This window comes from Eschrichtius robustus, chromosome 17 (genome assembly GCF_028021215.1).
Source record: "Eschrichtius robustus isolate mEscRob2 chromosome 17, mEscRob2.pri, whole genome shotgun sequence".
Lineage (NCBI taxonomy): Eukaryota > Metazoa > Chordata > Mammalia > Artiodactyla > Eschrichtiidae > Eschrichtius > Eschrichtius robustus.
The window spans coordinates 85622578-85691915 of NC_090840.1; the positions used below are offsets into that span (position 1 = coordinate 85622578).

The 69338-nt window shown below is 55.3% G+C and overlaps 3 protein-coding genes across 7 annotated transcripts; 2 read left to right on the plus strand and 1 right to left on the minus strand.

The window, feature by feature from the left end:
* The first annotated feature begins 2937 nt into the window (after positions 1-2937).
* On the plus strand, positions 2938-11339 carry ZNF696 (zinc finger protein 696). The gene is given in 5 exon segments (XM_068526183.1): positions 2938-3328; positions 3933-4052; positions 4315-4393; positions 4395-4419; positions 9694-11339. Coding segments are annotated over 5 exon segments (1341 nt in total). The 5' UTR covers positions 2938-3317; the 3' UTR covers positions 10800-11339.
* An 8627-nt stretch (positions 11340-19966) lies between these two features.
* TOP1MT (DNA topoisomerase I mitochondrial) lies at positions 19967-37473 on the minus strand. 5 transcript variants are annotated; one of them, XM_068525584.1, is made up of 14 exons: positions 37373-37473; positions 35999-36117; positions 33800-33921; positions 32787-32909; positions 32119-32306; positions 31318-31462; positions 30881-31024; positions 30454-30639; positions 28528-28596; positions 28141-28255; positions 27525-27652; positions 26960-27054; positions 20587-20736; positions 19967-20101 (listed from the first exon to the last, which is right to left on the minus strand). In XM_068525584.1, the coding sequence occupies exons 3-14, from the start codon at positions 33863-33865 to the stop codon at positions 19999-20001; spliced, it is 1512 nt and encodes a 503-aa protein (XP_068381685.1). In that variant the 5' UTR covers positions 33866-33921; positions 35999-36117; positions 37373-37473; the 3' UTR covers positions 19967-19998. The 5 variants fall into 5 exon arrangements, with proteins under 5 accessions (XP_068381685.1, XP_068381681.1, XP_068381683.1 ...); XM_068525580.1 differs by having other exon boundaries at positions 37125-37473; XM_068525582.1 differs by lacking the exon at positions 32787-32909 and having other exon boundaries at positions 37125-37473.
* A 19030-nt stretch (positions 37474-56503) lies between these two features.
* On the plus strand, positions 56504-66052 carry RHPN1 (rhophilin Rho GTPase binding protein 1). Its single transcript, XM_068525751.1, has 15 exons — positions 56504-56584; positions 59518-59633; positions 60645-60773; positions 61120-61195; positions 61806-61883; positions 62196-62320; positions 62415-62581; positions 62823-63016; positions 63365-63521; positions 63596-63709; positions 64059-64253; positions 64630-64706; positions 64914-65060; positions 65159-65320; positions 65737-66052. The coding sequence occupies exons 1-15, from the start codon at positions 56504-56506 to the stop codon at positions 65899-65901; spliced, it is 1983 nt and encodes a 660-aa protein (XP_068381852.1). The 3' UTR covers positions 65902-66052.
* Positions 66053-69338: the final 3286 nt, after the last annotated feature.

The following is a 69338-nucleotide window of genomic DNA, read 5'->3' on the forward strand; positions in this document are numbered from 1 at the left end:
TGTTAGTGGAGGGACAGACCATGTGCGCGCTTGGGGCCTCAGGCCAGCCTGAGTTCAGCCCTCCCCACCTCGTGCCAGCCCAGCCCTGGCACCACTGAAGCCTGTCCGCCCCTCTGGGCACTGGCCAGCTCTCCAGTGCCCAGGGCCTGGTCCTGGAAGCTGAGTGGTCCCACTACCCATGAACAAAGCAAGCGACAGAAACCCCTCAGCACTGGCTCGGGCAGCACGCGGGATTAAGGAGCTGCTTCAGGAGCCCCAGGAATCTGGATTTTCTGGCCTGTCAGAGAGGTCTCTGTCCCCTCCCCGCCTCTCATCTCTGCAGGCCCCATGTGGCCTCGGGCTCCAACCGCTGACCGGCCTTCCCCAGGTCTGACACCATCTCAGCCCGGGCTGCAGAGTACAGAGCCCTCTCTCACCCCAGCTCCTGGAGAAGCGGGTGGTGGGGGTTCCAGAATGATCTAGGGGAAGAAAGGGAGAGGAGCACTCCCCAGAAGGAAGGGGTCCCAAGCAGAAGCAAGGCACAGGCCCCCAGATGCACCCCTGAACCTGTTGGAAAAGAAAAGCCAGTGCACGTCCCATGAGGGAGCCATTGTTGTAGCCTCTGAACAAGAAAGCTCCCTCCGGGCACCTGGTTGTAGAAGCGACACATGCGTGATAGGAAACTGGGACATGTGGGAACATGTGGAGAAGAAAACCATTCGCCACCTGCGTCCAGGGCTGTGGTTGTCGGCCTCATCTGCACCATCGGAAAACAAACTCAGTATGCAATTTATGATCTGCTTTGGGGCTTAAAAACAAAACAGGCTTTCTCCACGTTTTACAAGATCTTCAGTGACTGCTGTTTGTCAAGATTTCACTTTTTGATAAAACTTTTGACAAAGCCCATTTTCCCTATTATATAAATAGAATATAGCGTAGAAAATTTGGGAAGTGGGGAAAAGTAGAAAGAAATCACACTAGTTCACACCCCATGGCAGAAATGTACCTTTTAATTTTTTATATCTATACAAATTCTTTCTTCCCCGAATCTTTTTAGAATGGATTGCATCCATTATGTCTCTTGGTTCCATAACCCTTTAGTGTGTATTTCCTATACTCAACGATATTCTCTTACAAAACCACAGTGCAGGTACCAAATCCAGGTAATCGGACATTGATACAATGCTCAGCAAAGCGAGGCTTCTCATCGTGCTCGCGGCATTTTCCCTCCAACCCAGCATCCATTCTGGGATCCTAGCCTGCCTGTGGTCACTGTGTCTCCTGAGGAATCTATAGTGGGGAGCAGTTCCTCAGCCTTTCTTTTCTCCCCAGATGGTTTATTAGTTGCAAGGCGGAAAATGGTACCCACACAGTCAAAAAACCAGAGAACTGTGTGATCAAAATGATCACTAGCCAGTGAAGAGCCCGTGGACACCATGTCCCTCCACGTGACGCCCAGAGGACACGTGGTTGCAGGATTCCAGCTGGAGAGGTGCGACCTGCGTCCAGTGATGCGGAAAGGGAAGGGAATGGGCAAAGCTCAGAGGGAGGCGGGAATGAGCCTGGTGTGTTCAGGGAGCGGCGGTGACCGGTTTCACAGTTGGGGGGAGCTGGAGGAAGAGGTGACACTGGACAGGTGGGTGGAAGCCGATGGAGGTAAGGGCTGCTGCCATCCAAGCACTGGGCCACCATCGAAGGCCCAGCCCAGCTGTGAGGGTGCCAGTCTCCACCCGTGCTTCTGTCTGGGCTAAGAACCCGGGGTGGGTGCCAGAGCAGCAGACTTCCATAGAAGGAGAATCTTGCGGAGGGACATTGTCAGGGACCAGGGGGTCATTTCAAGGGCTCTCTGGGCTGTGGGGTTTCTGGAAGCAGGTTAGAATGAGGTGGCTGAGGAGAGACCACAGGAGTCATCTACAGGAAAGTGCCCAGAGCACGGAGAGACAACTCAGTGATGGGCTGGGGACAAAACATTCGTCGCCTAGGCCCCACGACACGTGTCTAAGGCAGACGCTGTGAAGGTTTCTCAGCCGGGATTAAACACAAGAGCACCCACTCTGCAGAGGACCCCAAGGCCGCCGTTCCTGTGGGAAGCCTGCAGCCCCACGTCACGTGTGGAGCCCAAAGAACTCCCGCCCTCGGGAACTGAATCCTGCCCACAGCCACGTGAGACCCCAGTCGTGGCCAACACCTTGCCTGCAGCCTAGGAGAGACCCCAGCTCAGGACCGGCCAGGCTGTGCCTGGACTCGTGCAACCCAAGGAAGCCGTGAGATCATAAACGCATGATGCTTCAAGCCCTTAAGTGTGTGGTCATTGAAAACCAGCGGTGAGGGAACCCCGGAGAATGTGGCGCGGCGGCCGGACGCGCGGGAAGAAGGGGATTTCTGCGCTGCCTCTGGCTTAGGAGGGGAATCCACCTGCCGAGGACCAGCCGCTGTGAGGCTCTGGCGCCCAGGCCGGGCAGGCTCGGGGCGCCCTCCCCTCGGCGGATCTTCTCCATGGGGAAGCGGTCCCTGCGGTTCTGCCTGCTTCTTCCCCCGGGGTGCTCCCCCCTTTCTCCAAGAGCGCTGACTTCATCCGTCCGTGCATTCGCTCATTCCGCAGTCAGCAAGGTCACCTAACCAGGCTTACTCCCCGGACCTCAGGCCTGGACCTGGTGGAGGCCACGCGGCCCAGGGCGGGGGCCCGGGAGGCGTCCCAGAGGTGCGGGGAGTGAAGCCCTGCAGGGGCGGGAGCGGTCGGTGTGAAGGTGGCCGGACAGCAACCCAGGGTCTTGCACGCGAAGCTAGGGAATCCGCCCATAACTCGCGAAGGCAAGCTCACGCGCCCCCTGCGGCCTCCAGGGCAGCTGAGTGCAGGTCCTCCGGCGCCCTAGAACGTCACCGGAAGTGCCCGAGCCGCCCGGGAGAGGGAGGTGGCGCTTCCGGCGGGCGGCGGGGGCTCCGGGTAAGTGGCGGCGGACCGGGGCCTGGGCAGGGGATGGCAGATGCTGGGCCGCGCCCGCGAGGGAAACAGAAATATGGGCGCAAGGACGGGCCGTCCCTACGGGGCACGGGGCCCGTGTCTGTCCTGGGCTCTCCCTGCGAAAGGGCTCACATCCGGGAGGAGAGCGGAAGCGGGGGGCGGCCCTACCCCCGCCGTGTGACGGCCCCGGGGACAGCCTTCCCCGCCCATTGTGACGACCAGTGTGAAGGCCCCGGGACAGCCTCAGACAGTTCCCTGAAGTGAAATCACAGTATGATTTTTAAGGCCTTTGTAAATCATCGAATTACCCGCCGTCCAGTGCACTTTTTCTTCTTCCAGCGGTGTATGAAGGTGCCAGTTTCCCCTAATCGTCTATATGCTCATAAGGTGCCACTGTTTTTAACCCTTTTTTTTTTTTTTTTTTTTAATATTTTACTTATTTTAGGCTGCGTCGGGTCTCAGTTGCGGCTTGGGGGAACTTCCGCTTAGGTACGCGAGCTCCTCGTTGTGGCACCTGGGCTCTTCTAGTTGCGGGCGCATGGGGTCCAGAGTGTGTGGCTCCGTAGTTGTGGCGCTCGGGCTTAGCTGCTCCGTGGCATGTGGGATCTTAGTTCCCCGATCAGGGATGGAACCCGTGTCCCCTGCACTGGAAGGCGCTTTCTTAACCACTGGATCACCAGGGAGGTCCCAACTACTTGTTTATTGTCTTCTGCTGGTTTCCTGTTCATAAATTTTACTAGTTTTTCGTGCTTTTTGATGTATATATAGTGGGTTTTAGATATTGAGGATATGAATCTTTGTGTTGCAAATATCCCTCCCGTTTTTTGGTTTTTGTTTTTTTTTTTTCCTTTCTGTTTTTGACAGTAAATATCCTTGTGTAGTTAAATCTGTCACACTTTACCTTTGGTGGCAAGCTTAGCAAAAGCATTCCTCAATCCAAAATTGCGCCACTCAGATCGTTACTTTTTTGGTTTCATATATTTATATTCAGATCTTTTATCATTATCAAGAAAAAATGTAAATACATAGAAATTTTTCCAGACATCCGAGGACCGACTAAAGGTGCTGGTTGGTTCCTGGTGGAGCTGAGACCACAGCGGGCAGGTAACAGGTGCTGCCACATCTGTCTCTGCTCCTGATCTGCTGGGGGGGGGGGGCAGGGGTCGGGGAGCCAGCATGGCCTAGACAGTTCCCAGAGGGTGTCCCGTGGAGCACTAGTTTCTGGGATGTCTGCTTATTCAGACCTTGATTTATAGTGAGGTGGCTCCTTCAGGGCCCTCTGGGCAGGCTCTGACCCTCCCTTCTCTGAAGGTACTCTGACCTCACCTCCCCTCTCCCTGTCATTTTCTCCCCTTTCTTTCTCTTTCTCCCAGGCAGGTGTCCCACTACTGGTGTTTCTGCAGGAAGCAGCAAGCAGAGCCCCAGCCTGGGTCCACAGAACGCCACAGAGAGGGCTACCCTGATGGACACATGCACAGGTGAGGGAGGCAGCCAGGCCCAGAGGGCCATCCTGGGATCAGGGACGTGGGGACAGCTTAGGAATCGGGGCTCCCAAGTCCATCTGCCTGGCTGCTACCCTGGAGGTGTTACTAGGCTTGGGCAGCTTCTAACCATCACAGCTCCCCACCTCCGCGCCTGCTGTGCTCCCTCAGCCCCTCCCTCCTTTGCTCTCCTGGACACACTCTACACCCTGCTCTCTCCTTTCTCTGGTCCCCCCACCTGGAGACCTCTTGAGAACAAGAATTTTATTTTTTAAATTATAGTTGATTTACAATGTTGTGTTACTTTCAAGGGTACAGCAAAGTGATTCAGTTACACGTACATGTTCTTTTTTGTGTTCTTTTCCATTATAGGTTATTACAAGGTAATGAATATAGTTCCATGTGCTATACAGTAGGACCTTGCTGTTTACCTGTTTTATATATAGCAGTGTGTAGCTGCTGGTCCCAAACTCCTAATCTATGCCTCCTTCCGCTCCCTTTCCCCTTTGGTAAACATAAGTTTGTTTTCTGTGTGAGTCTGTTTCTGTTTTGTAAATAAGTTCATTTGTATCATTTTTTAATTTTTTTTTAATTTTATTTTTAAAATTATTTTGGCTGCATTGGGTCTTCGTTGCTGCACACAGGCTTTGCTCTGGTTGCGGCAAGCAGGGGCTACTCTTCGTTGCAGTGCGCGGGCTTCTCATTGCAGTGGCTTCTCTTTGTTTCGGAGCACAGGCTCCAGGCACGCGGGCTCAGTAGTTGTGGCTCGCGGGCTCTAGAGCGCAGGCTCAGTAGTTGTGGCACATGGGCTTAGTTGCTCCACAGCATGTGGGATCTTCCCGGACCAGGGCTCGAACCCGTGTCCCCTGCCTTGGCAGGCGGATTCTTAACCACTGTGCCCGCAGGGAAGCCCCTGTATCATTTTTTTAGATTCCACATATAAGTGATATCATATATTTGTTTTTGTCTGACTGACTTCACTTAATAAGATAATCTGTTGCTCCATGTTGTTGCAAATGGCATTATTTCATTCTTTTTATGGCTGAATAGTATTCCATTATATATATATATATATATATATATATACACATATATATACACACACATATATACATATATATACATACATACCATATCTTCTTTATCCAGTCATCTATTGATGGACATGTAGATTGCTTCCTGTCTTGGCTACTGTGAATAGTGCCGCTATGAACATTGGGGTGCATGTATCCTTTCAAAATAGAGTTTTTTCCGGATATATGCCCAGGAGTGGGATTGCTGGGTCATATGGTAGTTCTATTTTTAGTTTTTTAAGGAACTTCCATACTGTTCTCCATAGTGGCTGTATCAATTTACATTCCCACCAACAGTGCAAGAGGGTTCCCTTTTCTCCACACCCTCTCCAGCAGTTATTATTTGCAGACTTTTTGGTGGTGGTCATTTTGACCAGTGTGAGGTGGTACCTCATTGTAGTTTTGATTTGCATTTCTCTAATAATTAGCAATGTTGAGCATCTTTTCATGTGCCTGTTGGCCATCTGTATGTCTTTGGAAAAATGTCTGTTTAGGTCTTCTGCCCATTTTTTTGATCGAGTTTTTTTTTGTTATTGAGTTGGATAAGCTGTTTGTATATTTTGGAAATTAAGCCCTTGTCAGTCGCAATGTTTGCGAATATTTTCTCCCATTCCATAGGTTGTCTTTTTGTTTATGGTTTCCTTTGCTGTGCAAAAGCTTTTAAGTTTGATTAGGTCCCATTTGTTTATTTTTGCTTTTATTTCTTTTGCTTTGGGAGACTGACCTAAGAAAACATTGCTACAATTTATGTCAGAGAATGTTTTGCCTACGTTCTCGTCTAGGAGTTTTATGGTGTCCTGTCTTACGTTTAAGTCTTTGAGCCATTTTGAGTTTACTTTTGTGTATAGTGTGAGGGAGTGTTCTAACTTCATTGATTTATATGTGGCTCTCCAGCTTTCCCAGCACCACTTGCTGAAGGGACTGTCTTTTCACCCTTGTATATTCTTGCCTCCTTTGTCTAAGATTAATTGACCATAGGTGTGTGTGTTTATTTCTGGGCTGTCTATTCTGTTCCATTGATCCATATGTCTGTTTTTGTGCAAATACCATGCTGGGGTTTGGGGTTTTTTTGAATTTTATTTATTTTTTGATACTGCAGGGTCTTATTATCCATTTTATACATATTAGTGTATATATGTCAATCCCAATCTCCCAATTCATCCCACAACCCTCCACGCACCACCCCCCACCGCTTTCCCCCCTTGGGTCCATACGTTTGTTCTCTACATCTGTGTCTCTATTTCTGCCCTGCAAACCGGTTCATCTGTACCATGTTTCTAGGTTCCACATTAACATACGATATTTGTTTTTCTCTTTCTGACTTACTTCACTCTGTATGACAGTCTCTAGATCCATCCACATCTCTACAAATGACCCAATTTCGTTCCTTTTTATGGCTGAGTAATATTCCATTGTATATATGTGCCACATCTTCTTTATCCATTTGTCTGTCGATGGGCATTTAGGTTGCTTCCATGACCTGACTATTGTAAATAGTGCTGCAATGAACATTGGGGTGCATGTGTCTTTTTGAATTATGGTTTTCTCTGGGTATATGCCCAGTAGTGGGACTGCTGGGTCATATGGTAGTTCTATTTTTAATTTTTTAAGGACCGTCCATACTGTTCTCCATAGTGGCTGTATCAATTTACATCCCCACCAACAGTGCAAAAGGGTTCCCTTTTCTCCACACCCTCTCCAGCATTTACTGTTTGTAGATTTTTTGATGATGGCCATTCAGACTGGTGAGAGGTGATACCTCATTGTAGTTTTGATTTGCATTTCTCTAATAATTAGCGATGTTGAGCAGCTTTTCATGTGCTTCTTGGCCATCTGTATCTCTTCTTTGGAGAAACGTCTATTTAGGTCTTCTGCCCATTTTTTGGTTGGGTTGTTTTTTGACTATTGAGCTGCATGAGCTGTTTATATATTTTGGAGATTAATCCTTTGTCCGTTGATTCATTTGCAAATATTTTCTCCCATTCTGAGAGTTGTCTTTTCGTCTTGTTTGTAGTTTCCTTTGCTTTGCAAAAACTTTTGTTTCATTAGGTCCCATTTGTTTATCTTTGTTTTTATTTCCATTACTCCAGGAGGTGGATCAAAAAAGATCTTGCTGTGATTTATGTCAAAGAGTGTTCTTCCTGTGTTTTCTTCTAAGAGTCTTATAGTGTCTGGTCTTATATTTAGATCTCTAATCCATTTTGAGTTTATTTTTGTGTATGGTGTTAGGGCGTGTTCTACTTTCATTCTTTTACATGTAGCTGTCCAGTTCTCCCAGCACAACTTATTGAAGAGACTGTCTTTTCTCCATTGTATGTCCTTGCCTCCTTTGTCATAGATTAGTTGACCACAGGTGCGTGGGTTTATCTCTGGGCTTTCTATCCTGATCTATATTTCTGTTTCTGTGCCAGTACCATATTGTCTTGATTATTGCAGCTTTGTAGTATAGTCTGATTCCTCCAGCTCTGTTTTTTTCCCTCAAGACTGCTTTGGCTATTTGGGGTCTTTTGTGTCTCCATACAAATTTTAAGATTTTTTGTTCTAGTTCTGTAAAAAATGCCATTGGTAATTTGATAGGGATTGCATTCAATCTGTAGATTGCTTTGGGTAGTATAGTCATTTTCACAGTATTGATTCTTCCAATCCAAGAATATGGTATATCTCTCCATCTGTTTGTATCATTTTTAATTTCTTTCATCAGTGTCTTATAGTTTTCTGCATACAGGTGTTTTGTCTCCCTAGGTAGGTACCATGCTGTTTTGATTACTGTAGCTTTGCAGTATTGTCTGAAGTCTGGGAGGGTTATGCCTCCAGCTTTGAGGAACAAGAATATTAATTCTTGGCTTTGTCTCACCAGGGCCCAGCAGTGTCAACTGGCCTAGGCTCAGGGTTGGTGACCAGGAAGTGTGTGGTGGATGAGAATCTGGCTGGCCTCCCACCCACTGGCCACCTCTTTCTTGGGCTCCAGGCCCCTCTGTTCTGAAGAGTTCAGGCCACGTTTGGGGGAGGGCTCGTATTCAGTTGCCTGTTGTTGCTGTTGTTGAATTGTCACATGACCTGTGCTAACAACCAGGCCATCTTCCCTTGGCAAAGACACATGCCATTTCAAGCTTTTCCCCATCATACTCTACCCTAAGGTTCTGGTTCAGCACTGGGAGCTTGGGGAGAACATGACCGTGGCTCCCCCAAACACACGTATACCTGCTCTCCTGGGAAGTCACAGAACCCCCGTGTCAGGTGGTTCAGCCACCCTGTGTCCCTGCACATCATCCCTTGGGGGGTGAGTTGGGGATGACCCAGAGGCGCAGCCATGGAGCCACCCTTCGGGCCCAGTACTTCCAGACCACCGTCTCCCTCCCGTCTGACCCTAATCCTGACCAGCTCCAGCCCAGACAGCACTCTTCAGTCTCACAACTTGGGGCTAAATTTTAGCAAATGCTACCATACACAGAGTGTGGAGCAAAACAGGTTACTAAAAACAGTCCATTCAGAAAAGGAATAAAGAGAAAGCACCCTGTCTGGGTTGCTGGCCTGAGCATATACTATGAGATGTACGGCCTGAAGGGCGGTGAGGCTGAGGGTGGGGTCCCAGTGTCAGAGTGGTGACCAGCATCTATGCCAGGGGACTGAGCTTCTTGGTTAGGACGTCTGGCAGCCCAGGTTCTGCCTTCCGGGAAGACTTCTGGGCACTCTGGGCTGGAGGTGCCTGTTGGGGGCAGCCTGTGCATTCCAGGATGTTGAGCAGCCTCCCTAGCTTTTCCCCACTAGGTGCCAGGAGCGCCCCCTCCCCACTGTGACACTGGAAGTGTTTTCAAACGTGGCCACACGTGCTTGCTCTGCTGCCAACCACTTCTCTCTGCATTCCAGGCCATGAGGCCATACCAGGGGGTCACCAGAGCCTGGGGGTCTGTCTCCCCCCCACCTCGTGAGACCAGGCAGACTGAGGTCAGAGGCTTGGGCCTTTTCTGGAGTCACAGGGAAGCCTGCTGATTAGCTCTCCCCCAGTCCCTTGTCCATTCCTGTGACCACAGGTGTTAGAAGTCGGGGAGGAGAGCTGGGCAGGAGGAGGACAGGCGGGATAATGGGTGTCTGCTGCCCACTGGCGTCTTACCATTTACTGTCATCATGTGGCTCTCCCGTGCCATCTGTGTGTCGTTAGCAGAGTTCTGCGTTGTGCATCTCTGCCCCTGTTTTCCAGCTTTTCTAGCACAGGCACCGAGTGGTGGCCCGGCTTCCTGCTACGCTGCTTCGGTGGCTGAGAAAGGGGCTCAGAGCCCAGGGCTGATGCCACGGCAGGCAACCTTAGAAGAAAGGGGACGCCGTGGACAGGCTGTGCCAGGACTGTTACGGGGGCCTCCCCAGGCACTGCGGTTTCCAGACCCTTGTGGGAATGAGGAAGCTGGAGAGAGGCCCAGAGATTCCCCTCGGGGACCAGTTGTTCATGAGGAAACTGGAGGGCAGAATGGCCATGAGGACAGTGTGTCCGGGTCAGAGGTCACCCTGAATGCAGCCTCCACGGCCAATAGGAGAAGCCACTGGAAAGGACAGCCTTACCGATGCAGCACTTGCGACAGGAGCTTCAAATGCTATTCGGATGTGGTGAAACACCAGAGCATTCACTCTGGGGAGAAACCCTACGAGTGCAGCGACTGTGGGAAGGCCTTCATCCACAGCTCCCACGTCGTCAGGCACCAGCGCATTCATAATGGGGAGAAGCCTTACGTTTGTAAGGAGTGTGGGAAAGCCTTCAGCCAGAGCTTCAACCTCATTAGACACCAGAGAATCCACACGGGAGAGAAGCCCTATGAATGTGCTGAGTGTGGCAGGTCCTTCAGTCAGAGGTCAGACGCCATTAAGCACCAGAGAATTCACACTGGTGAGCGGCTGTATGAATGCAGCGAGTGTGGGAAAACCTTCATCCACAGCTCAAACGTCGTCCGGCACCAGAGAATTCACCACGGAGAGAATCCTTACGAATGCAAAGAGTGTGGGAAAGCCTTCAGCCAGAGCTCCAACCTCATTCAGCACCAGCGGGTCCACACCGGGGAGAAGCCCTATGCCTGCCAGGAGTGTGGGCGCGCCTTCAGCCGCAGCTCCTTCCTCAGCGAGCACCGGCGCATCCACACTGGGGAGAAGCCCTACGAGTGTGGCGAGTGCGGCCGTGCCTTCAGGGCCCTGTCGGGCTTCTTCCGGCACCAGAGGATCCACTCTGGGGAGAAGCCTTTCCACTGTGCCAGGTGTGGCAGGGCCTTCCGCCTGAGCTTTCATCTCATCCAGCACCAGCGAGTTCACGGCACGGAGTGAGCCTGTTGGGGGGTGAATGTGGAGTGGAAAATTGAGTAAATAAGATTGGAGTGTGGGTACAACGCCCTTCACTTTTTGCCCATGCCCCCAGCTTTGTGTACTTCACCCCACAGGAAGAGGATAAAACTGTCTTGGTGGTCTCCAAGCCTGCCCGTGGAGGCCTGCAGTTTGTCTACCGCCCCCTGGCCAGGAGCACCAGAAAGGAAAGAGGAGCCTTGGGGAAGGAGACGTGATGGCAACGTGTGCCTCGGAAGTTAATTTATTTCATTTTCACAGCACTGGGTTTTTCCTGAAGTATAATTTACATACAGTGGAACGCATAGATCTTAAGTGTTTCGTTTTATGAGTTTCAACAAGTACAATGTGCTTTGACCTTTACGCCCACCACACTCTCAAGATGTAGACTATTTCCATCACCCCAGAAAGTCTCCTTATGCCCCTTCAAGTCAGCCCTTTATCCTCAGAGGCAACCAGTGATCTCGTTTCTGTCACTATAGTTTTGCTTGTTCTAGAATGTTATATAAATAGTGATATAATTTATACTCTTTTATGTCTTTTTCCCTTTGCTTAATGTTTTTTGAGGTTTATCCATGTATCAGTAGGTTTTGGGGTTTTTTTTGGGTTTTTTTTCAGTTTCTTAGCTCTTTTGAAAAGTCAAGAATCACTTTCTACCCTGTATCAAAGCTATATGCTTATGTCTGTGTCTTTCTATCAAAGTATGAGCCCCTGTAGCTAGAATTATTTTAGCACAGCCCCGGATACAGCATGTGCACTCCACAAAAAAATAAGTACATGAACTATGCAGGGGAGTTTATGAAAGACAGGCATAGAGGAAAGACCACAGGCTTGGCCGGAAGGAGGAGGTACTGATTCACTTGTTTTCACGCCATTTCGGAGTATACAGAACTCTTCTCAGGCTCAGGAAGGTAGTATAAGATAAAGCAAGTTTAAGATGTTTGTACTTCCAACAGACATTTCCTAAGCACTCAGCTGTCCAGGCTCTTATGCCACTGTTGTGGGAAACACAAAGCCACTGTGATGGCTGCATTCAAGGACTTTGTAGGTAAAAGTCCAATAACAGAAGTATATAGAGAGGGAACTAGTGACACAGGAGAGCAGTAAACAAGACTGGGGCAAGGGGAAAACTGGGGTGAACACCCAGGGGAGGGGATTCCTGAGCAGATGGATTAAATGTTGTGTACAAAGCAAAGGTCAGGGCACACTAGGGGAATGTGAAGAGCATAAGAAATGTGCTCACCCATAGGACCTTCCAATTCGTAGCTGGGAGATTAGACAAAAAGGGTATGTAAAACAGTGGTCTAGGTAAGCTCACTGCTCATGATCTGATATTTCATATCACAGTACAGTAGTGTTATAGATACCTACAAATGCTATTTGCCAGATAGGAAGGGAGAGGTGTCTTTGTTGGGGATGATACTCTGTACATATCATAAAACTCTGCTGTAACAATCTGAGTGAGGTCATGTTATTGAAAGTTTACTGTAATGACTAAGACAAATACGAGCAGTCACCTGGCCACAAGTCCTGGAGGTCCAGCTGCAGCACCCAAATCCGTCCTAGTCAAGCTGTGGTTTGGCACCACTTCGTGGGAACTGTCTGCTCTACTTTAACTACTGACTGAATTATTTGGGTCCTGTAGCTGGCTGGGACTTCCAAAATAGTAGCTCAGTTCTAGGGCTCTTGTTGGCACCTATTTCTTTTATGGTGTGAGCTTAGGCCACAGGGTTGTGCAGCCTGTAGGGGCAGAGTTGCCCTCAGAGTGCATTCAGTGGCACCACAGCTATTGGGCTGCTGACTCTTGGGCCAAGGTAAGGTGGAAAGCTAAGCCTGGCACTCCCATGCTAAGCCAAGACCCAGGTTTGTGCCTCCCAGGTAGCTCTTTTTGGAGGAAAACTTTCCCTACTTAGACCCTGTAGTGTCCCTGATCATGAGATCAAAGCAATGAGCTTACAGAAATCATCAAGTACACAGGAAGGTGAGTCTCATTGACTGGGGGTCAACAAAATCAGCAAAGAACAGATATAAAACCACAAAAACTGCAGATACTGAAATTGCCAGATAATGCAGGCAAGAGAATAGTTATGCATGAAGTGTTTAAAAAAATCAGACACCTTCCCACTAAAATCTGGAACAAGGCAAGGATGCCCACTGTCACCATTTCTATTCAACAGATAGATAGTACTGGAAGTCCTAGCCACAGCAGTCAGACAAGAAAAAGAAATAAAAGGTATCCAAATTACAAGGGAAGAGAAAAAATTGTCATTATATGCAGATGACATGATAACTGTATATAGAAATCCCTAAAGAGTCCACACAAAAACTACTAGAACTGATAAACAAATTCAGCAGGGTAGCAGAATACAATATCAACATACAGAAACCTGTTGCATTTCTTTACACTAACAATGACATATTGGAAAGTAAAAAAAAAAAAAAATCCCTTTTAAGATGGCATCAAAAAAAAAAACTTAGGAATAAACCTGACCAAGGAGGTGAAAGACTTATATGCTGAGAACTATGAAACATTGATAAAGGAAACTGAAGGTGATTTAAAATGGAAAGACATGCTTTTGGATTGGAAAAATTAATATTGTTAAAATGGCCATACTACCCAAAGCAATCTACAGATTTAATGCGATCCCTATCAAATTACCCATGACGTTTTTTCGCAGAACTAGAATAAGTAATCCTAAAATTTATACGGAACCATGAAAGACCAGAATTGCCAAAGCAGTCCTGAGGAAAAAGAACAAAGCAAGAGGCATAACCCTCCCAGACTTCAGGTAATACTAAAAAGCTACAGTAATCAAACAACATGGTATTGGCACAAAAACAGACATACGGATCACCAGCATAGAGAGCCCAGGAATAAACCCACACACCTACCGTCAATCTTCGACAAAGGAGGCAGAAATATACAATGTAGAAAAGACAGTCTCTTCAGCAAGTGGTGTTGGGAAAGTGGGACAGCTGCATGTAAATCAATGAAGTTAGAACACTCCCCCACACTACACACAAAAATAAACTCAAAATGGCTTAAAGACATATAAGACACGACAACATAAAACTCCTAGAAGAAAACAGGCAAAACATTCTGACATAAATCATAGCAACGTTTTCTTAAGTCAGTCTCCCAAAGCAAAAGAAATAAAAGCAAAAATAAACAAATGGGACCTAATCAAACGTAAAAGCTTGAAAGCACAGCAAAGGAAACCATAAACAAAACAAAAAGACAACCTATGGAATGGGAGAAAATATTTGCAAATGTTGTGACTGACAAGGGCTTAATTTCCAAAATATACAAACAGCTCATCCAACTCAATAACAGAAAAAATAACTCAATCAAAAAATGGGCAGAAGACCTAAACAGACATTTCTGCAAAGACACACAAATGGCCAACAGGCACATGAAAAGATGCTCAACATCTCTAATTATATTAGAGAAATGCAAATCAAAACTACAATGAGGTAACAACTCACACTGGTCAGGAAGACCATCATCAAAAAGTCTACAAATAATAAATACTGGAGAGGGTGTGGAGAAAAGGGAACCCTCCTACACTGTTGGTGGGACTACAAATTGGCTTCCATACTATGGAACACAGTATGGAGGTTCCTTTAAAAACTAAAAATAGAGTTACCATATGATCCAGAAATCCCACTCCTGGGCATATATCTGGAGAAAACTAATACCAAAGGATACATACATCCCAATGTTCATAACAGCACTATTCACAATAGCTAAGACATAGAAGCAACCTAAATGTCCATCAACAGGTGAATGGATAAAGAAGATGTGGTATTAGGTTGGCCAAAATGTTCATTCAGGTTCGTCCATAACATCCGAATGAACTTTTTGGCCAACCGAAAATATATATATATATATATATATATATGTGTGTGTGTGTGTGTGTGTATGTATATATACACACACGCACACACACACAATGGAATATTACTCAGCCATAAAAGAGAATGAAATACTGTCATTTGCAGCAACATGGGTGGACCTAGAGATTATCATACTAAGTGAAGTAAGTCAGGAAGAGAAAGACAAATACCATATGATATCATGTGGAATCTAAAAAAAAAAAAAATACAAATGAACTTATTTACAAAACAGAAATAGACTCACAGACATAGAATACAAACTTATGGTTACCAAAGTTAGGGAGATAAATTAGGAGTTTGGGATTAACATATACACACCACTATATATAAAATAAACAACAAGGTCCTACTGTATAGCACAGGGAACTATATTCAATATCTTGTAATAAACTATAATGAAAGAGAATATGAAAAAACGTGTGTGTGTGTGTGTGTGTATGTATATATATATATATATATATATATATATATAAAAAGTGTAAATCACTTTGCTGTACACCAGAAACAAACACAGCATTGTAAATCAACGATACTTCCATTTTAAAAAAAGAATAAAAAAGAAGACAGACACAGTGACAAGAAAGCAATAAGAGACTACCACTCATGAAAAGGCAGGCTTTTAAAGTAGAACTTTTAGGGGCTTCCCTGGTGGCGCAGAGGTTGAGAATCTGCCTGCCAATGCGGGGGACACAGGTTCGAGCCCTGGTCTGGGAAGATCCCACGTGCTGCGGGGCAACTGGGCCCATGAGCCACAACTACTGAGCCTGCGCGTCTGGAGCCTGTGCTCTGCAACAAGAGAGGCCGCGATAATGAGAGGCCCGCACACCGCGATGAAGAGTGGCCCCCGCTCGCCGCAACTAGAGAAAGCCCTCGCACAGAAACGAAGACCCAACACAGCCAAAAAATAAATAAATAAATAAATAAATTTTTAAAAAAATAAAGTAGAACTTTTAGAAATGAAAATTATAATCACTGAAATAGAATTCAATTGGTAGGTTAAGTAGCAGATTAGACACAGCTGAAGGAAGCATTAGTGTAGTGGAAGAAACATGCATGGAGACCCAGGATACCACAGGGACGAGGAGATGGGAAACATGAAGGAAATGTTCAAAGATTTGTAGAAGAGAATAAGGTCTGACGTAGATGTGACAAGAATCCCAGGAGGAGAGAGTGAAGGAGAGGAGATACAGCAAGACCCTACACTGACCCCTGTGAGTATGCAGATCCTCTCCCACAGGCCATCCAGGCAGAGAAACAACAGCCAACCCCATCTGGTGAAGGTGAGTGTCTGCATCCCCAGATTTAACCTCAACCAGTCTCCCCATAATCAGGCCAATGAAACAATCAATTAAAGGAGAGAATGTTGAAATTGTTTTCTATGTCCTGGAAGTTCCAGCCATTCTCAAGACCCAGAATCATCATCTTCAATGTTTAAGCCAGAGTGGACAACTGCCAGCAAGTCGTGCCAACCTACAGCTGAGAATGGAGGGCCTGACTGCTTGGATGGACTTCCACAACTTCTGGTGGCCCCTGTGCCACAATCACAGTACTGTGACTCTGCACTTTACACCCCACTCACAGCGTTCCAGCAAGGCTTCTCTGTATTTAATGAAAAACATAAATTCACAGATGCAAGAAGTATAATGATATGAAGCAGCATAAATAAAAAGAAATCCACACCTGGACACAACACAATGAGAACACAGACCAGCAAGACAAAGACCTTGAGGAGCCAGAGAAAGACACCATCACCAGCAATCACAGTCACACCATCACCACCATCACAGTCACACTATCACACTGCTCAAGGCGACAGTAAGAGACAGAAGACAGTGGATTCGTGTCTTCAGTGCATTGAGAGAAAACACCTGTCCATCTAGAACTGCACGCCCAGCAAAATTATTTTTTATAGATAAGGTGAAAACAGACACTTATAAATAAGTAAAATCTGAGGCAGTTCTTCATTAAGCAATTTTCACTGAAAGGACTTCTAAAGTTTGTACTACAAAAAGAAAGAAAATGATTTCAGAATGATAGCCTTCGATACAAGATGGAGTTGGAGCAAAGAAGAAGATCAATGTGAGTGTAAACCCACACTGTGTGTGAGGACGTCCACTGGGCCCTGCACGGGGGCAGAAGGGACTTTCAGGTTCTAAGATCCTCCTTTGTTGGGAAGGGCTGTAACACACTTTAATTTTAGGCTTTAAATATGCATAGTATAGTTTAACCTTAATTACTAAATATAAACGGTGTATATGTTTCCAGTCCAATAGAAAAAAAATGCAATAATTTAAAATGAACAAAAACTTACTATATCAACTAAAAAATAAGTAGGAAAAGAAAAATCTGAAAAAAGCTAATCAGAGTAAGATGGTAGAAACCACCCAAATAGGTTCATAATCACAGTAAACCTAACTAGATGAAATGTCCAGTTAAAACAGTAAGGTTGGTAGGAGGGGCCTGTAATTAAGAACCACGGTACCTGTGAAGACAAAGTAGGCAGAGGCAGGAGTCCACCAAGGGGCCAAGGGGCCTCCGGAGGTGAGACGCCCGCCAATTTGCTGTGCGAAGTTCTGGGAAGGCTCCATGACTGGAGATGGCGGGTCTGCAGGGTCCTCACCAGAGAACAGGAACCATCTCGGAGAAACAACAAAGTCCTGCCATAAGGACCAACCTCAGTGGCAACTGCATTCAGCTGCTCCAGAGGCAGCAAGGCTCCCCTGGGCTCAGAACGCCCCCACCCCGTCTCCATGGATGGAAGGCCACCACCAGACGGCTGAGGAGGTTCTCAATGCACGTGCGAGGTCAATCCAAAGAAAAGGAGCTTTTTACAAACTCAGAGGAAACAGAGATAGTGCAAGAAATGTAGAAAAGGTGAGCGAGATGGTAGTTAGTAACCTCAAGGAGATCAAGAAGGAATGGTGTCCACTAAAAGAGAACAGAATAGGGGATTTACTTGGTGGTCCAGTGGTTAGGACTCCACGCTTCCGCTGCAGGTGGCACAGGTTCGATTCCTGGTCAAGGAACGAAGATCCCGCATGCTGTGCACTGCAGCAAAAAAAGAAGAGAACAGAACAGTATTTTAAAAGGAACAATTCAAAAGAAAGAAACAAATCTTAAAAACATGTGATAAGTAAAATTAAAAACAAATTAGGGGGGACTTCCCTGGTGGTCCAGTGGTAAAGAATCTGCCTTCCAATGCAGGCGACGCGGGTTCGATCCCTGGTCGGGGAACTAAGATCCCACATGCTGCGAGGCAACTAAGCCTACACGCCACAACTACTGAGCTCACGTGCCTCAACTAGAGCCCACATGCCGCAAGCTACAGAGCCCACGCACCCTGCAGCCTGTGCACCACAACCAGAGAAGAAAAAACCCACATGCCACAACTAGAGAGAAACCCACACACCACAACGAAGAGCCCGCGCGCCACAATGAAAGATCCCGCATGCCACAACTAAGACCCGACGCAGCCAAAAATAAAACTTAAATAAATAAATCAATCTAAACACACACACACACACACACACACACACACACACAAATTAGGGGACTTCTCTAGTGGCGCAGTGGTTAAGACTGTGCTCCCAGTGCTGGGGGCCCGGGTTTGGTCCCCGGTCAGGGAACTAGATCCCACATGCGTGCTGCAACTAAGGAGCCCTCGAGCTGCAACTAAGATCCGGTGCAACCAAATAAAAATAAATATTTTTTTAAAAAATTAGTAAGACGGTTGAGAGGTAAAGTTGAGAAAATCTTTTTAAAAGAATAAAAAGACAAGGAGGTGGATGATAAGATAGAAAGATTAAGACAAACAGGAGTTCTAGGGGGAAGAAAAGGAAACAAAATGGTGAGAATGAAATTATCAGAGAAATAATCTTAATTTTTCCCCAGAACTAAGAGACATGAATCACCAGAGCAAAAGCACCTCCCAGTACCCTCCACAAACAACAAAGGAAAACTGGTGCCGAGTCTCGACGTGGAGAACACAAGAGTATCAGTGGCGCGACCTTAGAGGGGGCAGGCCAGACAGCAGAGGCCATGGAGCACCGGGAATCAGATCCCGGGGACTTCCCAACAGCACGTCCCGAGTCGGAAGACAATGGAACAATGCTTTTGAGAGTTACAACTGAAAATAATTTGCAACCTGTAAGTTTACGCGTATTGAGTTGTGAGTCCAGTGTGACAGTCGGATAACAATATTTTCAGACATGCAAACTGAAATTTTTTCACTGCTGTTCATGAAAGTTTTTTTCAGGAGGCTACAAAAAGAAGACCCCCAAACACACTAGGAGCTGGGAGACAGGGGTGGGGGCGGGTCCGGTAAACAGGGAATCCACTGCAGACAGTGGCGAGGGCAGGGGGAGCCCCAGGGAATGACACGGATCTGCAGACTTGGGACCACTTAGTTTTCTACACTCCACGCTGTAGCCACGATTACTTACTTTTCCTTCCACACAAAACATGCCCACCCCTAAGGCACCCGGAAGTCCCATCCAAAGGCTCTTCTCTGGTGAGTTTCACCTGGTCTGGGTGTAGATGAGATGCCTCTTGAGCCAGAGACCTATAAACTACAAAGAAAAATTATCTGCCCCCCAACCTAGAATTTGAAAAAAGACACCTCCCAGCCCCTGCCCACCTCCAGCTCCAGGAGCCTGCAGGCAGACCGCAGGCCTGGCTGCGGCAGGGACGTCCCTCCCACCCCGCATCACTGACGCTCCCGTCCATCCTCAGCCACGCCCACATGTCCCTGGCCACTGAGTGCCACACCCCCACCCGAGATCTTTCCCCGTGACTCCAAAACCGGCCCCTGAGGGTGCGCCGCACCAGGCGGCCTGAGGGCACAGACACCACAACTCCTGCCGGAACTCAGGACAGCCCCACGTGCTGCCAGCTGCGCTCTCGGGGACACGTGGACTCCACCCACCCACCAGGAGAGACAGGCTCAGTGGCACTCAGGGCCCCGCCGTCCCATCTGTTGAGAGAACAGGTGCAGCGTGTCTGAGGGGGTCCCTGGCCGGTGCTGGGGCAGTTTGGGAGTGGGAGGCATAGGCCTCTCACGGGACAGTCGGGCCCTCCCCAAGTCAGGGCCTGGGACCAGGCACGCAGCCACGCCAGCTCCCAGCCAGGCCAGGGGACACCTGATGGGGGAGGGGACACTTGAAAGCACCCGGCCGGGCGTCCGCCACCTTCTGTGTGATGACACAAAAGACACGACTTTGTACAAAATTCCCCAATCTGCTTTAATGGTGAAAAAAAATAAGTTCCAACGAGGCACAGAGATGCTCATTTAGAATTCAAAGTCTTTGCCTGCCATGTCGAGAGCCCAGGCGAACTTCTCCCTCTGTGTCTTGTTGTAGATCTTCTCCACGGGCACCCCAAACCTCTTACACCTGCCAAGAGGAGACCAGGGTTCTTGGGAGGAGCGGGACAGAGGTCGGGGCACCAGGCTGCCCAACCTGCTCCTCCTGGGCACGCCACCCACAGCACGGCCACCAGCCCAGGGCAGCAGGGAGGCAGGAGGACAGGGAGGAGGCAGTGTCCCCCCGTGCAGCCCAGGTGTCCTCCGGGCAGGGTGCTCAGGGAACGCTTACGGGGCACACAGGCGACCCAGTCACCCCACCCGCAGTGGGCAGGCTGGGCTCTCTGTGGCTGGGTGGGCAGCTCGGGGTCCCACCCCAGCCTTCCACGGCCCCAGAGCTCTCGGGCAGAGAGGACCAGTGACCCAGGACTCAGCATTAGACACACCAGCCAGTCGGGTCCCATCACAGGAAGGACCTGTGCTGACCACAGGGCCCAGGGGACTGAACTGGGGCCGCTCAGGGGTCCAGTCCCCTCCTCGGGGCCGCGAGTGGGCACGGCGGCCTGGCCCACGCACCAGGCGACACTGATCCGGGGGTCCAGGTAGTTGAGCTTGGACGTGCCCAGGGCCACCTGCTTGCCCTCCTCCTTGTCCGTGGCCTGCATGCTCAGCCTCCTGAGCTGCTCCTCCAGCTTCTCCAGCAGCCGTCCCCTCTTCTCCAGGAAGCTGGCGAGAGAAGGAGGGGCACAAGCCCCCATGCTGGCACCACCCAGCTCCACTCAGGCCAGGCGAGCCCAGTGATGGGGGAGTCCCAGGGGGCTGGAGCACAGGGCAGACCACCCTCGGCACGAAGCAGGGACCATCCGTCCAGACCTGACTTCACAGGAAGCACCCAAAGGCCACAAGCGAACAGAAAAGGGGGCAAAGGACAGAATCAAATACAAAAGCCTTTTCACATCTGTGAAAGATGCTCAGTCCTTATTCCTACTGTTTCAGAGAAAAGCTGATTTATCAAGGCAGGACCCTCCTTTCACCCTCCACACGCCCTTCCTGAGACGCCAGACAGGGCACCCTGCAGAGGGCACGGGACAGGCCCAGCCACGACATCCATGTGCACGTGAACTTCGACCCCAGTCCTTGTTCCAGGAACCCCGGCTCCGAATCCACCTGGACACGTGTGGAAGGACCGCGGGTGGAGGAAACGCCGCAAAGCCTGCGCGGCCCCGACAGACACTACAGCGGAGCGTGAGGCGGTGTCTGTCCCCAGGCTGTGCACAAGGGTGGGCGCAGCCCCAGGCACCGCTCTGCAGTGGCCGCCAGAGCGCCAGCCGAACGCCAAGGTGCCAGCGGCAAACGGCAGGCGGCTGCTGATGCCACCAAGCGGGGAGGGGCAGGGGCGCCTCGAGTCCTCCTGGAAGACACACGAGGCTTCCCAGCAGCCGCCTCTGGGGAGCCTCATTTTCCACTGAACATGAATACCCTTCGGTCTAATGGCTGGACATTCTCACACACACACCCCACGACTAAAAAGCACCTGCCTGCACCTGAGGAAACTTTCATGCTTTCACAGCCACAGCAGCCGCGAGTAAAAGGGGGCACCCCGCTAGAAACAAGGAAGATGAGGGAAACCACAGACGACTGTGTCCTGGTGGGGCAGACCAGCTCCCGGGAGACACGCCACCAGAGCTGATGCGACAGGGAACACGGGCAAAGCGACTACTCAGCAATTTAAAAACTTCCCACAAAGAATAGCCCAAGTCCAGAGGCGTTCACTGGTGAATTCTACCAAATGGTTAAAGAAGAATTAACTCCAACTCTTCACAAACTTTCACAAAAGAGAAAAGGAGAGAACGCTTCCCATGTCCCTCCGAGACCAGCATCACCCTGACACTGAACCAAAGACATCACCAGAAAGCCACACACCATTATCCAGTGTAAATACAGAAGCAAAAATCCTCATCACAGCAGCAGCAAGCCTAATCTGGGATGTACAGAAGAGATTCTGCACCACGACCAAACAGGATTTACCCCTGGGATGCAAGAATGTAACACCCGAAATCCAATTAGCGCAACACAGCACCGTCTCAATAGATACAGGAAAAGCATCTGACAAGATCCAACACCTTCCAGGAAAAAAGCAAACTCGATAAAAGGTATAGAAGGGCACATCCTCACCTTGATAAAAGCACCTAAGAAAACCCACAGCTGACATCCTCCTCAACAGTCAAAGCTCTGCCCGTGAGGTGAGAACAAGACTAGGGGCCTACACACATCACCTGTCCTCAACACTGCGCTGGAGGTTCCAGCCAGAGCATCAGGCAAGAAAAAGAAGTAAAAGGCATCCAGGTTGGAAAGGAAGACGCAAACTATCTCTACCTGAGGATGACATGATCTTAAACCCTAAGGAATCCGCCAAGAAACTGCTAAGGCAAACAGGTGAGTTCAGTGGGGTGCAGGGTGTGAGACCAACCCACACGCATCAACTCTACTTCTATGTGGTCTGCACAGGACGAGTCAACACAGCAGGCCCGACCAAGCCTGGAGAGAAAGGCCTGCCTACAAGGCTGGATGTCGGGAGGGCGCCCATCTCCCTAACCAGTAAGAAAAGAGAGGCTCACGGAGCCCAAAGTTGTGTACCAACAGTACAGGTCACGCTGAACTCCTGCTTTCCTCCGGAGCCTGGAAGGTTGGGATGTGCCAGGCAGAGGGTGCCCACGTGACCTTTCACTGTACGAAGTCACAGCCGTGACCGTGCAGGGTCCTGTGAGTCCTACGGAATCATCGAACCTACAGGGGGTCTGGGGAGTCAGTGGGAAAGTGGGATTCGCTAGCACTCGGACCCATGAAACACGGCAAGAACACTGTTCTGGAAAGGAAGGACGAAGGGCTGGGGCAGGACACGCCCTTGGTCCCTGGGTGGCCCAGAGTCTCGCTCGGTGTGCAACAGCAGGAGAGCTGCTGTCTGCTGTGAGAAGGCGAGCCTGGAGATGACAGGTCCAACCCCAGCTGACTGGGCTCGGATCCTCAGGCTGCTTTTGACCACCATGGCTGAAGTGAGGGAGGAAAATACAGCTCAGGTGATGCCTGGGCTTCTGTTCTCCAGGTGGGAGAAAGGACCCAAAAATTCCCAAAATTGAGCTCTGGATGGGCCAAAAATGTTAAAAGTTTACACTGCTCTCCCCTCCAAGCAGAAAAGCCTGGAACAAAGTTTTAGAAAAGACTGCTGCTCTCCCCTCTCCCCCTCCAACCCCCATTCCAGCTGGGATCTTTCCAGGCAGCTGTAACGTTAACCCTGTAAAGGTTTACCTGCTAGGGATTTGAAAAAATTTGCAGTAAGAAAAAGCAGGACAGGGACTTCCCTGGTGGTCCAGTGGGTAAGACTCTGTGCTCCCAACGCAGGGGGCCCGGTTCCATCCCTGGTCAGGGAACTAGATCCCGCATGCGTGCCACAACTAAGAGTCCGCATGCCGCAATGAAGATCCCACGTACCGCAACTATGACCCGGAGCAGCCTAAATAAATTAATTAATATTAAAAAAATAAAAGAAAAAGAAAAACAGTACAATTCTTGCAATGGCTCTGTATTTTGTGGCTACCGCATCTGGACGTAGAGTAAAAAGCTGACGTAAAATGTAAAATGGCTGGAACTTCCCTGGCGGTCCCGCGGTTAAGACTCCGCACTTCCACTGGTCGGGGAACTAAGATCCCACACACTGCACGGCACGGCCAAAAATAAAGGAAAATCCTTGTAACTTCATAAATGCCAGAGGAATCATCGCAATCAGAAAGGATGCCCAGGAAAAGTGCCAAGGGGACTCAACAGCCTTGTTCCGCAGCCTGTGGGAGGGTCAGAATTCAAACTCTGAGTGCAGCAAACACATCTCCATAAACGATGGTTTCTTACTCTGATTTTGCCTATTGACATCTCTGGGGAAGGAGACCACGTGAGGAAGGAGGTTCTCCCGAGAGGGAGACACGTCCTGGAGTCTGGAGAGCTGGGTGGATTTCTAACGCGCTCTCGTGAGATGGGACCCAGGCTGGTGACCTTCTGGCCTGACGTGTGCCCTTTGGAGCAGATCAACTTCTAACCTCCGGATGGACAAGCGACTGAGGGCTCGGGAAGCCTTGTGACTTGGACCTGTGGCGTCTCCACTTTGCTGCTGCAGGAAAGCCGCCGGTCTGCTGGGAATCTCGGGTCTTGCTGCCTGTGCCTGACTCTAGGCAGAAACCCAGCACCGTCTGCAGCAGGAGAGCAAGTGGGACGGAGGCTCCAGGACTGGACCTCAGACCCCAGGGTTGTGGCAGATTCAGGACACCCCTTCATGGGACCCTAACCATGCAGACGTAGCTGCTGGCTGGACCTTGGGGTCACCTGCAGATGCCCCCGGGAAAAGGCCCGTTTTTCCGGCGGGGCAGTCAGAAATCAAGTGCGCCAGGCCGTGTGTCTCTGACGCAGAGACTGCCCGCGGCCCAGGGTGGATCCTGCACGTGTGCCAGCAGGGGGTAGGGGGGCACGTCACAGGGACAGCTGCCCCAGGGATGCCTCGGCGCTCCACCTGAGACTCCCCAGGTAAGGGCAGCCCACAGCAGGGGGGCAGGTGGACCCCCAGATGCAGCCCATCTTGTCGCTGCTGCTCACTGGATCAGCAGGAGGATACAGCCGTGCACACGTGGACGTTACATAAACACGGGAACCTCTGTGAAAACTCCAGAGTCCGTCCCGCCAGCGCCTGGGTGTGGTGTGTTTTTCTCGCCCAGATGCATACAAACGTTTCTCTGTGGCAACACTTCTGCCCCTTGTGCACAAAACTCAGGTGAAAGGTCTGGGAAAGAAAGCAATGCAAAGCTATGATGACTGGCCACGAACATGATTTTGTAACAACGAGGGGGAACACTCCTGAGATCCTGGTCCCTGGGGAGGAGGGCGGCAGCACCGGCTCTGAGCCCAGGAAGTGGGAAGGAGTCGTGCGCAGCGGCCTGAGGACCTGAGAACCGCCCGTGTGTCCTGCCCCTGGGAGGAACCTCAGCTCGATGCCGAGTCCTGGGAATCCTCCTCGCGAATCATGGAACCTGTGGGTGGGCTCGGGGACACGCAACAAAGCCAGCAATGAACAACCCCAAAGTGAAACTAAGAAAACCATTCCATTTACAACAGCAACGAAAATAAAACACTGTCAAATAAACTTAACCCCCAAAAGTGCAAAACTTGTCCTCCAAAACTTTGCTAAAAGAAATGTTAGAAGAACAGTGCATCTGAAAAGACATCCCAGTGTTCACAGGTTGGAAGGCTTGGCCTTGTTAAGAAGGCAGTACTTCCCAAATTGACCTACAGCGTCAACGCATCCCAATCAAAATCCAGGCTGACTTCCCTGCAGAAACTGACCAGCCAACCCTAAAATTCAGATGGAATTTCAAGGGACCCTGAATAGCCAAAACAATCTTTAATGAGAAAACCAAATTGGAGCTCACACTTCCTGATTTCAAACTTACAGGAATCAAGACTGAATGGTACTGGCAGGAAGACAGACAGACAGATGAACGTGAACAGAGCGGAGCCCAGAAACGCCTACCATCAGCTGATCTTCCACAAGGTGTCAAGACCATTCAGCTAGTGGGAGCAGTGCTGGGAAAACTGGGTGTCCACATGAGAAAAAATGAAGTTGAATCCTTACCTCACACCATATACAAAAAATAACTCCAAATGGATCAACTACCTAAATGTAAACATTAAAACTATAAAACTCTTATAAGAAAACCTAGAAATGCATCTTTATGACCTCGGGTCAGGCAAAGCCTTATTAGACGTGATACCTAAAGAATAAGCAACGAAAACTAGACTTACCAAGACTTTTGTGCTTCAAAGGAAACTACCAAAAAAGTAAAAAGACAACACACAGAATTGAAGAGAGTCTTTTCAAATCATATATTTGAGGACTTCCCTGGTGGTCCAGTGGTTAAGACTCCACTCTTCCACTGCAGGGGGCGCAGGTTCGATCCCTGGTTGGGGAAGTTCTGCGTGCCACGTGGTGCGGCCAAAAAAAAAAAAAAAAAAATCATATACTTGAAAAGGTGCTCGTATCTGGAGTGAATAATGAGCTCTTATAACTCAACAGTAAAAAAAACAAAGAACTCAACTGAAAAACCAAAAAAGGATTGAACAGACATTTCTCCAAAGACCACACACAAACGCCCAATAAGCAGAGAAAACATCCTCACACATTGTTAGCCATCGGGGAAACGCAAACCAAACCCACACCCGCTGGGCTGTAACCAAAAAGAGGGAAGACGAGAAAAGTGCCAGCGAGGATGTGGAGAAACTGGGACCCAGTGCACGGCTGGTGAGAACGTGAGCGCGGCGGACAACAGGTGGCGCTTTCTTAAAATGCTAAACCTTGGCGCTACAGAGTAACCCAACAATTCTACGACAAAAGTCACAAAGTGGAAACACCCAAACGTCCAGACACATAGACAGTGAAACGTGGTCTGGCCACACAACGGAATATTCGGCGATTGAAGCACTGACGGGTGGACCTCAGCAACATTACGCTAAACAAAAAAGGCCAGACAAGGTCCACAGATGGTGGGATTCCATTTGTGCGAATGTCCAGGGGCTGGGGGAGGGGAGGGGGTTTGTCTGCAGTGATGGAAACGCTCTAAAATGTACGGTGACGACGGCTGTGCAGCTCTGTGAACGAGCCGGAACCGCTCGCCCGCAGCCAAGAGCCGAGAGCCTCTGAAGGAGAGACCCACGCGGCCCGGAGCTCGGGTGCCCGAGTACAGGCGCTTCTCCTCCTGCACTTCTGCACTGCTTCACCTTTTGGCACAAATATAGTTTGTATTTTTTGAATCAGAAAATATGATTGAAAAGAAAACCAGAGAACTGGGGAAGAGAAAAGCAGGTTCACTGCCAACCCCGTGACTTGGATGGGCTGGGGCCTCCGGACACTTGCCTCTTGGACCTGCTGTCCCCTCTGGATCTGTGGTCGGCCCTTGCCTTCTTCAGCTCTGCCTTGGCCTCGGCCACCTGCTTCACCTTCGCCTCAATCTGCAGAAGAAGAGGGACCCAGTCAGGGCTGCTCCTGCCCTCCCTAGTCCAGCCCCAGGGACCACCGGCCACAGCCTGCAGGCCCGAGGCCCCAAAAGGGCCCAGCTGACCGGGTCCCCTGGGTACCCATCCGCCCAGTCAGGGTGCCGGAGCGCTGGCCCTGATGGGTCACTCTGCGGCCAGGGGACAGGGTGAGGCCAAGAGGCCCCAGACATACCACCTGCTCCAGCCAGACCCGGCCCCCCTGCTCCGCTGACCTCCCTCCTGGGCTAGAGGCCCTTCCACACCAGAAGGCCGCGCAGGACAGCCTCTGGCCCTCCCTTAGCCGGCTCTCCCCTCCTGGCCAGCACCTGGCCCCGGGCACCCTGATGTGCCCAAGCACCTCCGAGGGCCGTGCGGTCCCAGGGAGGGCAGAGGAGGGGAGCCGCACAGTCGCCCCCAGAGGCCCTCCCGCCACGCCCGCCACGCACCTTCGACCGAAGGGTCTGCATCGACTTCTCGAAGGTCTTGGGAGTTGCCCGCTGATGGTTGCAGAGAACGGCAACGGCCCGATTTGCTCGGTTGTAAGACAGGATCTTCGCGGCTACGCCGTCTTCAGCTAGAAAACAAGAGCCTGTTACACAGCGGCAGCCACAGGCCAACAGCCGCCGCCGCCCCGAGGAAGGACCTCACAGGACAGGGCTCAGGGTCCGCACCTAGCCCAAGGGCCTCACGACAGGGGCAGAGAAGAGGCCTCCCCAGAGCCCCCCGAGAGCATCGGGCCCACGTCCAGGAGCCCCCGCTGGGGGTGGGAGTGGCAGGAAGAGGGTGGGTTCCCGCACGCGATGGGGGGACACGCAGAGCTGGACAGGCGCTTCAAAACCGACTCTGCGGAGGAGCAGACGCGGAGACCGGGCAGGGGGCCTAACCGTGCGGGTGGCCCTGCAGGGGCGGCTCGGCCTGGGGACCCGCACATCCCTGACCCGTCCCCGCGGGCCAGGGGAGCCACTCCGCCCTGGACACCGGCCCCGAGGCATTCCGTACCAACCCAGCAGCCGGGCACCAGCACACAAGCAGGTGCCCTGTCCCCACACCAGGGACTCTCACCTCTGGTCAGCGCTCTCAGCTGGCCCTGCAGGGTGAGGCTGGCGTTGCAGGTCCGGAACACCTTGGCCGTCAGGCCATCCATCAGGTCCTGCAGGTGCTTGTTCAGACTGGCGGTCTGAACACAGGGAAGAAGGTGGGTCTCAAAACGTGGTCTCCTTTGGGGACAGTTTCATAGCACTCTTCCCGGCCCCCCGCCCCACACCTCTGGGTGAAGGAAGCTGGTGGTTAGACAGACGGCCCTCAGCCTTCTCGTGCAAGAGAACGTGCCAGTCGGCACTCACGCTCGCGCCGTGGCGTCAGCCTGGCCCTTCTGGACGCAGACAGGCCGGGCTGCGCTGGCAGCCCTGGGTCACCCCATCAGCACTGCTCTGAGCCCCCCAGGCTTACGGTCAGTCTGTCAAAGAGCTCAGCCCCAGGGCCTTTGTTCTCCACGAACAGCTGCAGATTCTCATACACCTGCGGCAGAGAGAAGAAGCCTTTACAAAGACCCCCTCGTGCCCTGGGCAGGAAGAAGCCTCCTGGGGCCGAGGAGATGGAGGTAAACGAGGGGCCCGAAGGGCCAGCTGTGCGACAGAACTGGGAGACCAGCAGACGGGGTTTCTCCCAGGGAGCAGTCAGCACCACCGCAGGGTCACGCGCCACGTGTCCAGGCTGCTGTCCGTCGCAAGGCTGGCACCGTCCCCTCACAACGCACACCCTGGCTCCTTCCTCCGTCACCCGCGCCGGGTCCCTCCAGGTGACCCCACGTCCACAGTCAGACTCGCCCGACACCACAGCGCCTCAGAGGACCTTCAAGGTCCCTTTGTCCAATTTCCCTCCACCCTTACTTTCCTTTCCGTCCTGCTAAGGGAGCGCAAATGTCCTCCCGGCTCGTGTCAGCCTGGGCCTGTCTCTCCATGCCGCTCTGCGTGTGCCCCACAGGGCTGGACACCAGGTGTCCAGCTCCAGAGCGACCAGAACAGCCCCCGCTCTCGGCACCGCGGCCCCCGAGTCCCCCGACTCCTGACTGGGCTAGTGTCTTAGGAAAGTGGCCCCAGCGCTCCCTCACCCTCTGCCACGTGAGGACAGTGAGAAAGCACGGCCACACCAGGAAGGGGCCTCACCGGCTCACAGCCCCTGACTCCAGCCTCCAGACCAGGAGACGGAAACGCTGTTAATGAGGCGCCCAGGCCGGGTACTTTATCAGAGCGGCCCGAACTGAGACACGTGGTGATTATCTTCTGTTACTAAAACCCCTTCTCCTGCCCCAAGGAAAGCCTCTCCCTTTCCTCACCTGTGGCTCCCTACCAATTCATGCCCTGGAACAGATTTCAGATGCCTGGGCACGCCGTGCAGCCCCTCCCGAGTGGGCGTTTCTCTGTCACCCTCGACGGTCTCCCCAAACTTCCCGTTCTGTGTGCGGGCAGCCATGTCTGTGTGTAAGGTGTGTGTAAGTTGCAGGTGGTCAGTGTTGGGTCTGCTCTCGTTGCTATGACACGGGGCCCACCCAGACGGAGGCCAGGGCGACTGACACTCTAGGGATCGTCACTCCAGAAGGAGTGGAAATCCTGATTTCCCTTCAGAGCCCTCTGCAAACCAGAGACTTAACCCCCCGAGTTCATCCGCCCCTCCACCGGCAGGGGCGAGGCCAGGCGCCGTGGGCATGGCGGTCAGCCAGCAGGCTCAACCCCTGAACCTCGTCGTTCACAGAGAAGAGACCGGGGACACCGCCAGAGTGACCACAGCGAGCTGCACGCCCAGCGGCCAGAAGACCCTTCCCAGGCGCATTGGGGTGAACAGTGCCCCCCGCAAATTCACGTCCTTCCCAAAGCTTCAAAACGTGACCTTTTTCGGAAATGGGGTCTTTGCAGATGCAATGAGTCAAGATGAGGTCACAGTGTGTGTCGGGGGGCCCTCCGACAGGACCGTGTCCTCACAAGAAGAGAGACAGACGCGCGGGGACAACGGAGGCAGAGCTGCACTGCTGCAGCCTCGAGCCAACGCGCCAGGATGCACGGGCACCTCCAGACGCCAGGGGGCCTGGAAGGTTTCTCTCCAGAGCCGCAGAGGGCGCACGGCCCTGCCAACACCCTGCTCTCGGAATCCTGGCCTCTAGAATGCCACCCTAACCCACCAGGAGAGCAGTGGCGGCGCTGGCGCCTTGGAGGGCAGGTCCAGTTCGGCCTCCGGGTGTTTGGCCCTGCAGCCACGCCTGACGGGACAGGCAAATGGGCCTCGTGGCCCTGCGCCTTCCCCTGATGCTCCCCGAAAGAGAGGGCCCAGATCTCAGGGGTGAGCGTGGGGCACGACCCACTGCCCACACCAGCCACTCACCGCCTTCTCCACCGGCACTCTGTTGTAGTAGCGGATCGAGTCCTTTCCCAGGAAGTCGAACTCCACGACGTATGGGCGGCCATCGGCCTCTGGGTGCAGCCGGATGTGTTCCACGCGGAGTGAGCAACAGCCCACCGTGTCAGCCGTCTCGCCCTCCTCCTTCTCGTGCCCGGCTCGCAGCGCCAGCTGGGCGGATGGGGCCCATCAGGGCGCGCCGCACACACGGACACGCCCCCTCGGGCACGCAACGTACAGGCGGGCGCACACATGTACGCACTCAGGCACACACCCACCCCTCCACCTGCCCGAGGCTCCGGCTCAGGACACACGAGCCCCACGGTCCCCCCAGCTGCCCGTCCAACCAGGTCTTTGAGACCGACTAGAGCATCTGCGAACAGCAGGCGGGAAAGCCTGGAACCATCCGCACCTTGTCGATGAAATAAAGGGCCACAGCGCGTTGTCTCGCCTTCATTTCTGGGGACTTCCAGTCGGCCCGGTACTGAGAACGGATCTCACCCACAACCCCTTTCAAGCGCCGAGCCACTTCATACTTCTCCCAGTCTCTCTCCCCCTAACGAAGGGAGTGAGTAGCAGAGAAAACCCTGGTGATCCCTTCAAACAGGAAACTGCCGACTCTCCTCCCGGGCCCGCTCTCACCTGCTCGGCTCAGGGCCGGGGGCAGACTCCAAACTCAGCGAAATTTAAAGAGAGTGTAAATCTAAATTCCTTGTTTTTTAATTAAGACAAATGGCCGCTGGACACAATATCACTTCAAAACTGGCCTGCTAACGCCTATGACCTCAGGGACTCCCTGCCAAAGCGGCCCGGCCCCAGCCGGGGGGCAGCGGGTCAGAGCCGGCTCACCTTCAGCTTGGAGCTGGGGTTCAGCATGATGTACTTGATGGAGTTCTGCACGTTCTCTGTCCACGCCGCCAGCCACGTGACCGTGCGGTCACACCGCACCTCCTTCCACCGGTGACCTACCGGAGGCTCAGGTACTTTGGAGTCCCTGCAGCAGGAGAGTGACCCAAACCCGACAATCCAAGACCCTGCTCCCTGAAACACCGGCCAAACGCCGCCGCCTCCTGCGACTGCGCTGGCACTACAGGTGCCTCCTCGCCCAGGCCACACCCTCGCGTCGCGGCCTCTGTGTCGCCAGGCATGTGAGGGGCTCGCTCAGAGCTGCTCCCACACGTGACCCGGGACGGCCGCCCCCAAGGCCACACACATTGCCAGCTCGGCAGCTCCACGGGACACAAGCCGCCACTGGGCTCCCGATGGGCCCGGGCTCCCAGGATGCCTCTGCCGACCCGGCTCGGCCGTGGTCCACGCAGCGGAGGAACAGAAGCTCCTGCTGGAGCGTGGCCCGTAAGTTCCAAACGCTCATGTGTTACTAGCCCATCTCGATCACCTGAACTATGGAAAACTGTGCTGGAAGGACACGGACACGCTTTCTTGGTGGAGTGAAATCTCAAGCAAGGGGCAGAGTGACAAGGGCTGGTTCAGCAAACAGCACATGGGCTGCCGCAGAGCGTCCATCTGTGGGGAAGGTGCCCTCCCACCCGGCCCACAGAGCCTGGAGTGACAGAGACACACCCTGCATCGGGCCCCACTCCCCGCATTAGAGGCGGGAGCAAACACCACCCACCCGCGCCCCACGTGCACCTGCTGCAGTTGATGGTCACGTCCTCCGGCAGGACCCTCCTCTTCAGCATCCCCATCTTGGGGTGGTCACCGCGGCCCCGGAACAACCCAGGGGGCTCGGTCTTGAAATTGCCGATCTTCTCTCGGTGCCCGTCCAAGATACAGTAGCCGAACTCTTGCTGAAGTTTTTCCGCCTCTTCTTTGAGCTTCTGCGTTCGTAGAATAGCGTGTAGGCATTAGTGGTGAAGAGACAGGACGAGCCTGGTGCCCACGGCTCGTCACAGCCCCTTCACTGCTGCGGGAGCCCGGGAGGCCCAGCAAGGCAGGCAGGCCGAGCGCAGGGTGGGGCGCCTGCCCCCCAGATCCCGGCCGCAGCTGTGCTGGTCCACTGTCACCACGGAGCATGAACTACGGAGCCACTAGTTCACATGGCGGGGCCACTGTCCCCCCGTGCTCTGGTTGGACGGAGCACTTTTTAAATGCGTTTAGGGGCACGTAACTCAGAAGTGTCTGAGAATAACGGAGCGGAATCAGAGAGGCCCCTTCACCACACCGTGTCGGGGGTCTCGTCTAGAAGAATCCCACAGGAACGGCTTTTGTGAGAGGAGGGGGTCGTCTTCTGCATACCAGCAGCCTCCCACGCAAGGCCCCGGGGGCCCAAGCCAGACTGAGCCCCAGAGCAGCCCGACCTGCTTCTCCTCCTTGGACAGGGCCTTCCGGGCGGCCGTCCTGTCCACAAAGTATCTGTGGATCTCCGTGAAGTCACACTTGTCCAGGTGCTTGATTACTTTCCTCTCTTCTGCTGTCATTTCCTGCCCCAAAATCAGACACGCGTTCTCAACATCCAACACAGGCAACGGTCACAGGGGCAGCGGGGACCCTCCCCCACCGCGGCAGGGGGCCACTCCACAGGGAATGGTGACATCCCAGAAGCAGGAGGAGCAGACTCTGGGCAAAGACACCAAGGCCACCCCGACCAGCAGCCTCTGCAGCTGTCCCCCAAAGAGAGCCTTTTCAGGCAGGTGGCCCAGGTGTGCAGGTGGACAGGCGGAGAGCTGAGGCCCCGGTGCTTCCTCCTAGCGGCCTTCTGAGTTGGGCCACGTGGCCGCATCTGAAGAACCGCCCCTTCTGGCTGCCGCGTGGGCTGTGCATGGCACTCACCACCAGAGAAGTCGGCCCACCGCCCCACGCGCGGTGGGAACGCACACGTGCTTGGCGGTCCCCAGTCCAGCCACACGCACACAGCCCGCAGCCCCACCATCCTGGGCCCCAGGTCCCTGCAGAGGTAGGTGTGAGGCCGCACCACACCGGGCGGCAGAACCCAGGTGCCCGCCAGCCGGGAAGGGGACACACGTGGCGCTGGTGTCCTGCCCAAAGCAGCTGGAAGGGGGTCTGGGCTGCGCTTTCTCGGGGCAGAGTCCACAGGTGTAGCCAAGATGAGTGCAGATGTGCACAGAACCCAGTTTTTTTTTAATGAGAAAAGAAAAAACAACTAGCACCTTATCTTCGGATAGCTTCCCAACGCGTATCTCTGTTTCCTGGGGGCCAGAAAATGCCACTCCTGGCACCCCGCAACCGCCCTTTCCTGGAGATTCCAAGCCTGGCTCTGCCTGCCCTTCCAGCCACTGGAGAGAAGTGAGGGCGGGCAACCGTCCGACAGCAGCAGGCCGACACCAAGAGACCAGGGCCGCGCAGCACGTACCTTCCGCCAGTCGCTAAAGAAGTTGTTCTGGAAAACTTCTTTTGTTGTATATTCGTGATCCAGCATTTTCCCATAAAACGTGGCGACCTCCTCAGCTGCTAAGCTCAGCTTCACGGGCTTCCCTGCAGACGCCGGAAGACACACTGATTTAGGGAGCCGACCCTGCCTCACCCTCCGGCCCACAACATCCTGCTCCTTAAGTCGCGCTTTGTTACACACGTTGTATTATATCGTAACATGGCTGACTTTTTGTAGTTCAGGAGAAGGCTCTAAATTTAAGAAGACAACCACACCCGTGCACAGGTGCGGCTGTGAGCGTCCTGGAGCCCAGGCCAGGCCTTTGCAGAAGGCGTCAACGGCCAGAGTTGCTCACATTTATACTGCTTTAATGATTTATTTTGCTGCTACACTTACATGGAAATTTACAGTTCAAAAACACGAGAAGTTTTAGGACACACATCGCCACGTAATGTAAAAATAAAACAAAAGTTAAGGCTCCAAAGCAGAAAGATGTGAATAACTGTAGCAGCTGCAACCTTTTAAACACCCTCCCATTTGCCCAATGACTTCCGACATTTTACTCCAAGAATCAGCGTTAGAGACGGCTCAGCGGGGGACAGAGATCCAGCAGAGCAGCGCGAAGGCCGGGGGGCGGGGGCTTTCACCACGGAGTTCTCTCAACTCTTGTGTACGTTTGAAAATTTTTATCACAAACGTTGGAAAAACAAATATGCGTTACTTTGATAATAAGAAAAAGGCACTAGTGATAAAACAGCACAACTCTTCCCCAAACCAGCTTCTCGGGAGGACAGAGAACTAGCTGAGCAGCCAAAGCCCGAGGGGCTCAGCTCCTGCCCTGCGAGCGTCCCCTCCCATGGCTGGGCCGCCCAGGTGCCCACGAGGCACAGGGCAGGCTCTGACAGTCACGGAATCTAGTCTAGCTCGGAAAACCAGATTCTAAACCAACACCCACATCGATGGAGTCGCAGTGAACGAAGAAGAAGCGTGGCTGTGTGTGCTGGCCGAGTGTCCCCCAGGGACAGGCACGTGTGACCCAGCAGGAGCCCACGGGGTCACCAGATCCCCCAAGGAGGCGAGCACTACAAGAGCCCCAGAGAGAGAGGAGGGGAAGGAGGGGAGGCAGTCCTCCCTGCCGTCCACAAAGGCCTCCCTGTGGCAGCGCCTTGCAGGAGCTGGGACAACTTGCCAGCGACCAAGGCTGGCCTGTGTGCAGTGCCCGCGCATGCCCTGCCGAGGACCTGGTCTGACCCAGGAGAGGCGGAGGGCCGCCTTCAGAAGGCTTACCCTAGCAGAGATGCAGAAAATGGGGGGAAACAGGTCAAACTAGCAGCACAAAACTAAGCAGAAGGGGCTTCCCTGGTGGCGCAGAGGTTAAGAATCCGCCTGCCAATGCAGGGGACATGGGTTCGAGCCTTGGTCCGGGAAGTTCCCACATGCCACGGAGCAGCTAAGCCCGTGCGCCACAACTACGGAGCCTGCACTCTAGAGCCCGCGCGCCGCAACTACTGAAGCCCGCGCGCCTAGAGCCCATGCTCCGCAATAAGAGAAGCCCCGCTTGCTGCAACTAGAGAAAAGCCCGCGCGCAGCAACGCAGCCAAAAAAGTAAACAAAACAAAAAAACAACTAAGTTGACGCTCCTAACCAGAGGGGTGGAGAGAATGAGGGCCAGAGGCCAGGGAAGGGACAGTGAGGGGTCAGGCCAGTCAGCACATGCCCACGGTAACAGCTGGGAGAGCGCAGGCAGCTTGCTCCAAACACCCAGGGACCCAGAGGCTCAGGCCCTCACCCAGAAGGTCCTCCTGGATGTAAGCCCACGTGGGCCATGCCAGTACAGCAGGAAGGCAGGGGTGGCAGAACCAAGCTGGGCGAGTTCAAGGACACCACCTGGTTCATCGGGCACTGGATGTGCAGCCCCCGCGCCCCCAAGCACGGCAGTTCTGAGAAGGTGCCAGGCTGCAGATAAGCAGGGCCCCCCTGATGTCTCAGGGAGCCTCTGAACTGCAGACTTGGAAGCAGCCTGGCCTGGCTCCTGAGCAAAGGGCCAGTGTCTCCCAGGTGCACGGGTCAGCCCAGACCCTGGTGGGAGAGCCACCAGCGGAGCAGGCCTGGGTGGCCACCAGTTACCAGGTGCAGAAGGTCCCTGGCCACAGTCACTCGAGCCACCCAGGCAGTCCTCACCATCATAGTAGAAGCAAACTCCCTCAGGAAGCGGCTCGTACGGGGGTACGAACCACGGGCCTCTGTGCTCCAGCTGCGTCCACTTCACGCCGCCTGGGCTCTCCTTCTCCTCTTCCCACCTGGAGGACACACAAGAAGGTTCCGACTCTCACGCCGCACCTGCGCGCAGGTCCTCCCCGCGCATCCCTCTGGACGCCCCGTGACCACCTCCCAGATGAGCTAGGTAAGGAACAGGAGGGGTCATCCCACTAGCGGTGTGGGGACTGACCCTGCCTGACCTCAGACCACGCCTCTCATTAAACAACCACACCTCCCTGACCCAGAGGGAAAGGAGCAGAGAGGCTCCCCCAGCTGGGTCCCTTCAGGGCCGCCCCAGAGTCCCCAGGTCTGGCTCCAACCTACTTTCCCAATCTTGTGCAACTGTAATTCGCAGCTCTTTTTGGAATGCATCTAGTGAGGGCGCACCAGCGAAGCGGCCACTGCAACCCAGCTCCACACTCGGGCCTGACCCCTCTGTTCCCAGGACGCCGTCCCCCCCACCCCCACCAGCAGAGCCCGAGCCCCCAGAGGCAGACGGGACTCCGTGATCATGGCAAGTCTCTGGCCCCTGGCTGTAAAGTGGAAGTACTGATAGGACTTAGGTCACAGAAGGGGACCAGTTAGACCGCAGTGAGACGCCATCTGGAAGCACTCAGTTAATGACGTCAGAACTCCAACAGGAACCCTGAGCGCAGCCCCGTGCGGGTGTGAACCCATCCTGCTCTTTGGAAAGGTGGCATTTCACGCACAGGAGATCCCCACCTCCCTCGCGCTATTCCACACCGGCCACAACTCACCCCCCATGTGACCACAGGGCCTCTGCCCACATCCCCCAGGAAAGAGCTTGGGAGCACTGTGGGCAGAAGCAAGCCTCAGCTCGGAGCACAAAAGCCACTAAGGGGAACTGATCACGGGCTACGGGCTACGTGCCCGTGAAGAGAATGAATGGACCAAAGCTCCTGGAAGTGGAGGAACTGAGAATCCAACGTAGAATGAGAGGCCAGTGTGAGACCACACACATGTCAAGTTCAAAACCAAACACTAGGGTGCTTAGGCTAGGCACAGCTACATGAGCAACAGAGCTTACCAAAACAAAACCACAGTGGGGGAAGAAACTCCCAAATGGGGGCCCCCGGGGGAGCAGGGGTGAGACGGGGCACGTGTGGTCCAGCGGTCAGGAAACGGCACGTGCTGCATCTGTGGTCTCAGATCCCGTTTGGGGAAACCGAAGAGCAACGTGCGCTCCCATCCCGCCCGGATGCAGCGGTCAGATGTCTGGGAGGAGCAGGGATGCGCCCTTCCTGAGCCTCCGCCCAAGGTCTTCGGCCACCTTACCGGACTCAGCTGACGACCCTCCGCCGGGTCTGGGGGCCTCGGGGGGGCGTCGGGGCGCACCCTGCGCTCCGCCCTCCGAAGCCCCGGGAGCGAGAACCTGCCCACCATGTGCAAAGGCCCAGCGCACCCGCCCTGCCCCTCATCTTCGGGCAGGCCCCGCCCCCCAGGCCTGGTCGCAGGCCCCGCCCCGCCCCGGCCCGGCGCACTGGGCGGACTCGGCGGGTGAAAGGGGACCGCGCCGGCCTCCTGGGGGCCGCACAGCAGCACCGGGCAGGGCCAGGGCGGTTCCGCGCGGTCCCTTGTCCCCGCCTGGCTCCTGCGCCCGCTTCCCTGTGCTCTCGGGCCAGCCTCCTGACGCTGCAGACAGGCCCTGGATTCAAGTCCAGTCCCGCCGACCCCTCCGTCCCGAAGGTCCCAAAGCTCTGGCCCAGAGCTGCGGGACGCTCACGCGGCCCCATGACCGGCCCGAGGCTCCCCCCGGAAGGCCGCCTGGGAGCGGCGCGAGGGGCCGGCACAGGGCTTCAGCGCTTGCCCACCTCCCTCCGCCCCCCAGCTCCCGAGGGCACCCGGTGGGTCCTCTGTGATCACACGCTCGCCGGGCACACCAGGCCAGACATGGAAGAGGGGCACTTCCACGCTGTCAGAGGGCCTGACAGGTGAAGCTGTGTAAGGGTACAATGTGCAAACACCAGGGGCGCCTTCCATCCAGGCCCACTCGGCCTCCTGCAAGTCCTGTAACACAATCACTGCAGACCAGCCCCTCACCTCTCACCCCTGTGCAGCTGAACCCTCCCTCCCGCACTCACTGTCCTGGGTTTGACCCCCGCTTCCGCCCTGGGCAGCATGATCCAGCTGCAAGCCCTCCAGGGCCAGGCCTGGTCTGCAGCAGGCCACAATGCCCACCCGCGGGCCCTGAGCCAGCAGTGGACAGGGCTCCACCATCTGTCAACCCTGGGCAGGTGTCCAGCTCTCCTGCATCTGTAAGACGCAGCTTAGGGGCTGTGGGAAGCGGACACGCCGCGCCCACCTGTCAGGGTCCGCCCAGCGAGTGCACAGCAGGCCCAGGCACGCCTGCCATGCCTCCTGCCACCAGAGGGATTCAGCAGAGGCACGCCCACATCCTCTCTCACCCCCACTACTGCCACCAATTCCTCAGTCCCCGCTGACATCTGGTGGCTGAAGCACTGGCACACAGCTGCATGGCTGCAAGGGCTGGATCTCAGCACCCAGGCGGGCCATGGCGGCGGTCACCACCGTTTTGGAATAAGCCACGCAGCCACTGGCTGGACATGCCTTAGGACTGCAGCAGCTGACACTCCTTAAGGCCCACCTTCTGCCAGGCGTGCTTAGAGACCTTGCATATATTCTCCCTTATAATCCTTCTAAAATCAGGACGTACATTCTAGCCCAGGCCCACTGTTCCTTCCACAGAATGCAGAAGCCACTGTGTTTTAAATTCAGACTGTGCAATTTTGTAAACGGGAATGTGGCGGGACAAAAACCATAAGATCTCTAAAGAGATGCAGAAAAAGCAACTGACAAAAAAATCCAACACCCTTTCAAGATAAAAGCAAAAATCCACACTCAACAACCTAGGATGGAGGGAACCTCCTCAACCTGAGACAGAGCAGCTGAAGACCCCACAGCCACACCACACTCAAAGGTGCCACGGCCCCAAGATCAGAACTGGACACTGCTATTCAACACGGTCCTGGAGGTTCTAGCCAGAGCACAGGGGCAAGAAAGCGACATAAAAGGCATCCAAATTTGAGAGGAAGAAGTAAACTGTCTTTATTGCAGATGGCAGGATCTTGTGTATAGAAAACCCACAAGATTCTACAACAAAAAAAAAAAATTACTAGGGCTAATAAATGAATTCAACGAAGTCGTGGGGTACAATATCAATATACAAAAATTGGTTTTCTTTCTTTACACCTGCAGTGAATTACCTGAGAAGAAAATCACAAAACAACTCCATTTACAGTAGCACCAAAAAAAGAAAATAGCTAGGAGTGAACTTAACCAAAGAAGTAAAAAATCTGTACACTTTAAACTACAAAACATGCTGAAAAAAATTAAAGATCTAAGTAAATGGAAAGTCATCCCATATTCATGGATTGGAAGACTTCATTTTGCTAAGATGGCAATATTCCCCAAAGTGATCCACAGAAAAACCCAATCCCCATCAAAAGGTTGGCTTCTTTGCAGAAACTGACAACCAATCCTAAAATTCACATGGAAATACAAGCCACCCAGAATATCCAAAACAATCTTGAAAGACAAGAACAAGGTTAGAAGACTCACATTCTGATTTAACAGGGACTTCGCTGGTGGCGCAGCGGTTAAGAATCCACCTGCCAATGCAAGGGACACGGGTTCGATCCCTGGTCTGGGAAGATCTCACATGCTGCAGAGCAACTAAGCCTGTGCACCACAACTACTGAGCCCACACGCCACAACTACTGAGCCCACACGCCGCAACTACTGAAGCCCACGAGCCTAGAGCCCGTGCTCTGCAACAACAGAAGCCACTGCAATGAGAAGCCGGCACACCACAACGAACAGTAGACCCCGCTCGCCACACCTAGAGAAAGCTCGTGCACAGCAACGAAGACCCAACGCAGCCAAAAATAAAATAAATTTTTTTTAAAAAAGTACAAGCAAGGAAAAATAAAACAGCTAAAGTGGACTCATCAAAATTTCAAATCTTTTGTGCTTTAAAGGACACCATCAGGAAAATGAGAAGACAATCCACAGGAAGGGAAAAAATGTTTGCAAATCATGTATCTGATGAGTCTGTGGTTTAGACTACATAAAGAACACTTACATCTCAACAATAAAAAGACAAATAACCCAACTAAAAAAAAAATAGACAAAGAAACTGATCAGACATTTCTCCAAAGATATACAAATGGTCACTAAGCACAAAAGATGCTCAACATCCTTACCCATCAGGGAAATCCAATTCGAACCCACAATGAGAGACCACTTCACACCCACCCACTTCATAAGCCTTCACATGTCTCCTCATACTAGCAACTCCACAAAGAGTACCCCATTTCACATACAAGAGAAAAAAGGCTCAGAAAATCTAATTTCCCCAGAATCATATCGTTGCTGAAAGCAGGAGCTGACACCAGTAAAGACCATTCTGATCCCAAAGCTGGCAGCCCCACCTGTGGTCTCTGCTGCACCCCTTCACAAGGTGTGAAACAGCACTGACCAGCAGAAACGTGACACAAGCCACAAGTGAATTTTAAACCGATTTGATTTTTTGCAATATACTTAATTTCAACCAAAATATTTAAAATATTGTCACTACAATGTGTGATCAATATAAAAAATGAGTGAGTTCACATTCTTTTTTCCTACTATTTGAAGTCAGCATGCACTTTACACCCACAGCATGTCCCCACCGGGACCAGCCACGTCTCAGGAGCTCACAGCCACGAGCGGCTGGCGGCTGCAGGCTGGACGGCCCAGGAGGAATGGTTAAGACGGCGGTGTCCAATGTGTGCTCCTCTGCTTAGTGTCCCTGTGACCATGGCCAAGTTACTTAACCTCTCTGTACCTCAGTTTCCTAACCTGGTAAGTGGAGATAACAGCACCTACCTCGCCAAGGACTGGCCAAAAGCAATGGAGACACAGAGCAAGTGCATCAGGGACGCTGGTTCTCACTAGCACCCGGTAACGCCTACATTTCAAAGCTGCCCCCGCACTACAGCATTTTGGCGTTACCCACCACGCCTCCCCGACAGGCCCACAGCTGGCAGCAAAAGCCAACACATACAGCCACCTTCTCCTTACGCCCACACGTGGGTGTGAAAGAGACCGCGGGTGGGGGTGGGGCGGAGGCGGGCCGAGGGCCCGGGGCGGGGCTACAGGGGTGGTGATGGGGTGAGGGGCGGGGCACGGCCTGCAGGGGGTGGCGATGGGCAGTGGGGGCGGGGCCGGCGCGGGCGTACCATCTCCACCTGCCTTCTCCCTCCTCCTCCGGCCCTTTGGTGGCCTCGTGGTCCCTTTTCCTGTCTCTCCCTCGTGACGTTGCATCGACCGGCTCCTCCTCTTCGTCTCTGCCCTGCTCCAGGCCACACCGACTTCTCTCCTCTCTCCGTCGCTTCTCCCACCGCACGTCCTTCCCGGGCCGGCCCAGTCCACGCCTGACGGCCCTCTCCGCCCGCCCATCCCTCCCCAGCTCCCCAGCCCCTTGTCTCCGTTCCTTTGCTTCCGGAGCCCCTGCCCCGCCTGCGTTGCCCTTCTTCCTTTTTTTGACTTTTCTGGAAACCACAGTCACTGATGCGGGCTCGTTACCAGCACCACATTTTTCATTTTCTTCTTTCTTAATTTCTCCAGCCCACATGTCTTTCCCCTCCTCGACCTCACCTCGTAGCTGCTTCCTCCCCACCAACTCTCCCACCTTTTCGGTGTAGGCTAGCTGCCCCGTCGTGGACGTTCCCCCCGCCTCCGCCTGCGCGTCTTCCCTGCGGCTCTCGGCTCCTGCGTCCCTGTCGCCTCCATTCACCGCCTCCCCGCTGGGCCCGCGCCCCCTCTCCACAGGCGCCCTCCTGCTGTGGCCACACGCACCCCTCCAGTCCCCGCTGCCCTCCTCCGGCTTCGAAGCCTTGGTCTGTCTCCCAGCACCTTTCTCCTTAAGCCCTTCCCACCTTTGCTCTTCCGATTTGTTCTCCTTTTTTCTTTTCTGTTTGCTTTTCACTTTCACCCCATCCTTTCCCTGGCTTGCGTCCACTCGCTCCTTGTCTCCCTCTCCCAGGGTGCTGGGCCACACAGCCTTCCCACCGTCCTGGCCGCTGGGCACAGCCTGCAGTGCCCCATCCTCAGAGGACACCTGGAGAGCACCAAGGGCCATCTTCCTCTCGTCCCCAGGGCCTTGTTGTAGCCTTGGAACCTTGTGCAGGAGAAAGAGCACACTATGAGTGGGCCACACCCCACAGGCAGCACCCGCCCAGGTCGCAGACCCCAGTGACTGCTTTACTCACCACATCCTGCCCTGCCCTTCCCCACAGGGGCTGCCATCAGAGGGGCAACAAATCCAGACTATGCGCCTCTACTGCCTCCAAAGGAGCTTCAGAAAATAGCTTCTGTGTCTCAGCTCTCCTGGCCCTTGTCAGGAGTGGAACCCAGGGCAGTGCACTGCCCCCGGGCACAAACCCACTGGGAACGGGCACAGGAGGAGCGGCTATTCCAATGCCACTTCCCCCACCCAGGCTCCACAGACTCATTTCACAATACATTCCTATTAGAAAGTCAGGCAGGGGATCTGCCTGGTGGTCCAGTGGTAAAGAATCTGCCTTCCAATGCATAGGACATGGGTTCAATCCCTGGTCGGGGAACTAAGATCCCACATGCCATGGGGCAACTAATGCCACCCGCCACAACTACTGAGCTTGTGCGCTTCAACTAGAGCCCGTGTGCCGCAAACTACAGAGCCCACGTGCTCTGGATCCCACATGCCACAACTAGAGAGAAGCCCGTGCACTGCAACAAAAGATCCCACACGCCTCAACGAAGATCCCGCGTGCCACAAGTAAGACCTGACGTAGCCATAAAAAATAAATAAATAAATATTTTTTTTAAAAAAGAAAGTAAGTCAGACAAGTCAGACAGTAAGGTCATTCATTGTCTTTTTTTTGCCCACGCCGTGCGGTACCAGGGATGGAACTCGTGCCCCCTGCAGTGGAAGCATGGAGTCTTAACCACTGGACCGCCAGGGATATCCCCATTCACTGTCTTCTTACACTTGCAAGAATAAACACGCAAGTACGAGTACCTAGGAAGTTGATCATGAGAATCACACCTGAAGATGTTACCTGGCCTTTTTTCTTGGAAAGCTTTTCACTGTTATGCGTCTTCACAGGCTTGGTGGTCTGTGCAGATCTAGAATACAGAACCATACGTAAATACATAAATCTGCTGCTCACTTAGAAAGCCTACCATTTTGAAAACAGATAACCAAAACACAGATAAATAACCTACATTACAGACTACAGAGTCTCCAGTCTGTTCAGGGGACTCTTCTATTTTTCACAGCATGCTTGGTAAACATGAGCATATTCATAGGACATCTGTGGGCAGGGGGTGAATGAGCAACTCCAGTCTGACACTAATGAGCTGCTGGAAGCTGCAAAAGCACCCCTGGCACACCTCCTGCCGACAGGAGACCTGCGGGGGCTGCAGAAAGAGCGGATGGCAGAGCCAGCCCTGTCACCCACCAGGTCCACCTCTGCCCACCCCCGGCCCCTGTCAATATTATGACTGCCATGGGACTTCCCTGGTGGTCCATGGTTAAGACTCCACGTTTCCAATGCAGGGGACGCGGGTTCCATCCCTGCCTGGGGACCTAGGATCCCGCATGCTGCGCAGCCAAAAAAATTAAAAATCAAAGAAAAAAAAAACTACGACTGCCAGGAAATCATCAATTTAGAAAAACGGTCCTTCAAAAGTAACCTTTAAGAAGTAGTAATTGTGAGAAACACATTCAGAAACAAAACCCAAACTAAACAGAGAGAAGATGAGACACAACAGGCCCGAGCAGGAGCGGCGGGGCAGCCCCTTCGGCCGCCACCCAAACACCGCCACGGGGACAGGCCCTGGGGGGCCAGGCACTGGGTTACGGAGGGCAAGGGAGGCCCGCCACCAGTCGACTGACCACCCAAAACCGTTCACTTCACACCCACTAGGATGGCTACAGCGAAAAGATGGACAATACCAAGTGCTGGCAGGCATGCGGAGAACGCAAGCTCCTCGCACATTGCTGGTGGGAGGGTAAAACTGTGCCGCCACCCCAGAAACAGTGTGGCAGTGCCGGAGCGAGGCAAATCACCACCACGAGACCCAGCAACTCCACTCCTAGGTGTTCACACAAATACTGTGAGTGAATGTTCACAGCAGCAATACTGACAAGAGCCCAAAGGTGGAAACAACCCAAAATGTCCATCAACAGATGAACGGATAAGCAAAAAGCACTATACTCAAACAGTAAAATATTTTCAGCCATAAAAACGAAGTGCTGGGGCTTCCCTGGTGGCGCAGTGATTAAGAATCCGCTTGTCGATGCAGGGGACATGGGGTCAAGCCCTGGTCCGGGAATATCCCACATGCTGTGGAGCAACTAAGCCCGCGCGCCACAACTACCGAGCCTGCACTCTAGAGCCCGCGAGCCACAGCTACTGAGCCCGCGTGCCTAGAGCCCGTGCTCTGCAACAAGAGAAGCCACCGCAATGAGAAGCCCGCGCACTGCAACAAAGAGCAGCCCCCGCTCGCCACAACTAGAGAAAGCCTGCACGCAGCAACGAAGACCCAACACAGCCAAAAATAAATAAATAAATAAATAAATAAATAAATAAATAAAAATGAAGTGCTGATACGTGCTACAATGTGGATGAATCTTGAAAATATGTTAAGTGAAAGAAGCCGGACACAAAAGGACAAATATTGTATGATCCACTTGTACGAAATACCCAGAATAGGAAAATTCGTAGAAATAAAAGGCTGATGAGAGGTTGTCAGGGGCTGGGGGAAGAGGGAAATGAGGGGTATGGGGTTTCCTTTTGAGGTGATGAAAAAATTCTGGAATTAGATCGTGCTGATAGTTGCCCAAGATTGTGAATGTCCTTAGTGCCAAGGAATTGTACACTCTGAAATGGTTAAAATGATGAATTTTACATTATATGAATGTTATCACAACAACAACAAACACAAAAGGAAAGTTTCCCAAAATTTCTGACACTTTCCATGAGAGAAAAAGAACAGTTGGGACAGAACACCAGGCACAGGAGAAATCCTGCCTCTGTTCACAGCATGGGGGCCGCACGATGTGGCCCACAAGCTAGACCTGGGCCGCACACGTTTCTGTCTGTCTGGCCAAGCAGTTCTGTAAAATGTCAGCAACATTTAACATTCGTGACGCTTCACCATAACCATGGTGTGTGAGCTGCATACCCAGGAGCCTGCTCAGAAGTTCATCCACCGCTCACAGCGGGGGTCCAGCAGGGAGGGAGGGAGGGAGGGAGCAAATGGCAGCCAGAAAAGGGAGCGGCCCACCCTCCCCCACCCCACTCCCCCTGACCCGATTACGGGAAACTAATAAACATGATTTGACATGACTCAGAGAAAACACCAAATTAAACTAATCCTGTACTCTGAGGCCGGGTGCTTCGTTCAAAACTGGAAATACTATTTAGAACAACAGAGCTTCAACTGCCTGATTCTAAAGCCTAGACTCCTTTCACCATGAACTGACACGCAAATCCTGTCATCAAGCCACACGTGTTTCCAGCACCAAAGTTTCCAAAAGCAAAACCTACCATGGTTTTTTTTCCATCAGGTTTTTCCTTTGTTCTACTGGACAAAGAGAGCTATTTATACTATCCTCTGAGACAAGGAAGTGGTAGAAAACAGGAGAGGTAAAGAAAGGTCAGTGACAACCATATGCCTAATGTCTTTTAAACTATTTTTGGTTCTATTCTTTGAAAAAGATGTGGTTACCTACTGTTACCTATTATTATTTCTGACAAGATCCTTTATTTATTGATAATATAAAAACCACAAAAGAGAGGACCGACGGCAGGTGAGGGGGCCAGTCCTCAGGACAGCGGCCTGACATCTCGGCCTTCACAGAATGCGCAAAAGACTGATTTCCTGCGTGGCAGCCAGCAGCTCCCGTTACCAATCGTTCTGTGGTTCTACTGGATTGTTCACTTCTGCTCAAGTGAGACCAAAGACTGGATAAAAACAGGGAGTGCAGGCCCCAATTCCAATGACAAGGGCGGAGTCAGGACTGAAGGTGATGTCGCTGCCCCTCCCACCGCTGCATCCTCACCATCCCCACCTCACCTCCTGCACAGAGGAAAGGGACACAGAACAAACCCTACCTGGTATCTTTTGAAATGGAGAATGTACTTTCTTCCTTCAGGCACTGCTACGAGTCACAAGAAGACAGAGAGTTTTACTGAGAACATTTCCATGTTGCGGTAATGGTTAGAACTTCTGTTAAAACACTAAAGAGACCACCACCAATGTGTGCTGAAGTGGCCCCTGGGAAGAGCAAACATGACCCTCAGGAAGTGAGCAAGTCAGGTCCAGGACACCATGACGCCCCCAGCCGGCAGCTTCCCGGTCCTTAGAACTCAGCAAGAGGGTGGCAGCTGCCTCAAAGGGTTCTGAGTAATGCGTAACCAAACCCACCCCTCCCAGAACTGATTCCAAGGCCCAGGCACAACACAGAAAGCAGCACGCCTTCTGAAATTAGAAATAAATGTACTTTACACACAAAATGTACATTTTTAAAACTATCAAAATGCCATAGAGACTAAGAAAGGCTTACGGATTAAAAAAAAAATGAAAAATTTAACTTAGTGAAGACTGTCAAGTTTAAAAATAGAACATTATCAGTAAATGAAAGATTCAAACCTGGTCCTTCCCACATCTTCCCTGATTTTTTTGGTTTGGCTCCTTCACCTTCTGTTTCTTCAGGTTTTCTAGGTTCATCTGGTCAGTATTCTCCCTCTTCCTTTAATAAAAAAAAATTTTAATGCAAGTCCCAAGGGAAGAAATGTAAAGCCAACATTGAAACTTTGTCTCTGGCTTGGAGAAATACAAGCTGCACAGAAAAGCGATAGGATCACCCCGCCCTCTCCCTCCCCAGCCTGACACCAGACTCCTTGCTCGACACCACCTGGGCCATGTCTGTGTGCACACACTCTTCGCATCCCATTTTCCACTAGTGCAGGGATGGGGTCAATTAGACTAGGGCATTTCAAGATGTGAGCCAGCTCTTTAATAAAAATCACACTCCACTAAGCAAAGGCCACTTCTTCCCAAAAACATTCAGTTACCTTGTGAGGGCAACTTCATCCTTCACTGAGAATGGCTTCAAATCAGACACTTGACCATCTCCCATCGCCTCTTCTTTACCTGTAATTGTGTGTCTCCAACTGTGAGAAAACAGAGCTGAACTGCATCACAGAGGACCCCAGGTAAGCAGCAGGTCAGTCGGAAAGGAGGTGAGCCTGGGCCCATGTGCAGGGGCATTCTATGGCCTGTCATGCCTGTGGCTGGTGGTCCCACTGGCTGAGTCTACATCTAAAACACATCAACAGCTAACTCACATCAACCCACGACTAAGAGAAGAGCAAAGGCCCACTGTTCACAAGGTCTCTATACAACAGGTGCACCAGGAGGTGCATGTCATTATTGACCCCATTACTACAGAAACAGTCTCCAGGAACAGTTTCAGTTAACAGGTCCTGAGCATTTTCCCGCGTTTTATGTCATCATCTTTATATTTTGAAACGTCACAATTAACGATCTTGAAGACAAGCATCAACTCCACTGAAAATAGCCTGTTTGCCAATTCCAGCTGAGTACTTATGGCTTTAGATGCATCAGACCAAAAGGAAAAGGAAAAGAAAGCTGTAAGCTCGTGGCGTTAACAAGATGAACGCCAGTAGGTGGTAAAGACAAAGAAGGCAGATCAGAACTCAGGAAATGGAGCGGGCGGCTCCACGATGAGGACACCCCAGGCCCTAAGGCAGATATCTGGGTTCCAGGGCGGACCCCGGCGGGGACTGGAGCCCGCCCGGGCACCGAGGGATTTGCGTGTGTCGGCGCCGGTCCACGCCCATCTCCTAGGGAGCTGGTCAGGCACAGGAGGCCCCGCGGGCCACGCTGGGTCGTGCGGAGAAGGGGAGACTGGGGAGAATGTCCCCCTCCGGGCCCCACCCGCCGCGCGCTCCGGAACTCCCACCTGCGGTTCCTCAAGGCCTCGGGCTCCGCAGCGAGCACACCGTCTACCGACGCGCCGTCTCCTGCCATCAGGTCCGCGCGTGCGCAGCGTCTCCACCACCACGTGCCGCTCCTCGGCGCCGCGGGGGCCGCCGGGAAGGCAGGAGGCGCAAGCGCGGGGCGGGGCTCCTGCGCGGCCCGGCAGCTGGGGGTCTGGGGCGCGAACTCCTGGGCACTGGCAGGATGGGTGCGGAGCGACGAGGGGGCAGCCCAGGGTCAAGGGCCCTGCAGGAGATCTTGGCCCAAGTGTGTGAGCGTGCACATGCACCTGCGTGCGCGAGCTGGGATGGGGGAAGGGCCGGCGGGGCGTGGACGTGATGGTGCAGGCGGAGGGGGGCGGGGATTGCCAGGTTAGGAAAGATAACGTGCTCCCATTGCATTTAGAGGGATGAATGAGCCTCAGTGGGCAGGACAGCTCTTGGGGCAGAGAGGCCTGTGGGAAACTCAGTGCCTGGGCCCGTGGGAGACGGCAATGAGGTCGGCCAGCGGAGGATGGTGGAGGTGGGGACGAGAGGAGTTGAGGATGACACCCAGGGTTCCAGTTTGCGTGGTTGCGTGGGTGGGGCTGTCCTCTGACCCTAAAACCCCATCACAGGAAAACCGCCTAAAAACATACCTTTGGTGAAAACAGAGGAGGCTATTACAAACATGCTCCTTACTTTACAATTTGGTGGTTGTTTTATAAGTTCTGGTGCCTTTGTTTGACGTTATTAAAGATGCCATTTTCCTGCCTTCTTAACAAATGGACGTTAGCTAAATAGCTGTTTTCCTGCTTTGGTGAATAATGGCCAGACGGAAGCCTTCTGTCGTGTCGACGGCCTCTCACTGCCAGCCCAGTGTGTGCTGCGGAAGCTTTGCATAAAGATGGCATCTAATCTACAATTGCGCCTGGATTTGCTAGAGCCCCACGGAGGCTGAACTCATTTTATTCAGAACGCCACGGAACGATAACCAAAAAAGGATACCATGAAGGCAACATCTATCATATGCTTCTTAAAAAACCCCATTGTCAGCATCAGTGACAATGGCATTACCGCTCAGTCACTGAGATTAAAAATTAGTCATACGTGGAAAATAGAAACAGGTTTTCAGGGAAAAGGAAGCTTTGGTTCCACTGAATTATGCCCCTTTTTTGCTTGGTAAATAAAGGATGCATATTTTCCGATGATATATATTTTCGAGGGTAGCTATGTCTAGGTGGTCCCAGATTTGGGGTAAGAGCCTTGTTGTCAGTTGACTGACTGGGCAGGTGTCAAAAACACTTTATAACTTATATCCAAAACCGTCTGACAACAAGGTATTCAGTCATCAGAGTTACCGCCATCCAGAATCTGAATCTTTCTGGATTAGGTCACGAATGAGTCCTTGGAATGACGGGTGTTTTCCTTCTCTTAGGTGTCACAGCCCATCAGTGAGGCTGAGTACGCAAAGCATCACTCGGCTGCCCGCGACCTCTCACCCCCTTAAACCCTGGTTAAACTGAGCCCTCTGCCTTCTGGGCAGCCACACGCCAGCTGGGGCCCCCGCCCCACCAGGAAGCCCCACCCCCCTGTCCTTAGCCATCCTCCTCCTCGCCTCCTGTGACCTCCAGCACCCCTCCTCGGCCCACTCTCAGCGGGGGCCTTGCTTCCTATGTCACCGACACATAGAAACAGCCCACAGGGAGTGGCCGCATCCTCCCAGCCGCATCCTCCCAGCCCCACGGCTGCCCTGCCTGTGTCCGCCATCCCTCTGCCCCCTCCTGTTGCTGTGGTTGGACTGTTCGAACCTCTGTGAACGGCTGGCCAGCCCCTCAGCCCTCCCCTGACCCCACAAGCACGCGTCCCACCAGTTCTCTGCCCCCCCACCAAGCAGAACTCCCCAGACGTGTGTCTACTTCCTGTCCTCTGGCTCACTTTTGATCCCCGTTAAGGCAGCCTTCCCCACACCCCACTGAGACGGCCACCAGCGAGGTCTCCGACACCCACCACCACCTTCCCTGGCCTTATCCCGCTGACCGTCAGCAACATGGGCTGACGCCTCGTTCACAGGCGCTCCGTGGACCCTGTCCCTCCCCAGGTTTCTGGGGGGCATCTGGCCCAGCCCTGCTGCCGCAGCTGCTGCTCCCCTTCCTGGCACTGCCATGAACTGCCAAGCTGTCTGCCCATGACTGCTCCACCACACGTGGCCCTGCCTGTGGCCCGCTCCCCACCTGGCCTCACCTGGCCTCCACTCCTCCAGAGCCCAGGGTGGTCCTTCGGCAGCAGGATTTTCCACAGAGGGTCGTGGGGAGGCCTCGGTGGGGGAAAACATGCAGGTGCCTTCAGCCGTCTGCCAGGGATCAGACCAGTAAACACCACGCTCCGGGGAGCCCTGGGCGTCCTCACCTCGCACTGTTCAAAGGATAAAACTAGTTCCCCAAAGTGGCCAGAAAAATGTCCATGGAGCCAGGCCACGATGCCAAACTTACAAGGACAATAATTTGTACCCCCCCCTTTCCTTGGACCTCATCCCCGAAAAGTGCCACTTCCCCAGAAGCCACCGTCCTTGCTTGGAGAGAGACCTCTCCCTCCCTCCCCACGTGCACCTCTGCGTCCAGGAGGGGCGAGAGCACAGACATGGCTTGGGAAGTGTCCAGAGTGTGGTGGGTATTCAGGGCCCACAGAGCCCCTCCCACCAGGGCCCTGGGCTGGGCGCCCTGAAGAAGACACTTTTAAGGAGCTCTCTCTGCTCCCAAGTGGCTTTTCTAGGTGCCCTCTGCAGCCGATGCTCTCAGTGGCTCTTTTTTTTTTTTTTTTTTTCCCAAATGACTCTCAACTTGCCTTCAAATAAGAATAAATATGTGTGTCTGTTCCCTGGGCCTTTGACAGCCCTGAGCTGGCCCCATGACTTGGGTGGGATTGATGGCCCTGTCTCACTGAGAAACCAGGTGCATCTTTTACTAAAGGTGGTTTCCAAATGATGAATGGCTTTCTCATGAACACAAAATTGTTGATTGTATTTACAAACAATTCCTTTTTCACGTTCCGTTGATTCTTCTCCAGCGTCGGTCCCTCAGTGACACCAGCACGGCTGATGCATTGGTGGCTATTACCTCCATTGATTAAGGCTTCCTGTGGTCCCGCGGTGCCTGGTACGCCATTCGTCACAGACAAGCGGCTTGCACACAGCAGTATATCATGCTCCCTTCGGGCTTTACGGTTATTTATTCTTCAATTTATGTTGCGTACCCTGTAAGTACAGGCGCACACCAAAACTCCAAAATCTTAGCATGCCACAACAGTGAGCAAATACAGGAGTAAAGGAATTCTTTGCCAGTCCTGTGCTTCCAGAGCCTGACTCCTCTGCCCCTCATTCTGAAAAAATGCGAATGTAAATAAACAGTGTCAGCACCGTCCCTAATTGAGACTTGGGACCAGAGAGAAGGTCGACGGAAGTGCCACCACTTTTCACCAAGTCATTCAACATTTAGCATTGAACCAAAAGACCCCAGACCCAAATTCTTCAGCATCTCCTGGGGACGAGGCAGCCGTCAAAATGGCCCAATCCAGGCCAGGTGGGAATTTTCTAGAATCAGCTGCTTTCTCTAGGTTTCTCTGTCCCACCTCCTCTCCTGATGGCATTTTTGGCTCACCCGGGGCATTCCCCATGGTCAGTCCCTTCCAGGAAAGGGGCTGCGAGCAGAGAAGGTGCTGGACGCTGCAAGGGTCCTGGCTCCTCTCCGGCCACTGGGTCTTGGGCAAGCTGGTGACACTCCAGATGGCCAGGCCCTCCTCTGGAACTTGCAGAGGCTCAGAACAGAGCCCAACTTTCCTCCCAACTCGAAAATCTGGGTGTTCATGTTCGCATCAAGAGCCTGTCTGGCTCATAGTTGCAAAGTATCGATCAGTATAAAAGTGTAAGTCAGAGCCCATCGGCACTTACCGTGTACTGCCGTGGAGGGAAATTTATTTTCTCACAGTGCAGGAGGCTAAGTCCAAGAACAAGGTGCCAGCTGATTCATCTCCTTGTAAAGACTCTCTTCCTGGTTTGCAGACGGACACCTTCTCACTGTGTCCTCACATGGCTGAGAAAGCAAACTCTGGTGCCTCTGTGTTTTTTTTTGGCCATGCCACGCAGCTTGTGGGATCTTAGTTCCCTGACGAGGGGTCGAACCCAGGCCCCCGGCAGTGAAAGCAGGGAGTCCTAACCACTGGACTGCCAGGGAATTCCCTGGTGTCTTTTTCTCTTACAAGGACACTAATCCCATCATAGGGTCCCCACCCTCATGACCTCATCTAACCCTCATCACCGCCCAAAAGCCCCACCTCCAAATCCTATCACATTGGAGGTTAGGGATTCAACATAGGAATTTGGAAGGTGGAGAAAATTCAGTCCATAACATAGCTTAACACTAGCTACCTTACCAAATTATCTAATTAGTTCTAATAGGGTATCTTTTTGGTTGAATTTCTTGGGATTTTAAATTATGCAATCATGTCATCTGAATATAAAGATAATTTTGTCTTCTTTCCCCTAGTATTTAGTTTCCCTGCATTATTTCCTTAACTAAAAGTTACAAACTACTCCTCCTGTGGGGCTCTCCCAGGGGCCCTCTGAAGACGCCCCCTGCCCAACCGGCCACAACTACATCCTGAGCCCATGCGTGCAGGCCGATGGCTGGCCAAAGGAATGGGCTAAGGTGACCACGGTGGGTCACTGTGTCCTGCCGGTGTGGGGGCTGCACAGTGACTCCGTGCGGGTGTGCCCTGGCGTCACAGGCATTTACTTATTTATATATATTTTTAATGTCTCTTTTCTTGCTTTGCATTTTTGAAGATGATCCGGTGGGTTTTTTAAATCTATTTATTTTTGGCTGTGCACGGGCTTTCTCTAGTTGCGGCGAGCGGGGGCTACTCTTCATTGCGGTGAGCAGGCTTCTCACTGCAGTGGCTTCTCTTGTTGCGGAGCACGGGCTCTAGGCGCACGGGCTTCAGCAGTTGTGGCACGTGGGCTCAGTAGTTGTGGCTCGTGGGCTCTGGAGCGCAGGCTCAGTAGTTGTAGCGCACGGGCTTAGTTGCTCCGTGGCATGTGGGATCTTCCCGGACCAGGGCTCGAACCCATGTCCCCTGAATTGGCAGGTGGATTCTTAACCACTGCACCACCAGGAAAGCCCCATCATGGGCATTTAACCTCCCCAGCCTGTGACCCACACGGCCCCACATATTTTCCAACACCCTTTGGTCATTCATTGAGGGCTCCGCCTTCTTGGGTTGACTGGCTGTCCTTCCCATGTGGATTCTGTAACAACAGGGGCGGGGCAGGTGGAAAGGACCGGGCCAACGACAGAGTGTGCCACTTAGGGGTGTGGGTGAAATCAATGCAGTGCTTCATGCCCTCTCCTCATTAGACATGGGCATCTTACCTTGGTAAGCGGCTCCATGTCCCTCCATCCCCTTCACAGGCTGGGCTCCTTTGAGGAGCAGAGGAGGCACCTGTTCTTAGGTGGACTTGCTGCGCAGCTGTTAGAGTCTAGAGCCCCTTCCAACACTTTATTCTGCAGTTAGTGGTCTATTCTTGTTTTCCCCCTCTTCTGGGGTCAGCTTTGATCATTTATGTTTGGGTACAGAGTCATCCATCTTCTCTAGATCTTCCAGTTTCTGTCACAATGTTCTCTCATGGTTTGTAAAATCTCCCCATGTCTTGGTAATTGCTCTTTCTTCCTTTCTTAATGTGGTGTATTTGTGTTTTCACTCTGACACAGCCACTACTTGTGGGATCCAAACCCATTCCGGTTCTCCTGACAGACAGAACCCCAAGTAGTTTGGGACAGCACCTGCCAGCAAGGACAATACGTTCCCGGCCTCCCCTGCAGCCACGTGTGGCCGTGAGACAAAGGTCTGGGGGGCCGTGGGGGACTTCTTGCCTTCCTCCTGATGCTTCTTCCTCCCTGGAAACCAGAACTGAACCCGGAGGAGGAGTAACCTTTTCTCCACTGTGAGGCTGAAGGTCCGTGGTGTACGCCCCTGTGGATGCATCCACCACCACCATCCATCTCTGAATGGTGACCTGGGGAAAAATAGTAAGCATCTCGCTCCCGGGGTCTAAGCCGCTGCATCCCAATCTCATGCAGTCAGAGGCGGATCCTAGCTGATACAATCTCTTTTATTTCCCTGATTGGGCCTCTTGAGGATTTATCAACTTTTTTTTTTTCTCAAACACTCAGGGTGTTTTTGCTATGTGACTGATGTCAGCTTTTAATCTTTATTTCCTCCTCTTTTTTTTGATTTTGTTGATTTATTTCACATATATGACATCTATATAGTAATAAATACCTGTAAGATTACAGAATTTCCTTTGGTTTATTCCACACATTTTATATAACATTATTTACTTTCTAGTTTTTTTAAAAATTTATTTATTTTATTTATTTATTTTTGGCTGCATTGGGTCTTTGTTGCTGCTCACGGGCTTTCTCTAGTTGCAGTGAGTGGGGGCTACTCTTCGTTGTGGCGCACGGGCTTCTCATTGCGGTGGCTTCTCTTGTTGTGGAGCATGGGCTCTAGGCGTGCGGGCTTCAGTAGTTGTGGCTCGTGGGCTCTAGAACACAAGCTCAGTAGTTGTGGCGCACAGGCTTAGTTACTCCGTGGCATGTGGGATCTTCCCGGACCAGGGCTCGAACCCGTGTCCCCTGCATTGGCAGGCAGATTCTTAACCACTGTGCCACCAAGGAAGACTTCTAGTTATTTTTTAGGTAATGTGAAGTTTGTGTTCTTTCTTCTATTTCAAACCTTATTTAGAAATATCTCTTCACTTCCAATGGTTACCTTTTATTTTGGATGTTTTTTGTTGTCAATTTCTAGACATCCACTCTTCCAAAACTAAGCTTTGGGATTGCTTTGTTATAGAAGGTGCAGAGTTTCACCAACCTTAGCTCTACAAGACCCGATTAGCCAAACAGAAGTCTCCTCCAGTGCCCTACCGCCCTCCCCAGGGGCGACCTCTGGTAACTCTTTGAGCTGCCGATTTGGTATTGAATTCCACAGTTCCGAACAACATACTTCTGCATCCGGAATTCTGCTTTCTCACTGAGGCCTTACCTACTGACTTCGCCTCAGGAGAATGAATCTTCAGCTTCTCTCACCCACTTCTTCACTCTTCCCCTCTTACCTCCTCCTAACAGAAACTCGTTATAATGGTCCTGAGGTCAAGATGCCAGGACATCCTGAAGTACACAGCTGAGTCAGGTTATATTCTGTGGTTACTTTTTATTTTCCCAGGAGTTAACAATTACCTTATTTTAGAGTTGTTATTGTTGCAGATGGCCAGGGTGGGCCAAGGAGCTTAGTTTACAGGATTTAGCGCTGGGGATCAGGCATGCACGTTTGGAGAGAAGGAGCCTAGGGCTCTGCACGGAGGGGAGATGGTGAGGACGGACAAGCTGGAACTTTATCGGAACTTAAAGATAAACTAGGGCTACTGCTTATGCTCTGGTGTTCCTGCCCCTACAAACGGTGTGTTCTTGGGTGAGGTGAGCCCCACATGAAATCTGAGTGCGCTGCAGAGTCACCATAACTAGAGAAATTATGAAAGGACCTGGACGGAGGCACATCGCTGGAGCAACCCTGAAGGGAGAGCAGGTTACGGAAAGAGTCCAATTCTGGAAGAAGGCTGGTCCTGGAGGCAAGTCAGTTCTAGAAGTAGGTTGTGAAAGCAAGATGATACTGGAAGCAGGTTGTGGAGGTGGGTTCTGTAGGAGGATTCTGGGGTGTGGGCTCCAGAGACGGGTTCCAGAGGAAGGTTCTGAAAGCGGGTTCTGGAGGTGTGACAAAGGACGGCCGACTATGGCACCTCACTGGGGCCAGGCCGGAGCCTGGGTACCCGCGCGGAGACAGGAAAGCGGACCTTAAGAGCTGCACGGGCGCTCGCGCTAGCAAAACCGTTAACCCCATTGCGGATGTTTTCGGACTAGCCCCGCGGAGGCCCCGCCGCCGGTGCGGGCAAAACCCGCGCTGCCCGGGGCCCTGCGCGGCGCAGTGTTTTTCCCTTATCCGCCGGCCGGCGGTTGCCAAGGGCGACCGCATTCCCCCGGGGCTCCGCGGGCGCGGGCGGGCGGGCGGGGCCTGGCCTCGGAACCACCTCCCTCGCACTCTGGTTGGCCGAGGCTGCTGTCCGTCGGAGTCTCCGCTGCCGCCAATTGGGCAGCGGAAAGTTTCGCACGCTCGGCGCCCAGCGCCCCGCCCCTCCAGCCGACCGGGCCACCACCACCCCCCCCGCCCCCCAGAAGAGGGCAGTGCGCGATCCCGTGCGCCCGGGGTTCCTGTGCCGGCGTTGGCTTCCAGGCGGGCGCGGCCCGAAAGGCGGGCGGCGATGGTCCCCGAGGGGAGGCCGGACGGCGCGGGCGCCGGCGAGGAGAGCGCCCGGCTGCAGGCGGCCGGCAGCGTCCGCAAGGTGGGAGTGCCCCAGGGCGGGGGGCGCCGGGAGGTGGGGTGCCAGACCCGACGTGCTCCTGTCGCCATCTGACTCCGGCGGGCGCGGGACTGCCGGGTCGGCGCTGGCTTCTCCCGTCCGAGCGCGCCGCTAGACTCCGGGGCGAACCCCACATCTCGCTCGCCCCTAGAGGCAAGGTGGGCTTATCGCTGGGGAAACTGGGGCCCGGTGCGGAGCCAGAACCCAGCTGTCTGCCTGTGCTGGGCTCCTCTCTAGCCCGTTTGGGGACCCCTCCTGTGTCGACCAGGAACAGGTGGGAGCGCAAGTCCACCCTGTGGTTTTCTCCAACGCTTCAGGACTCCCTTCTGTGACGGGTGTTGGGCTCTGGTCAGTGACAGCCCGTGGCCCTCGTGCTTGTTCCTGGTGCCCATCATTCCTCCTTTTCTAGCTTTCCCCTCTCTCTCCTAAGACTGTTCAGCTTTGCCCTGGGCACCCAGCTCTGTGATGAAACTTTTAGCAACAGGTGGCTGAAGCCTCCTGGGTACAGGAAATGGCTGGAGGATTGCCCAGCTAGGCGGTTTGTCCCTCCTCACTTCCCCGCATCTCTGCCCCCTCCTGAAGTCCCTGACCCCACGCACTGTGGACTGTGGGCCATTTCCAGGAGGACTAGGGAAGCTCTGGAAGGGAGGGGGTGTGGAGACATTCGAGTCTGTGCTTGGGAAGGAGAGGGTGCTCTGGCTGCCTCTCTCTGCAGCCCGGGAGCCCAGTTGTCCCCTGGTGGTCCCCAAGAGGCTGCCCCAGTTTTATGCCAGGCCTTGGGCGTCCATGTCCCCAAGGGTTTTCAGTCTGGTGCCACCGAGCATAGGTGGCACCTGCACCCACGAGGGTGTAAGGCCTGGCCCTGCTGACCATCTTGCTGATTGTTCCCAGGCCTGTGCTGGCATAGTTGCCCCCACACGTAGCCAGTTCTGGTCACTGCCCATGCCATTTCCTCCTGGGCTTCTGGGGGATCCGCTAGACCCATGCCATCAGGGCCATTGCAGGGAGGGTGTAGGGGGTCGCTCCTCTTCTCCGTCAGGGTGGGGGTTCTTCCACAGGTGGGTGAGCTGGCCCTTTACCACCTGGTGCGGAAATGGGGGTGAGTGTGGCTCTCAGCCCGCCCAGCACTGCGGACTGGGCCGTAGGCACACCTCCCACCCAGGTCACGCAGCCAGACTGCCTTCTGGAGGGAGCGTTAGGGTCATGAGGCCATGGGGGTGCTGGCTGCGGAGCTCAGAGGGGACCCTGGCTCAGAGGCCGTGGTCTGCTGCCTCCAACACATCTCTCCAGGAGCACTTGACATTGGAGACAAACGAACTGTGTTGATGAGGACAGCCCTGCAGGGCTGGCGGCCTCTGCCCAGCACGTGGACCACCCCTCCCCAGGCAGACAGCAGTGCTGCTCACCGAGAACCCTTAGAACCTGCTGGAGCTTTACAGTTGGACCTTCGGAGGGATAGGGATGTAGCTCCGGCTGTGGCCTGCCCCTCTCTCCCCAAATTCTCAGGCCTCCTGGAGGGGAGACTGCTCATGTCCTCTGCTCATTCCCTTTTGCACCAAGTGGGTGTGGGAGGCACCACGGAGAAGAGGCGCAGGCCAGTGGGAAGACAGACACTCAACCAGCAGAGCGGAGGGAGGAGAGCCGTGTTTTGTCTTGTTCCATCCTGGTGCCACCCTGACACCAGCCCCCTTCCCATCTACAGATGAGGGCTTGCCCAGGGTCCCACAGCAGGGAGTCCTCCAAGTTGATTGCTCTTTCTCCCATTGTTCAATGGGGACAAGTCCCCTCTCCGCAGTTACCTTGAAGCCTTCTATCCTTCAAGTCCCAGAAGAATGCCTCCTCCTGCAGGAAGTCTTCCCTGATTGAGCTCTCCTGAGAATACTGGAGTGTGGAGGAGATGTTGGGCCATAATCCAAGGTGGCCATGCGCCAGGAGCCTTGTCTGTGCAAGGGAGTGAGGCCTTCTTTAGGGTGCCCCCTGCACGGGGCTGGGACAAACTAGAGCCCCCAGAAGGTGGGAAACTGCCCTGTATGTGACAGTGGGGGCATGCTTATTCAGATTTGTGGAAGACAGTGGCCATTGTAGGGAGGCCAGCGTCAGCCCGCATGAATAAAACTTCCCCTGTCTGTGCCCTCAGGGCAGGGTCCTGGGAGGCACTGTGTTCTCATCCCTGCTCCGATGGGGGGGGGGGGCCAGGTGATCACCTGAGCCTGAGAGGACGTTGCCCAAGGAAGTACGTTCTGAGAAATCCTTCCCAACTCTTGGGCTGGTGACTGACCCGTACGGGAGGTCCTTAAATGGCCAGGAGGAGGTGTGGTGGCCGCGGCTGCACCAGTCCCACTGGGGCCCTGAAGCCGCTCCCCTCACCAGAGGGAGCCTCTCACCCTCTGAACCTGCCGCAGGGCTCCCTGCTTGGGGCCCGGGACGTGGGCAGGCTGGCAGGTGGCTCATATGCGGTACAGGACCCGCGCGGAGGCACTTCAGATAGTGGCCGTTGGGAGGCCTGGCCTGCTGCCTGTGAGCGGAGGGACCCTGGGCCTGTGGTTTGGGCGTTTGCCGCCAGTAAGCAGCCAACTGGGACGGAGCCCGGCCATGTTCAGCGTGGCCCAGGGGAGCCTCCTCTCTGTTAGCGCCCCAGCGGGAGCCGGCTGGGCATCCCCTCCAATTAAACGTGTGTGGCCTGGCATAATTGTGTGGGCGGGATGGGTCCTGGGGGTTACAGAAGGAATTCAAAAGTTCAGGAGGATGTGTGGTGAGTAATTGGCCATCTCCCAGCAGGAGCTCCAGGCTGGGCTGCTGAGACCCAGAGCCACACCGGACAAGCCCAGATTCTTCCCGGGGCCCCAGTCCCAGCCACATCCCCGCCCGCCATGTCCTTGCTGGCCTGGCCCCCGTGACCTGTGGCCTCTCTGCAGGGCTGTGACCTCCTGGCAAATTCGCAGCACGGCTGCCTGCAGAGCCGCAGGGCCCGGATCCACCAGCAGATCAACAGGGAGCTGAGGATGCGGACGGGCGCCGAGAACCTGTACAGGTGCGTGCTGGCTGCCTGGGACACCTGCCGCCGGCCGACCCATGGGAGAACAGTGCCGTGTTCCCCGAGGCCCCTGCGAGGCAGGTGCATCCTGGGGCAGGGCAGTGACCCAGGTGGGTGCCTGGTCTTGTGGTCCACATGTGATTCTGTGACCGTGGACTCCCATTCAGGCTCCTGAGAGGCAGGGCTGGGCCTCCCACTGGGGTCTGGGGCAGCCATGCCGCTCAGCTGAGACCCTCACAGGTGACTCAGGCCCCCACCTTGGTGGCCCTCACCGGCAGGGGTAGGCTCAGGGCCAGCCGAGTTCCGTTCCGTGCGGGGCTGGAGCAGGGCTGGAAGGGATGTCCCCACCGGTGTGCAGTGTGGGAGCCTTTGAGATGCACGTGGTGACCAGCAGCTGTGTGCTGACCTTCACACACACGCCCGTCTACCGGTGATGGCCCAAGGCCCAGGGAGGAGGCCTGGCCTGCTTGAGTGCAGAGTGCCAATGAGTGCAGAGCCAGCCCCAGGGCGGAGCTCTGCTGGGCCTGGGCCCCTCCTCTTCCTTAGCAGCCCTGCCTCCCTGTCCCTCCCATCCGTAGGGCCAGCCCTGCCTTCCTGGACCTGTGGCCCCCCTGCCAGCCACAGAGAGGGTCTGATCCCCGCCCCTCCAGGGAAGTTGGCTTCCATTCACTGTGGAGGGCAGGCGTGAGCTGTGTCCTGGGGGAGCGAGAGGTGGTGGAGGACATTTATGCCTTGGAAGTTCAGGGGCCATGGAGATGTACTTGGGCCAGAGTCACGACATACCCGCGTGGACAGGAGTCTGCATGAACCACGGGGGTTTGCAGAGAAGGGGGAGGTCATCTGGCGGGCCCTGGACCCCACTGCTGCCCCCCAAGGGGGCTGGGCCCATCGGCACATCACTCTGGGAGTGGGCTCCAGACCTCATGCTGGGGCAGGGGCTGCAACGAAGCCCAGGGGCGTGGGTCCGCCTGCAGGGCTAGGACTTCATCTCAGCCTGGCCTCCCCTAGAGCCACCAGCAACGCCCGGGTCAGGGAGACTGTGGCCCTGGAGCTGAGCTACGTCAACTCCAGCCTGCAGCTGCTGAAGGAGGAGCTGGAGGGGCTCGACGGCAACGTGGACGCCAACCAGCCCCAGAGGTGCGTGTGCACGTGTGTGCAAGGACACGGACTGGCTCCAGATGTGCATGTGCGCATGTGTGCAAGGACGCAGCCTGGCCCCAGGGGTGCGTGTGTGCAGGGATGCGGAGTGGCCCCAGAGGTGCGTGTGCATGCGTGCGCAGGAGAACACCACTCACCACGCGTGTGTGTGGGAGGATGTGATCCAGGACAGAGCGTGGTGGGACGTGTGTGGTGTGCAAGGACATGTACCATAATCAGAGGAGGGGTGTGTCCTGTGGGGCAGGGGTGGTAGCGGGTGGACTCGTGGCCACTGGGGACAGCAGAGTCCAGCCTTAGAGCCCAGACTCGATGCTTCTGGTTCTAGCGAAGGTATCACTGTCCCCATGATCCCCCTGGGGCTGAAGGAGACCAAGCAGCTAGACTGGGCCACACCCCTGAAGGTGAGTGCTGGCCTGTGAGCCCTGGGCTCTGGGGGGTCTTCGGGGCTTCCTGGTCCAGCCGTCTCACGGAGATGAAGACTCTCAGGCCCAGAGAGAAGAGGGGTCTGCCCTGGAGCCGCTTGGCCTCCCCAGGCTACAGGGGATTTGGATTGGGTGGGCTTTGCAGAAAGGCACGCACCCTGGGATGGGTGTCAGCAGAACTGGAGGCCCCAAGACGGCTGCAGGGTCCTGACTCTCACTCTGAGGGTCCCGCTGGCGGGGGCCACCTATTCCAGTCAGAGCCTGTGCTGAGAAAACCCGCTGGTTCCCGGGTCCTTGTTGGGGCTCGTGAGCCTGGCTGCCCTGGGCAGCTTGCCACTCCGGCCAGGCCAGCAGAAAGGTGCCTCACCTCTCGGCCTCAGTATCCTCGCCTGTCAAGTGGCAGGTAGCATTTGTCTCGTGGGGTTAATAAGGGAATTCAAGTAGAAACATCACCAAGTCTCCAGGCCCCATATCCGTGGTGGGGGGCACCCACATCCGTGTGTAGACCAGGGCCTCCCCTCGCTTCGGGTCTTCACCCACGTCGGGCTGGGAGACTTCAGGAAGCCCAGCGCCTGTCCCTTCAAATCAGGAGCTGATCTCAGGGCACTTTGGAGAGGACGGTGCTTCCTATGAGGCTGAAATCCGGGAGCTGGAGGACCTGCGGCAGGTGGGTGGGCTCCCCCCAGTCCGTAGGTGAGAAGACAGAGGCTCGGTGCTGCTGGCCCATTGGGAATGGCTACTCTGTGCCTGTCCCCACCCCAGGGACCCTGCCTGGGTCTCTCGCCCCAGTGTCCTGCACAGTCTCCTGGAGTGGCACATGTGGTCCACAGCAGCCCCTGGGAGGGCAGGTGTGACCGTGTCCACCCCAAGACCCTGGGGTGCTCCCCTGGGGCTGTGGCATTCAAGGGGATTCCCAGGGCGGTGTGCATGCCATGAGGTGGGCTGGGGCCGTGGGACCCCACTGACTTCCACCCGGCAGGCCACGCGGACCCCCAGCCGGAGCGAGGCGGGCCTGGAGCTGCTCACGGCCTACTACAATCAGCTGTGTTTCCAGGAGGCGCGCTTTGTCACCCCTGCCAGGAGCCTGGGGCTGCTGTTCCACTGGTAGGGGCGGGGTGGGGAGGGGCGGGGGACGGCGGCCGCCTCTGAGACCCCGGCTCCTTGTGAGGGCTCTGCCCAGCCTGACCCGACTCTGCAGGTACGACTCGCTGACGGGGGTTCCGGCCCAGCAGCGGGCCCTGGCCTTCGAGAAGGGCAGCGTGCTCTTCAACATCGGCGCCCTCCACACCCAGATCGGGGCTCGCCAGGACCGCTCCTGCCCCGAGGGCACCAGCTGTGCTGTGGAGGCCTTTCAGAGGGCTGCGGGTGAGAGCCGCCCAGGGCTGGCCCCCCAGCTGTGCCTGCGTGGTCCTCGCTTCCAGGCGTGAGGGGCAGAGCCTTCTCTGTGGCCAGAGCTAGGGGCCCAGGACGATGGCCCCCTGGCCTGAGGGGTCACACGCACAGGCCCTCTGTGGGGCGCAGAGGGTGCTCCCCAACCAGGGCCGAGCACACGGGGCGGGGGTGGGGCGGCCCCACCGTGCCACCCTGAGCCCCCTCCCCTCCGCAGGGGCCTTCAGCCTCCTGAGGGAGAACTTCTCCCACGCGCCCAGCCCTGACATGAGCCCCGCCTCACTCTCCATGCTGGAGCAGCTCATGACCGCCCAGGCCCAGGAGTGCGTCTTCGAGGGCCTCTCGCTGCAGGCCCCCGTGGCCCCCCGTGACTGCCTGGCCCAGCTGCACCTGGCTCAGGAGGCCGCCCAGGTGAGGGCGGGGAGCCCGGCCAAGCTGCGGTGTCTCAGTGGGCAGCAGGGCCTGGGTCGAGGGTGCCGGCTGGAGCTTAGTAGCAGAGCCAGGCTCTGGGCCAGGTTGGCCGGGTGCAGGGTCTCCTGTAGGGTCCCAAAGCCGGCTGTCAACCCCGAGGTCCTGAGTCCCCGCCTCTGGGGCAACACCAATCAGGGCAGGAACCGGGGCCCTGCGCCTGAGCTCAGCCTGGCGTGGGGCAGGGCCGCTGGGGCTTTGGTCGGGGCAAAGCCCCAGGGTGGGGAGGGGCGGGGGACCAGGCCGCTGGGCTCGCGGGAGGCCCCAGCATCCTGCCGTGTGCGCCAGCAGGTGGCGGCCGAGTACCGGCTGGTGCACCAGACCATGGCCCAGCCGCCCGTCCAGGACTACGTGCCCTTCCCCTGGACCACCCTGGTGCACGTGAAGGCCGAGTACTTCCGCGCCCTGGCCCACTACCACGCGGCCCTGGCCCTGTGTGACGGCGCCCGTGAGTGCCCCGCCCCGCATGCCCGTGTGCCGGCAGGGCCCCACTGGCGCCTCACCGCCCTCTCTGACCCCCAGCGGTGGCAGAGGCGGAGCTTCCAGCCCTCGAGCAGATCTTCCTCGGGCTCCCGGCCTCGTCTGAGCCCCGGGGCCCCGCGCTGCCCCAGGAGCAAGAGGAGCGCCGGAAGCTGGGTGAGGTGGCTGAGGGAGGAGGGTGGGACGCTGCGGCCTCCGCGGGGGGTGAATGACCCACTCCACCCTGTCATCCCCAGTCCTGGTGTCCCGGCCCTGGCGGGTGGGGTCCCCAGCTCGCCCGGAGCAGGGGCCCCAGCAGTGCGGGCAGCGTCGGGAGGGGGCGGGGGCGGGGGGGGCGAGCCACACACGGTGGCAGCTCTTTCGCTGCTCAGACCGGCCAGCGGGCCCTCAGGATGAGCCCAGAAGCCCTCACTTGCCCTCCTCTTGCAGCATCTGGGGGTGGGGGAGCTGGGGCCCAGCCTGGAAGGGCCAGGCAGGCGGCGTGTGACAGCTCTGTCCCGTGCAGGCAAGGCCCACCTGAAGCGCGCCATCCTGGGTCAGGAGGAGGCCCTGCGGCTGCATGCCGTGTGCCGGGCCCTGCGCAGGGTGGACCTGCTGCAGGTCGTGCTGGCCCAGGCGCTGCGGCGCTCTCTGGCCAAGTACTCGGAACTCGACCTCGAGGACGACTTCTGTGAGGCCGCCGAGGCCCCTGACGTTCGGCGTGAGCAGCCAGGCCCCTTGGGTGGGTGTGTCCTGGCCCCGGGGTGGGGGGGGGCGGTGGGCGGAGGCCTCCTGGCGAGCAACTTCCATTTGCCACAGAGCTATGGGCCCCCGAAGGAGGAGCAGGGCAGTTGGCGGGGGAGCCGTGATGGCAGCTCCCTTGCTCCTCCACGCCCCCTTCTCCCTGCACCTGGGACCCCCAAGAACCACCCCCCGGGGCTCCTCCTGCTGGTGGTCCACAGAGGGGCCGGTGTGCACGGGCTGCACTTGGGGTCACGCACTCTGCTCTGGCCGAGCCACGCCCGGCTGCTTCCCAGGGTTCTGGGGCCGTGAGCCTTGGGCTCAGCCCCGCCCTCCCTTCCCCTTCACCCCTTCAGCTAAGACGCGGCGGAGGCCGGAGGGCAGGGCACCCAGCTTCTCCCGGGTGGAGGTGGCTGATATCTTCCATCGGCTGGTGAGCACCCGTCCCAGGCCACCCCCACCTCGGCTCCGCGCTGCGATTTCAGGCAGGCCCTCGATGGGGGCCCAACCCTGCCCGGCCCCCCTGCAGCCCCTGCTGCTTCCTGTCCCCAAATGTGGAGATCGGGGAGAGGGTGTTCCAGGCCGGGGCTCCCCCACGTGCGGCAGCCCAGCCAGGCCTCTGACCTCTGACCGCCCCCAGGGGCCCCTGTCCGTGTTCTCAGCCAAGAACCGCTGGCGGCTGGCAGGGCCCATCCACGTGGCCCGAGGAGAGGGGGGCTTCGGCTTCACGCTGCGGGGAGACGCGCCCGTCCTCATCGCTGCCGTCGTTCCAGGGGGCCGGGCCGCGGTAAGGGCCCCCACCCCGGGGCTGACTGCGGGAAGGGGGAAGATGGGACCGGCCAGAGGTGGAGGGGTGCCGGCGGGACTCTCCCCGTCTCCCTGCAGGCGGCCGGCCTGAAGCGGGGTGACTACATCGTGTCGGTGAACGGGCAGCCGTGCAGGTGGTGGAAGCACGCAGATGTGGTAGCCCAGCTGAAGGGCGTGGGCGGCGAGGGCGTGAGCCTGCAGGTGCTGACGCTGCTGCCCGGTGCCGAGCCGCCTGGCTCGGTGAGCCCCGGGGGCCCTGGCGGGGTGGTCCCTCACTCCTTGTCCCGCCCCGGCCCTGGGCCTTCCGCCAAGCCCCAAACACGCGCAGATGCCAAGAGAGCACTGGGATCACCGTCCAGGCTGCAGCCACCTACGCTGCGGCCTCCACCTGCTGGCAGCTCCTGCCCTTGACAAGGCCCCAGCCCACCCCTCAGCCGGCCTCCACCCTCCTGGAGGCCCCGGGCAGGAGCTGCGCGGGAGCTCTGTCCGCCCAGCACGGCAAACCCAGGGGCGCCCTGCTACAGGGCCGCCCTCCCAGGGACCCCGCCACGTGCCCCCTGGATACCACCCAGCTCGCCCCTGTTGCACTCACCAGGCTGGCCGCAAGCAGGCCAGGCCAGGATGCCGCCCGATACCCATTTCCATCCCGAACACAGGGGGACCGCCGGCCAGCCCTGGGGGGGCTTCTGAGGAGCCAGAAGGAGTGTGGCTGGGAGACGCCAGAGCCTGCACAGGCCAGCCCCAGGCCCCTCCTCGGCTGGAACCGTAAGGCCAAGAGGGGCAAGACCGGAGGGAGGCTGTCCCCAGCGCCACACCCCTGAGCCGGGCTGCTCAGGCTGGCAGCAAGGGGCCTGCTCTCCCCACACCCGAGCCCCAGCACAGGCTCCAGCTGGCCGGGAGTGAGGACCCCACGCACGCCTTCCTGACCCCAGAGCACCTTCCGGCCAGTTTGCTGCCCTACCCAGTGCCTGGAGCTGCCCATTAAAGACATTGTCAGATGAGGTGTGTCCGAGCCCCGTGCTGGGGGCCAGGTGCTGCCACCCCCCCGACGGGAAGTGTCACAGTCGCCTCTGGACACCGACTCCCAAGTGCCAGGAGGCTGCCCCTGGGCTGCCCTGTCCTCCTGCGCCCCAAGTGCCCACTCGAGGGCAGCTTCCCGGGTGGGGGCGTCCGGCTGCCCTTCTTGGATCCTGAAGGAGCCGTCCCCAGAGAGCCAGGCAGGCTGGGGTGATGTGTTGCCAGTGGGTCCCTGCAGCCCAGATGCCCACTGCCCCCTGTGCTGGGCCCTGAGGCCCCTCAGCTGAGCTCTCCCCATCCCCCTGCCCCCCCCAGCATGCCATACCCTGTCCACACCCTCCCTCAGGACTGGGTCCGCCCCAAGCCAAGCTTCTGTTTGGCCCCCAGTGATTCCTTCTGGGCACCCCTCCCACTGGCCCACCTGGCACCCAACAGGCTGGAGAAGGCTCAGCTACCTTCCTGCCCTGCCCCTCCCTCCACACAGCAGCCTGGAGTGCCCACAGCACCGCCTCCCATCTGATCGGGGTCCCAGCCAAGGCCAACTACTGCCACACCTTTTACTGTCCCTCCGTGCACAGAACGGGGACCCACCCCTGCTTCCGTCCTTCCTGTCCCCTCATCCTGACCCTTTCTGCATCGAGGGCCTAGATCTGATCCCAGCCCTGCACCTGCTGTCCAGTCCTTTTCCAAGCTGCCAGCCAGGCCCATCCCCCGCTCTCACTTCCCCCCTGGCCAAGCTCCGCCTGGCCTCGCCCTGTCTCCGCCCTCACCCCACTAGGCCCCGCCCCATCCCGCCAGGCTCTGCCCCACCTGTCCTTGCCCTGCAGTCGAGCCTGGGCGTCCGAGGCCCCTGCTCCAGCCTCGGGCAGGTGTCTGTGGGGCCGTTTCATCCCCCTGCACCTGAGCCCAGCACTGAGGGGTGCCCCCAGCCCACTGTAGCCCCCTTGGACTCCTCCCCAGCCCCTCTGGCACTGAACTGGGCTCCTCAGACCGTGAGCCTTCAGTGTCCCCCAGCCACGCATACTGGTGGACGGCCCCCAGAGACCACGGCGGCCACACTCTCCTGGGTCCCACGGTCGTGTGGCTCAGGATCTGGCCCCAAAAAGAGGAGTGAGAGGTGGGACGGGGTGCCGCCTGCAGCCCTCGGCAGGTTAGGGTTGGGGGGCAGGGGTCCCTGTGGCCACCAGGGGGCAGCCGCTGCCCGCTTAAGTGCAGTGCAGGTTTGGGGAAAGGGAGCAGCAGACCCCGGAGAGCAAGGTAGCCCCCCTGCAGACCAAGGCCCAGCCACCCCCGTCTCCGGGCATCATGCCTGTCCCCTCTGTGAGGTCCCAGGCAGGAGCAGCCCTGTGGGACCTGGCCCCTGCCATCCACCACCTTCTTTAGCATTATTGGGGCATGGGAGTGAGCTGGGGAGGGTGTGAGAGTGTGAGTGAATGGGTAAGTGGGTGTGATGAGGGCATGCAGCTTTCGGAGTGGGACAGCAGGGCTGCCCCACCTGCCTGAACCTGGGGACAGGGCATCCAGGTGCGTCCCTCCCCGACCCCCCTGCCCCTCCTGGGAGAACGCCCCTCTCAGCAGAACCGGCCAAGGTCACCTCAGCACTTACTAATTTGATTAATAAAACTGTGCATCAAAGAAGCATTACCTGCTAATCGGGGACGACAGGGCTGGCAGGTCCTGTCCAGGACTCAGCAACTTCCCTGCTTCCAGCAGCTGATCTGGACCCAAGAGGGGCTGGGACTGGGCACGGAGCTGCTACCTGCTTCTCGCCCCAGGCAGGTGGGGAGGGCCCCTTGCCAAGGACCAGACCCTCGCCATGCGGACAGCCAGTGGTGCACACCCCACCAGGGCCTTCCCAGCCCCTCCCTTGCCCTGCACAAGTGGCCTGCCTCCCGGCCCTCAGGCAAGCCAGGGCCTTTGCTCCCCTGGGCCAGGTGGGGCTGGGCATCGAGGGGAGCCCCAGCTCTCCAGGAAGCAGTGAACCCACTTTCCAGATGGGATAGTAGGTGCTGAGCGTGGGGCACAGACCAACCGGTGTCCCACAAGGCTAGCGGAGGCTCTGCCCACGCGCTTCCAGCCACTTGAGGCACCTGTCAGCTGTTCCTGGACGCCGAGAGTACTGCCACCCTGTGTCCAGCACACCTCAGCACACAGGAGTGGCCCGGCCCACCCAGTCTCCCTGGCATCTCTCTAGTGTCCCTGGACGGCTGAGTTGGCCGAAGGCGGAGTCCTGGGCTGGCTCCAGGAGGCCTTGGGGATGAGGTCATGGACACGACTCTGGGCCTGGCAGGACCCCCAGCGGTCAGTTGTGGCCTGACCCCCACCCTGAGGGCAATACTGCACCCCGGTGGGGGCAGGACTCAGAACAAGCTGGCAGTGGCCTGCCTGGCACCCGAGGGTGAGTCCCGCCACACACGACATCAGCCTGGGGTCGTGTCAGCGCCTGGCCCAGCCCAGGAGTGAAGCAGGCGGCCGAGGGGCTTCTCCGTGTGTGCTGGGGGATTGTCCAGGCTGGGAGAGGGGCTATGCCCCGAGAGCCCACCTGGGCCGAGTCCTCTCCCCATTGGCAGTGGCTGCCCTGACAGGCTGGCGCGTGGGAATCTACACACAAGTGGGGGCGGGTGTGAGGAGGCGCGTGCCTGCCTGGCCCACGCACTCTGCCCTGACGTGTCTAGGCGCTCCATCTCTCCCCAGCTGCCTGCCCCGTACCAGCGCCCCAGCCCCATTCTGCCCTGTGCTCTCTGCACCCTCAGTTCCGAGCTGGGATGTGCTCAGCCTTCCTCAGACATGGCCACGTCTCAGGTCACAGCTCTAGCCCCCCACTTTCTGGTCCAGCCACATCCCGTTGTCGCGGCACCCCGGATGGGCCGTGGGCCACAGACAGGGACTGCTCCAGTTCATCCACAAGCTCCACAAATACCTGGGAAGATGCAGCCGCTTGCTGCGAGTGTCCCATGCGTGTGCCACCCGGGGAGGGAGGGTGAGGAGCTTCTGAGGCGGCAGCGGGACACTGCCCCTGTCCCCGTGCCCAGCACAGGGAGGGCCCGGGAGGACGTGCGCTGAGCAGCGTGCACGCGGAGGTCCCCAGCGCGCGCCCGGGCCTGCCCCCGCCCGCCCGCCGCCCGCCGCCCACCGCCCCCGCCCCCGCCCCCGCCCCACGCAGGGACATCTCATTTTCCAGAGTGGTCTGCCCCTGGTCGGGGAGGTCGGGGTGAGCGCACGCTGTGATCGTTTTGCTTTG

Coding starts and splice junctions, on each gene's coding strand:
- TOP1MT (XM_068525580.1), bottom strand. CDS start 37,234: ATGCAGCACGTGCCGTTTCCTGACCGCTGGACCACACGTGCCCCGTCT. Junction 31,463..32,118: donor GTGACCATCAACTGCAGCAG/GTGCACGTGGGG, acceptor CTCCTGCTGCAG/GGACTCCAAAGTACCTGAGC. Junction 20,102..20,586: donor CCCCGGATCAGTGTCGCCTG/GTGCGTGGGCCA, acceptor TCCTCTTGGCAG/GTGTAAGAGGTTTGGGGTGC.
- RHPN1 (XM_068525751.1), top strand. CDS start 56,504: ATGGTCCCCGAGGGGAGGCCGGACGGCGCGGGCGCCGGCGAGGAGAGC. Junction 63,710..64,058: donor AGAGGAGCGCCGGAAGCTGG/GTGAGGTGGCTG, acceptor TGTCCCGTGCAG/GCAAGGCCCACCTGAAGCGC. Junction 65,321..65,736: donor GTGCCGAGCCGCCTGGCTCG/GTGAGCCCCGGG, acceptor TCCCGAACACAG/GGGGACCGCCGGCCAGCCCT.